This window comes from Nicotiana tomentosiformis, chromosome 2 (genome assembly GCF_000390325.3).
Source record: "Nicotiana tomentosiformis chromosome 2, ASM39032v3, whole genome shotgun sequence".
NCBI lineage: Eukaryota > Viridiplantae > Streptophyta > Magnoliopsida > Solanales > Solanaceae > Nicotiana > Nicotiana tomentosiformis.
Genome location: NC_090813.1, coordinates 10,269,791 through 10,341,879, shown reverse-complemented (window position 1 = coordinate 10,341,879; position 72,089 = coordinate 10,269,791). Strand labels below are relative to the sequence as shown.

The 72,089-nt window shown below is 37.4% G+C and overlaps 2 protein-coding genes across 2 annotated transcripts; one reads left to right on the top strand and one right to left on the bottom strand.

Moving 5' to 3' along the window:
• Nucleotides 1-40,366: 40,366 nt before the first annotated feature.
• Nucleotides 40,367-40,798, top strand: LOC138904333 (uncharacterized). The gene has a single exon (XM_070192834.1). It carries the CDS (start codon nt 40,367-40,369, stop codon nt 40,796-40,798), a length of 432 nt encoding a protein of 143 aa, XP_070048935.1.
• Nucleotides 40,799-50,623: 9,825 nt separating this feature from the next.
• On the bottom strand, nt 50,624-52,876 carry LOC104111979 (WAT1-related protein At5g07050-like). The gene is made up of 6 exons (XM_009621803.4): nt 52,542-52,876; nt 52,268-52,447; nt 51,737-51,974; nt 51,455-51,613; nt 51,210-51,361; nt 50,624-51,135 (listed from the first exon to the last, which is right to left on the bottom strand). The coding sequence occupies exons 1-6, from the start codon at nt 52,739-52,741 to the stop codon at nt 50,841-50,843; spliced, it is 1,224 nt and encodes a 407-aa protein (XP_009620098.2). The 5' UTR covers nt 52,742-52,876; the 3' UTR covers nt 50,624-50,840.
• Between the last annotated feature and the right edge of the window lie 19,213 nt (nt 52,877-72,089).

Here is a 72,089-nt window from a genome sequence, read left to right as displayed (position 1 = left end):
TTCTTCCATGTTTGGGCGATTTCAGAGCTTTTCGAGAGGGGATTTCAACTAGCAACTTGAAGATAAGTTTATTCTACACACTTTGGGTTAAATACATAGATTATGGGTAGATTATAAGCAGTAAATCTTAGAAATCAAGAGTTTTGATGAAAAACCTAGATTTGTATAAAAATGAGATTTTTACCACGAAAATGGTTCTGAAATTTGATAGAAATTATATATTTGAGTTCTTGAGATTATGGGTAACATTTTTCTCCGAAAATTTTCGGAATCCGGGCATGTGGGTCCGGGGGTGAATTTTAGAAATTTTACCATTTTTGGATAGGGTAATTTATTCAATAGTCTAATTTCGAATTATTGAACATATATTAATTAATTTATATAACTTTTGGATAGTTTCGGATTTTTCGGCATCGAATTGAGATTTTTAAGCGACATTTTGATCGGAAAGTGGACTTTGAGACAAGGTAAGTCTCTTGTCTAATCTTGCGAGGGGAAATTTATCCCGTAGGTGACTAAAATTAATAATTTTTACTAATTGCGGAGGCTACGTATGCACGAGGTGACGAGAGTCCGTACGTAGCTACTATTGATGCTAAAATCCTGGTAGTTTAGGACTCAAATCATGAATTACGTGTGTAAATTGTATTCCTTATTTAATTAAATTATTAAAAATATATTGTGAATTGTTAGGGAAAGATATTAAAAGATGAAAATCTCATATACTTAATTTTCTGTTTAAAATAATTAATTGTTAAAAGAATTGTTCATCTTCTCGAATTAATCTTATAATAAATATACTCTCATTCCGGAGGTACATAAGAAAATGTCCTCCTTTTTTGTGGAGTGGGCCGAATGCCTCTGCAGTATAGATGCATCTATGGATCACGCCGCACGTCCCTCGGCAGTGTACACGACACTCTGGATCGGGCCGTATGACCTCGGCATAAATCGTGCCTAACAATTATAATAATTGCACTATACCTGGATACTTTAATTGTAGCTTGTGAATTTAATTAATAGATTGGAAATTATTGTACTTGAAGGAATTTAATTATTTCTGTTGGTTAAATAAAACTTATTGTTAACTCTATGAATCATGTTGATTTAAATATTTTTATTTTTATTTTATTTATTATTATTGACCCTTAGTGAGTGTCAAAGTCGACCTCTCGTCTCTACCTCTTCGAGATTAGGCTTGATATTTACTGGGTACACGTTATTTATGTACTCATGCTACACTTGCTGCACTTTTTGTGCAGGACCTCAGATAGGTGCTATCGTTGAACCTATCGGCGCGCACTCGCGTTATCCAGAGGCTTAGTGGTGAGCTATTTTATGAGCCATTCTGTAGCAACTAGTGCCTCTTCTGGGAATTTTATTCTGTCTATTTCATTTCAGACAGTATTTATAATTTTTGTATAATCTACTAGATGCCCATACACTTGTGACACCAGGTCTTGGCACACACATTGGTAGAATTGGGAGTTGATTATTTCTTGGATTTAAATTAATCGGTATCCTTTCTATTTTCTTTAATATTGCTAGTAAAAAGAATAAATTTTTTTAGAAAATTATTAAATGATTGATGTATGTTTAATTTACTGGTTTGGCTAGCTTAACCGTGACGTTGGGAGTCATCACGACCTTTAGGTGAAATTGGGTCGTGACACAAGAAATGGAGTAAAACGATTGGCAATCGAAGCACAAGTTAAAATCATAAACAAGTAACACACCATTTATTCTTGAAATACTTTTCCCCAAAAAGGGCAATACACAATTTTCACTCACGAATATGTAAGAACGCAAAACACATTCAAAATACTCATAAATCATAGCATTAGTTAAAACAACCGCATTGGGGCATGACTTGAGGACACAAGCTTTTAGACAAATCTACTTTCAAATTCATCTTAAAAACGTTGAATCAAGGCTCATTTCATAATCTTTCTCACATCATCTCATTTCATTGACACCTCTCGCCTCAAGCATAATTTTCATTCTTGGCACAGTGGCCACACTTTATATCTTCAACTCACTTCTTTTACTTTCGAACATCTTTATAGATTATCAACAACAAGGCATTTCCAATCATGACCTTAGGGATACATATGAGCAATTAAGAGTCTTAAGCATATCGAGTTTTTCTCACATAATTTTGCATGCTAGCCTTCATTTGAAACATGATTCAAAGCTATAACACTTTAATACACATATCATTCTTGGACACATTCCTAAAAGATAACATAATGTGATAGGAACATTTAGAGCATATTTTCAATACATAATTCTCGACACTTTGCTTACTTGGGACAAACGAAATTAATGGGGACAACTCCGAACATGGTAATAAGGAACTTGAGCCATCCATACTTAAAACTTACGGGAACATTATGGAATTCAATTCTAAAAGAGTAGTTTAGCCAACATATCTTGTTTGAGCTTTTCTTACGTTACTACAACATTCCACAAATCCTAGCAATCCTAATCTATTTTGAAACATAACAGAATTGTACACAAATTAGGAAGATATTCATGGTTTCAGCTCATTTGAGCATTTTATCAAACACTAAGTATGCAAATTTGACCACAAGGTTTTTCTATAAGAATTCCTTCACTCCACAACCCAATCTTTACCCATTTGAGTTCAACAATCTTCCCACAAACCTTATTGGTACATGCATGTATACATAATACTCTCACACCTAAGAATCATACTCCCAATCACTCATCTTTTACCCCAAACTCGAAATTGAAGACTAGGGTTAGAACCTTACCTCTTGAGTGAAGATCTTATGAGATTTACTTGTTAGATTTCAAAGCTTGGACAAGATCTTGATGAAAAAAGCATTTGAGCTTCATCATCTCTCTAGAACACTCTTACTTCTCTTTAAAAATATCAGATTTTTGCCTTCAAAACAAGCCCCAAAGGCTATTTATCAACATGGGGTTGGGTTATAAAAATAGGAAAATGGATCCTCTGAACTGAGGTCTGCAGTCGCAGAATGGACCGTACAATGGATTTGCGGTCCGCAAAATGGACCGTAAAACTGATGCCTAGAACTTAGCTAGACTGGTCAGGTCTGCGACCATTCTGCGGTTCGCAGACTACTTATGCGGTTCGCGGAATGATTCTGCGGGCGCGAAATTGACCGCAAAATCACATTCTGCCAGCCTTTGAAAATTTGGTCATAACTTCTTGTAGGAGTGTCCAAATGACAAACGGTTTAAAGAGTTAGAAACAAGACTCAAAGATTTTTCATTTGATATATTGTCCATCACATAACCCCTTATATATAATTAGACATTCTTGTTCAAAATTTGGTCTTGTGTGTCCTCATTTGGAACTTTAGTCTATCATGTAATTTTCAACTTGACTTAGACTGAGGACTCTTCTTAGACCCCACATCACTTATAATATGCCTCATACATTTATCATCATATCCAATTGATATCCATCATATTAATAATCATCATTTGCACATAAAATATTACAATTAGCACACATTAACTTTTTTAATAGCGCTTAAGTACTTCGAAATTTTCCAGGGTGCTACAATAGTGCATCCTGTTTTCTTGAATTTAAGTTCATACCCTGAATCACAGAGCTGACTTATACTCAGGAGATTATAGTTGAGTCCATCTACAAGATATACTTAAGTAATATCATAGTTGTTATTAAATGGAACTGTGCTGGTGCCAACTATCCTTCCTTTTGAATCATCACCAAGTTTGACACTTCCTCCATTTATCTTAGTAACTTCTTTGAACAGGTGTTTGTCTCCTGTCATGTGACAGGAACACGCACTGTCTAAGTACCACTTTCCTTTGCGGCTCTTTCTGTGGTGTTCCTGCAAAATAAAATCATCACTTTCTTTTAGGTACACAAACTTGCTTGGGTCCTTGCTGGTTAGTTCTACTGGAATCAGGTTTGTCTTTGGGTTTCCAAATCCATTGTGAAATATTAGACTTACAAAATCTGCAACTCTATTACAGTAGTGACACACATTAATTGATCTAGTTTTTGATCTATTACTTGTGTTAGTACTTGTGAATTCAGTTCTAGTCGGCCATTTTCCAGTTGACTTGTAAGTCGCCTGGTTGGACTTGATAAAACTGTGACTGGTGGATTTACGCATGCCATTCAATTGCATTTGCAATTCCCGAACCTCATCTTGAAGTACATCCCTTTTGATCTCACATACTTCAAGTTTGAGTTCCCAGTCCTTCTTTTCCCTATTGAGTCTTCTCAATTCATTCAACATCTTTTGAGACTCCTTTAGGGTGAGATCAAGAATATCCTGCAATTCATTACATCTATCACAGTTATAGGATCTTACCTCGCTTGTTTCACCACGTGCCATGAAGTAATTTTCAGTATTTTCTTTGCTTTCATCATCTTATGTGTCTTCATCAGTCCAGCATCCAGTGTATTTGTTCATGTCATTTTCTAGAATTGTCATGAATCACATGTTTGCTATTTCTTCATGTTCTGAGCTGTCTTTCTTCACTCCAACTTCCGAAAGATTTATTTTTTTTGAATCCTCTGGAGGGTTTTCTTTTAAGTTCAGGACATTCAGCTTGAACATGCCTGTACCTTCCGCATTCATAGCATTTTCCATCATCCTTGTCTTGTTCATTATATTGCCCGGTTCATCTGGATAACATTCTTCCCCTTCTTGTGTTTCTGTACCTTCTCATTAAACCATCCATGTTTCTTGATACCATGGCAATCTCCTCTTCAAGAGCTTCTGGGTCATCATCAATATCATTTTCAGGTCTTTCAGTTGTAGCTTTGAAAGCAACTATTTTTTTTTTCTTCCTGGTTTGTTTTCTTGAGGTGTGTTTTCTCGAATGCTATAAGATCTCCTCGTAGTTCATCATATGACAATTTGTTTGGATCTTGAGATTCGAATGCGACCACTTTTGTCTGCAAAGTGGTAGGTAGACTCCTTAGAATTTTTTGAACTTGATCACCACTTGAGTAGGGTTTACCAAAGGCTTTTAGATCGCCAATGATTTTGCTGAGCCTTGCAAACATTTCCTCAATGGATTTTCCTTCTTTCATTTGGAAAAGTTCATAATCATGAACCAACATGTTTATGTGAGTTTCTTTCACCTTGCTGGTTCCTTCATAAGTAACTTCCAGGTTTTCCCACATTTCTTTGATTGTGTCACAACTTGAGATTTTCTCATACTTATCTCTACTTATAGCATTATTGAGCTATAAGTGCCTTAGCATTGACCTGAAAAACTTTTATTTGCTCGTCTGTGTATTCATCTATATCTTCCGGATTAGCGGGTGGTTGAGATGTTGCTGGTAATGGATAGTTACCCTTTTTTATGACGTGCCGTACTTTGACATCATAGGATTTTGCATATATTTTCATTCACACTTTCCAGTAAGAAAAGTGTTGTCCATTGAATTATGATGGCATGCCTTGCGACGTTCCTTCTTGAAAGAGTGCTCCAACAGTTACGTAATTTGCCATGATATTTTCTCACAAGCTGTTAAGCAAAAAGTGTGAGACTAGCTCTGATACCAATTGAAAGTACAGGGGGGGAGGTGAATTGTCAATTTCTATTTTCAGTACTCTAAATAGTTTACTAGTTTATTAATTAGTCGACTAAAGATAAGAACAGAATAATGATAATACATAATTAAAGTGCAGAAAATAAAGACACCAGGATTTTTATACTGGTTCGGATTCAATGTAAATCCTACTTCTAGTCCCCTTGGGTTACAAGGGTGATCTCTTTTAGTATTGAAATTTCTCGAGTATAAGATGGTTGATGTAGCTTTACACCAACAACTTAGTCTCTATATTATTTTTCCCTTCTTGATACAATGCCTCACCAATGTTTATCTCGTTTTCTTCTCTCACTAATTACACAACAGATCTAAAAATATATGCAATGCTTGTTTGGAGTAGAAAAAAAAGAGTGATAATGGTTCGTTCAAAGTATATCTGCTTCAAGCCTGGAACAGATGTATATATACTTAGTGAGGCTTTCTGGACTTTTGATTGACGCGAGTCTTGAGAGATTACTAACCCAAGGGAATTAATCCTTGAACGAAATCGCAAATTGATTCTTTCCAAGAATAAGGTCAGGTTTTCGTTGATCTTCCTTGACTTATGGCCTTGACAGGCCTTTCTTCTATTGGGCAGATCTTTTCGTTACTTGAGTGATTGATGATGGATCCTCTGATTTCGGGCTTTAACGATCTCCAGTGTAGAGCTTCACACTCTTGTTTTCCTTTGATTTTGGGACCTTCCTATACTAGCTTCCGTCAATCATCTATCATATTATTGATTGATTCTTCTTCTGGATTTCCGTTGCTTCTTCCTTTTTCAAATCATTGATTGATTCTTCTTCCTGATTTTCGCTGCTTCTTCCTTTTTTCATTGCTAATCATTGATACTTTTCCTTTGCTTTGCTTTCGTTGATAGATTGTTTCCTTAGTCCATGCTTGAGTGATAGGGAATCTTGATTTCTTTGTTTTATCCTTTGTGATCCTGCACCAAACGTGATATATTATTTTTTCATCGTTAAAACTCATATTTAACAGGCGCAACTGCTAAGGGAAGTTTATGGTGAGCTACATTTCATGCTATGTGTCGCAGCCCACATAGTCTCCATCTTATTTATTTACTTTATCATGTTTATTTTAAATTCCAGACAGATATTGTATTATTATTATGATGGCATTCTTTAATAGACGCTCATGCACTTGTGACACAGGGTTTTGGGATGTTTCAGAATTTATTTATGGGTTGCTTTACATTGACACACTTTTACTTTATATTTTATCCAAAATGCATGTACCTACGATTCTTTATACATTAATTTCTCCGTCTAATAAGATTCATGATTTTAAAATAATAACAAAATGAATAATTAAGTTGGTAGATCATCGTTGTCTTGTCTAACAGCGACGTTGGGCGCCCTCACAACCTGTAGTGGATTTTGGATCATGACAAAAAAGGCATAAGTACTTGAATTCAATAGATTTGATAAAATGTTTTTCGTCCTATATTTGACCGAGTTTTCTGAACTTCAGTACTATTAATGAAAATTGTGTATAAACATATGGTAATCTATAGTCAAGGACCAAATTTACGGTCTTCATGAAGTAAAGGCGAGTGAATTAGTTGAATTTGAAAAAGATACAATAGACATTGCTCTGAATTTAGTATCAAATATTGTTAGTTACGTTGTAATATCTATCATGCATCATTTGCTTGTTGATTCAATCTCATCACATGCTGAATTAAGGTATCAAATTTAGCCTATAAAAGAAAAAACAACATCACAAAGAGGCACACACAAGTGGCAAGCTAACATTTGTTCTAAAAATTCTCCCTTTAAACAAGACTCTCAAACCTCTTTTATGGGTACATTGTGAATGCTACCAAATGAAAAGGAAGGATCACTTATATTTCTCTTATCATAAAAGGTAAAATGAATTATGGTAAATATGTTGTCCTTCCTTCAAGAGATAGAAAAATTAAATATAGTAAGAAAATCAGGACAAACACATAAAAGTTCTTCCTCTTGATCCACCTTCTCTACATAACCTTCAACAACTTGCATCTCGAAATCTCCACCACAAAGTTTGTCTTAACGGGAGTAGCACTTCGATCAAATTTCTCAAATAAAAATCATAATTATTGTCAAAAAGGTTGTGGCTAAAACTAAATTAACTAGACTTTAACCCCACTTTAATACCACTAGTTAAGATCGAAATAATCATGTGTCATAGGGAAGCTAACAAGGCATACCTAACGACAATAAATCAAACATCAAAAGAGAAATATAACAAAAAAAGACATAAATATTTAATGTGATTAGGCCAATTATACATAACTTATAAAACTATAATTATACTCGTATACAAGGCGAAAAGGCCATGAATAGTTGTTCTATAATACTTGAGTCTTCATTTTATACGGAATCTCTTGAAAACTTAAGCTCGTGCTAAGTTAATATTTCAAGATCGCGCCGATCTTTATAGGAGTAGAGGAACATGGTGAGATAGATAGTAGTCCAATCCACTCCGAGGAGAAACAAAAAGACAAAAGAAAAAAACACGTGTAAATTAGCACAAACTTGTAAAGATGAGAGACTTAAGTGGACAAAGACGAGCTCCATGATTTGAGCTTGTAAGTCTAATATATTCGACAAACCAATTTTAGCTCAGTGTGCAAGATTAAGGCGTTGCCTTTTGCCTTTAATTTAATTGCTTCAGGTTTCCTAGTTTCTAAGCAGTGACGAAATCAGAAAATTCAATAAGGGTATTCAAACCTTTATCAGTGGGTTATGTAAGGGTGTTCAAAATCTATTTTTAATCAATAACAAGTAATATTTTACCTTATACGGAGTATAATTTTCCGGCGAAGGGTGAACGTAGCTTCGTCCCTGTTTCTAAGTCATCAGACTTCCCATGTTTTTGGATGTTGAGGACTACTGATGCAATTAGTGGATAATTATTTAATTAACAACAAGATCCTTGTAAGATTTTTACAAATAACAAAGACATATAACACCACCGAGGGGCAAGGGGTGTAGACACTGTATTGTGATAATTACTAGTTAGGAATCAGAGGTTTCACGTTTAGTTTTGAGAATTCGATTTAAATTATAAAAACCACTTTATTCTTACTGATATCATATATGTTTTTTCGATTAGTCGGATCGGTAAATTTTGAAAACATAAAGGTTGAAATATGAAAAAGAGACATTTGACGTGGATGATACTTTAATTAAGAACACGTTATACTAATATTACTGTAGATTCTGCCTAAACAATCCTAATAATAGCCATTGCTCAATATGGAGTACATAAATATCTCGAAGTTTTGGTTACTTAAACAGGAAAGTGACGAAACATATAATCAGAGAATTTTAATGGATAAATCAACAAGCTTTAGTGATCAATTGTTATTAATTAGACTTATTAATTAGAGATTAGTTAGTGTCTCCCAATAATATTATACTAGCTTACCTAATGACACAAGAGAAAAGCCCATCCCAGAAAAGGTGAACTAGAGCTTCCATGTTGGGCAAGCAGAAGGGCAACGTGAAGGTGGAAAACACCACAAAATTTTTAAATGACAAATTGGTTTGTTTTTTATTCTTCTCCTATAAAATTATTTGTACCTCCCATAATATATCTATTCCAAGATAGTGACTTAATGTGTATAAAATTAATTCCAAATGTAACAATATATTTTGTTCTATTCTTTTCCTATTAAATTGAAGAGAGAAAAAAAAAAACTGTACATCGAATTAGTATCACGCGAAATGAAAATAACTAAGTGAGGCCTTTGAACAATATTTGGTTCAATTTGAAAGAAAAAAGAAGTATTATAAGTTGAACTTGAAAAGAAGTATTATAAGTTGAACTTGAAAAGAGTATTTGAAAGATGATGTTGTATTAGAAGTGAATTTCGCTTCAAATTAATTGAGTGCGTAATCCACTATTATTTCACTTGAATTACTAATCATAAAAGTTTTATAGTATTTCACCAGCATTAATTCAAATATTAAATGTCAATATTTATAAATATTGATGGTCAGATCACACTACTAGAAATTCGACAAAAACCGACCAAGGTCGACCGACCAACTTTGGTCGGTCAAAAAACCGGCCAAAAAACCGACCAAAGTTGGTCGGTTTTTTAAAATATTTTAATTTTAATTTTTTTTTTTACGAAACCGACCAACTTTGGTCGGTTTTCTTAGGTACAAAAATGCGGAAAACTATTTTTGAGTCCCGCAAAATTTATTTTTTTCAAGAAAACGACCAACTTTGGTCAGTAATTTTATTTTTTAATAAAACCGACCAACTTTGGTCGGTTATTTTCGTGCGAAAATATAATTAAAGAGTATAATCAAGTAAAAGACAGTCTTAAAACAAAATGCACCAATGGTCTAGTGGTAGAATAGTATCCTGTCACAACGCAGACCCCGGTTCGATTCCCACATGGTGAATCTTTTGATTACATAATTAAAATACCGATCAACTTTGGTCGGTTTTGTTTGCAATATTTTTTTTTGAATTTAATTGACCGACCAAAGTTGGTCAGTAATTTCCGACCAACTTTGGTCGGTATGCCTTTCCGACCTCTAAAATATCGCCCACACATAAATGGTCGCGTTTTGGACTATTATTGGTCATTACCGACTAAAGTTGATCGATTTTTATCGAATTTCTAGTAGTGTCAATTTTTCAAAAATATTAAAACATTATATATGATCAAACCATCCCTAAAGTATCGTCATAGGAACCTCAAAAACTCAAGTTGCAATGTTCATTATTGGAACACAAAAGACCATATAAAATGGATATCTAATCACCCCAAAATCATCCCCAACATCAATTCACGTCACGCAACAGACAGTCTAAAATGTGTAAACCAACTATTGCAGACCTAAAATAAACTTTTTAAGGGCATGGCCTTATAAAATTTTGGCCACAGAAAGAAATCATTGGTGACAGTGGCGGATCCGAGTATAAGATACATGTCCCGCGAGAGGAGGCGGATTCAAGATTTCCAGAGCATTGATGCACTATTGTGAAGACGTGGACTAGAATTTATATTTAACGTGCTTAACTTTAGTCTCTTATTACTAATTTTAATAATTTTCACATATTATTTATCTCCGTACCGAAAACAAGATCGTCCGAAGTGAGATTTGAACCGTCAAGTTTACTCGTAGAGGTGCACCCAATAATTATTGCACCATAGGAGTCTTTGAGTATGGGTGCACACACATATATTTAAGTAATTTTGAAAAAAAATATAACATTATTATGCATGCTTTAGGAAGAGGAGTATGAGTTCACGTGAACCCATATCCTAAGACCTAGATACGCCCCCGGTTCTCGTGACTCATTAGCTTTTATCTAGATCTTGTATATGTATTAAAAATCACTAAATATCTATAAATATTTTAATGTGTACGTATATTAACTTGAGGTTACTATAAGAACTCATAAACTTTAAATACGGAATCAACCTCTAATTGACGTGGGATAATTTTTTTCTGACCTCGGCAAAATAAAATGCTTAAGAAATACAGCAAAAAAAAAGAAAAAAGAAAAAAAAGGGTGTGGGGTGTGTGTGTGGGGGGGGGGGGGGGGATGCTACATAGTTACAAGATGAAACTTGAGTGCCCTGCCAAAGTTTCATCTTTTGACTAGTTTCTCAGATTGATGAAATCAATTGTGACAATTGACCATAGGTTTTTCTTCTTTTCTTTTACAGTAGTGTTTTTGAGGGGTTTTCCCTTTTTCATTTTTGTCATACTTTTTCTTTTGTGTACATTTGGAACTTCGATCTTGTTTGTAGGGAAGGAGTGGGAGATAAAAAAGTGACCCATTGGGTTGTCAGTGTCTGTATTTTTTGAGGCAGTTTCCAAGAGGTAGGAACACCTATTCATTCTACCTTTTCCTTTTCCTCCTTTTTAATTTAATTTATTTATATACATTATTAGTGCAAATAATATTATTAATAAATTTAATATGATGTAACAAGTCAATTATTTTATTTTTTAAATTACTAATTTCAATTATTACCACAATTTTTTTATAATTATCTTTTAATTGACCTGGTAGTGTAATTTATCATACAAAAATAGAACTCTTTTTATATTTATTCTTATTCTTATTGCTATGGATGGGTCACTACTTCCACTATAACTTGTAGTTTCATCAACTGGGCAACATGGTGACTGTGGTTGCCAAAAGGGCTCCCACTTCTTGTATTTGTGTGTGTGTGTATTTTTTTATTTTATTTTTTGTCTTTTCCTCAGGTGAAATTGGTACAGTTTTCTGTGTGTTAAAAACATGAATGACTGCCATATCAGTCTTTGCCCCTATATATATCTTTTTCAATCCACGAATGTAGTGAAGGATCAAAAAGATTGTCAATTTGTCATAATGTTAAGATGAATTTTATAACAATGTCATTTCAGTTATGTGATAAATGGATCTTCCTGGACATTTACCATTTATATATTCGGCGACAAAAACAGGATTTTAACTGAGGGGATAAAAAAAAAGTTAAAAAACTTGAAAGAGATAATGGCTAGTGTAATTGAATTAACGAACTCATAAAGGTTTTGAACCCCCTTGATCACTAAGTTATATTTTTGGATAATGTCAAAACAAATCAACATATAATATATAGAGGCAAAAACGAATTTTGCCTTATATATACAACATATATTTTCGACGAAGGGGTTCGGACGAACCTCTTTCGACCCCTAAATCCGTCCCTTGTTTATATTATGAAGTTTTTTTGATGTACTACCTAGATATAATATAATATTAGTTACATATTGTACCAGATGATCTATATATATCTTTCAGTCCTAAGTAATATCACAGCACATAAATAGACGACAAAATTAAAACTCGTCTTCGAAATGAGATAGGTAGTAAGTTTACAAATTAAGTCCCCATTTTTATGACTTGGTCAACATGCTAGATAAAGAAATAACATTTCCAGATGTATCCTTTTGTTTTTGAATGACTAAACTTATATGTTTACCCTTGAAATCGGATAACAATTGAATTTACAAGTGGTTTTAAGAATATGTGGATTAACTTGACACAAAATAATGAATTAGATTACAATTAAAATAATTAACGATAAAGTAAATGCAAACCACATGAATTGGACAATTTTAGCCTTGAAATGTTAACCACTCTCGAGCCGAATCCACTTCGATCGGCATCAAGACACAGAAGAATAAGAGCTTAAAGAGAATAATAATAATAATAATGTATTGCTTTGGAATGCGTGTTACAATATGTGAAATGAATTATCAGACCCCCATTTATATAGTAGAGGAGTCTTACTTTAGGTACAATTCTATAAAAGGTAAAAATCCCTTGATTGTCGGTTCCTTTCTGATACGCGCCGAGATTTTCGCCGCAATATCTGACTGGTCACAAATGTTTCGGTCTTCTGATGGTTATGCTAACAATCTTTCTTCAAGCTCGTTCGGGGCTAGGATCGATTCCGGGATCAAGAACTCAATGTTCTCGAAGGTAGGCGTTCTGATCCCGGGTTCTAGCTTGGTGGGATTTGGGGTCGATCTTCAGCCCTTGATTGTCATGTTCCGAGCCTAACCTACTATGTCGTAGGCGAGTTCGATTTCGACCGTATACAGATAGTCTCCTCACTTTTCGGAGAGTAGACGACGAGAAACGAAATGAGCTTCTGATTCTTACTTAGATACCCCGCAACAGAAACGACAAAACAAGCGAAACATCTCGTCAGTCGAGTCTTAATGGAATTAAATTCTTGTCAATTGTCGGTCGGCCACTTCTAGATGCGAATCGTCGCTAAAAACTATAAATAACCCCTCATTTGTTCATTCAAACTTTTTATCCAAACCTTTTGTCCTCGTACTTTAGAAATCTTAACACTTTCTTGCACTTACATCTTGGTTATTTGAGATCTTTATAAGAACTTTTGTTCGTCTTCATCCCAAACCATCAAGCGCACCCCTTTAACTTCCTCTTTTTCCTCATTTTACCTTCATTTTCAAAGAAATGGTGAATACTTCAGAAAATATTCCCCAAAAAGAAACTCCATCTACCTCGTGGCCGACTACCGAGGAGACCGTTCCGCGTACTGCTACCGAGGAACCAGTACCGGAACCCCCATTGAAAATGTTCGTCCCTGGAGGATGCTCGGTAACCGCCTATTTCAAGGTTGAAAAACCTTCCCCCGTACAAGGCCGGTGTGAGGAGGTCTCAAGATACGTATGTTCGATCACCGAAGAGGTCCACCTATGGTCAAAAAGGATTGGAATTGGGTTAGCAAGCACATGGTGGTTCCCGGACCCGATGAAGACATCACCACCCACGTTGAGGGATACTTAAGTTTTTACACTTATCCCTTTACACTGAGCCCATTGGATCCAGGGATCATCGACTTCTGCAAAAGATACGAGGTATGCCTCGGTCAAATTACCCCTTAATTCTGGAGGATCGTGATCCTCCTCCGGTTCTTCGTGAGCAAGATCGAGGGATGCTCATTCACCGTTGACCATTTCATGCGCCTATACAGTCCCCGAATCTTTTGGGGAGGGGGGGATGATCAAGCTTACGCGTCGGGCTAGTAAAGCCCCATTCTAGAGCATTGATGAAGATCAGGATCGAGGTTGGCTAGGCCATTTAGTCCGAGTGAGGATCTCAGACTTGATACCAACTGATCACATATCGTTCCCCGAGAAGTAGAATATATCACGTAAGTAAATGTTTGCTTACAAAATTTTATTTTATTCTTTTTTCCTTCCTTTTTATCGGTATTTTGTGGTGGTGCAGCTGCCGCTCGGGTCCCGAATGCAATCTCTTGACTCAAGGAGTGGGTCGAGGTCATCGCGTTATAGAGGCCGTATTCTGAGCGTTCATTGCGCGAACTTTCAAAGGGTAGTGGGAGGCATGTTCTCATGGTGAGATTCCTTTCCCGTGTAAGTAACATTTGAGTTCCTATCGTGTCATTAAGGTTTCACTTGTTTCATTTCCTTTTGCAGGTTTATCCAAGGACGTCACACTGAGGCCTACATCCGGTGGCGAGAACTTCCCCACCGAGTCCCCTGTTCCGAAATAGGGTGGTGAGAAGAAAAGAAAGAGGGCCCTTAGTTCTCCGAGCTCGGAGAAAAAAAAACTAAGGCGAAGGTTGGTGTGCAAATCCAAAGAGAGCACGAGCGCTCTAGCACCATCTTCGGATTCACTCTATCGGTTGAGGGACGAATCCGAAGAAGAACAAGAAGAAGAATCCTTCAATCTGGTTGCCCGAGTGCCGTCACTACTCGAAGGGCAAGGGGCCTTCGAACCGAAGAGAGATGAGGCCGATCTACCTCAAGTTAGGGAAGCCAACGAGGAGGCCATGGCCGAAGCTTCTCTCGATGTGGTCAACCCCCCGAAGGAGGCACTCGGTGTGATAGACATCACCGAGTCGCCTTCGTTCACTGAGTCCATATACAACGAGGCTCAGATGGTGAAAGAACATCCCAACAAGGGGGGCCATAGAGCGGACGACCCCTTCCGCAGATTTTTTGATGGCGTGGATTAGGTGACTTGGAGGTGCCGAAGAAGAGTCCATTTTCGGGAACAAGCGGGCCTTCTTCAAGCCCGAAACTGGTCAACCGGTTCCTATCTCCGAGTGTGGATCCCGACCGGAATCGGTCGATCGTCATCTCCATTTTGGAGGATGCCCGGGTCCTCTCTGCCCCGTAGGGGTGGCCAGATACCTTAGGCATTTGGTGACCAAGGAAGACCAAGCTAAGATGAACGAGGTGGACGCGCCCTGCCTATTCAGTGAAGCACAACAAGCACTAAACCGGGTAACTTCAAATATCTATTGATGACTTCAATTCATACTTAGACTAGTTTGTAGATAATCCTAACATTTTTCTTTGTGTCTCAGGCCTCGGTGCTTCATCATGAGATCTTTATCCGATATCGAGACGAGCTGAACGAGCTTGGGGCCGAGGTCCTAGGGCTCCCTGAGAAGAGAAATACTTACAAACTTCTCAGCGAGCAGCGCAAAGGGGAGGCTAAGAGCCTCTGAGCTGAGCTAGAGGTGGCTCGAACGGAACATGATGACCTAGTCGAGCAGGTAAACCTATTTCAGGTTAGTGATGTCGAGCTATATTTAGTGACTAATGGTCGAAATCCGCAGGTCCAACAGAAAATCGACCGGATCGCCAACTTCGAGCTGAGATGGATGCTGTCAAGGCCGAGACCAATAAATGGAGAGGCAGGATGGACCGTCTGGCCTCAGAAAAAGATACTGCTTGGTGCAACTGACTTCGGCTGAGAGCCAGCTTCGACAGGCAAAGGAAAAGGTCGAGTTGCAGGCTAAAAAGGTTGAGGAGCTCCAGTCTCCGCTAAGTGCGGTCGTATCCAATCGAAGAAACCTTGCCAAGGAGCTTAAAATGGCCAAGTCGGTGGTCTTGGTGGTTAAAGCCGATGCCGACGATACGGTGGCCCAATATAAGACTGATGTCGAGGCAGCCCAGGATCAAATGAAGGATATCATCGAGCGTGTGAAGCGCAATCCCGAATGTAGTCCCTCGAGGAGATTTATGCTCGGGGTTTCGACTTATCGGTTGAAATCAAGAGTGCTAAGGGGCTCGAAGCCGAGGATAAGAAGTTGTCTTATCCTGGGGATGAAGAAGGCTCTGAGGGTTTGAGCGGATCCGAGGGTGGAGGAGACTCCGAACACCTTGGCGACGAGGCGGGCTCCGGTGAAGACCAGCCCGTTTAAGTGCCTTGTACATTTTTTGTTTGTTTTTTGTATTTTTGTACTTTTGTACTTTTTTGTCAATGCAGTTTGTCCTTTGCAAAGACTATGTGTATATATAATATAAGTCTTCCTTTTCCTTTCGACAATTTCTGAGTTTTGTTTTCCTTTGTTTTATTTTTTATGTTTGCAAAGATCGAAACACCTTAGCATAAAATAGTTAGATCATGTTCGGGGGTACGAACATGCCTTGCCTTTGACATTATTTTGTCTAAGGCATCGTGGGGGTTCGGTATGACCAGAACCTTTCACTAAAGTACTTATAATTTTTTAGATTATAGTTCGCCGAGGGTAGCCTTTAGAACCGGTTTAGATATTTTTCAAGGCCTTATTTTATTTTTGTTACGGGTCTCGGACGTCTCCGAGCTGTTGTAATATGGTCTAGCCTTTTTGTTTGGGTGTTGCCCAGTGGGCTTATCACCTTGAGTTATCCGTACTTGCCTAAGATAACATTCCCCGAATGGGGATGGCCGTAGCCTTTAAGGTTCGGGCATTGCCTAATCGGTCTTGTGCCCCCGGGCTCTGATAGCCCGGGCCGTCTGAGTTTTTCTTTGGATGGAAATCCTCGAGTGGGGGTGATCATTCGAACTCGAATAAAGGCGGCCCTTGGGCTCGATGCCTTAGACAAAATCGGATGTAGAAAATTCCTTAAGAGAAAAAAGGAAATGTTTTTAAGGGGCAAGATATTTTATCTGCAAGGTAGAGACTTTTTTTTATTCTTGTGCGTAATAGTTACACATGTGTACAAGTTTTGTGTCAGGGATCGAGCAGTATATGTGGGCATGGTTTATTTGACCGTTTGTCCCTTACAGTAAGTCCTATCGATCGAGTCGAGACCATTCAATCAAAATGTTTCTTTCCTTGCTAAAGTCTTTATCTGAGGGTGATGCCCCCCAGTGTTCGGGGCTGATCATAGAGAGGTCTCGAATACGGTTGTCGTGATCTATGATACTGGTTCGTAACCGGCCTTCAATTCTAAGTTAGCACGATTTACTGTTGCCTCGTTAAAAACCTTGCCGAAAAACCCATTTGGGACAAAACCGGTTCAAGTAAAAAAGAGTTCAATGCATGCTTTCAGGCCTAAAAGTCGTGCCGTTCTTTAACGGTCGCCTGTAAGTGTTAGTTCAAAATACAAAAAGGAAAAGGAATGAATGGGATCGTACCTTAGCAGTAATATCGCTTCAAGTAAGTTATGTTCCAGTTGTTTGGTAGTTGCTTACTGTTCATTGTTCCAAGTTTGTACGATCCCTTGCAAGTGATCTTGATATTTTGATAAGGATCTTCCCAGTTCGGACCCAACTTCCCTTCGTTCGGGTTCCGGGTATTTAGCGTGACCTTCCTTAACACCAAATCCCCAACATTGAAATGTTGAAGGTTAGCTCTTCGATTGTAATACCTCTCGATTCGCTGCTTTTGGGCGGCCAACCGAACAAGGGCATCTTCGCGCTTTTCATCTAAAAGCATCAGGATTGTATTCATGGCCTTGTCGTTCGACTCCTTGGTTGCATATCGTAACCTGAGACTTGGTTCTTCGACTTCAACCGATATTAGAGTTTTGGCACCGTAAACCAGAAAGAATGGGGTGGCCTCGGTACTAGACTTTAAGGTCGTACGGTATGCCCATAGGACTTCGGGCAGGATTTCCTTCCATTTTCCTTGGCGTCGGTTAACCTCTTTTTGAGGTTTTGCAGTATGGTTTTGTTGGTTGATTCTGCTTGTCCATTCCCACTAGGGTGGTAGGGTGTTGATAGTATCCTTTTGATCTTATGTCTTCAAGAAAATTTCTCACTTTGTTGCCGATGAACTGCTTCCAATTGTCGCACACGATCTTGGCCGGCATTCCGAACCGACATATAATGTGATCCAAAATGAAATCGATGACTTCTTTTTCTCTGACCTTCTCATATGCGTGGACTTCCACCAACTTAGAAAAATAGTCAGTCATAAATAATATAAATTGAGCCTTACCAGGTCCCCGTAGAAGGGGGGCGACGATCTCTATTCCCCACTTCATGAAAGGCCATGGTGATAAAACCGAATGAAGAGGCTCTCCGGGTTGGTGAATTATCGGAGCATGTATTTGACATTCATCACATTTTCGTACGAACTCCTTCGTGTCCTTTTCCATATCGATCCAGTAGTAACCGGCTCTGATTACTTTTCGAACCAATGATTCAGCGCCCGAATGATTTCCACAGGTGCCTTCGTGTATTTCCCTCATAAAGGACTCGGTATCACCTGGTCCTAGACATATCTAGAGTGGGCCATCGAATATTCTTCTGAACAAGTTTCCATCTTCGGACAAACTAAATCAGGCTGCCTTCGAACGCAGGACCCTCGATTCTTTTGGATCCGAAGGAAGTTTTCCGGCCTTCAGATATTCTATATATTTGTTTCTCCAGTCCCAAGTTAGGCTCGTTAAGTTAATCTCATCATAGCCTTCTTCCACTATCGATCTCGTGAGTTGTACGACTGTCCCCGAGTTTAACTCGTTGTCCTCGACCGATGATCCTAAGTTAGCAAAGTCATCGACCTCACTATTTTGATCTCGAGGTACGTGTTGCAAAGTCACTCTTTGAACCGATGTAATGTTACCTTCAACTTATCCAGGTACCTTTGCATTCGTTCTTCTCTGACATCGAACGTCCCATTAACTTGGTTCACCACGAGAAGGGAGTCACACTTAACTTCGATCACCTATGCTCCCAAGCTTTTGGCAAGTTTGAGACCTGCAATCATGGCCTCATATTCGGCCTCATTGTTAGTCAATTTCACAGTCCTAATAGATTGCCTAATTACATTGCATATTGGGGACTTCAATACGATGCCAAGCCCGGACCCTTTTACGTTCGAGGCACCGTCTGTAAAGAGGTTCTAGATCCGTGAGGACGTCCCCGAGTTCACCAACAACTCTCTTTCGAGCTCGGGAATTAGGACCGGCGTAAAGTTGGCCACAAAGTCCGCCAATATTTGAGATTTAATGGCGCTCCGGGGTCGATATTCAATATCGTACCCGCTGATCTCCACGGCCCATTTGTCTAATCATCCTAAGAGCTCTGGTTTATGCATTATATTTCACAGTGGGTAAGTAGTCACAACACATAAAGGATGACATTGAAAATATGGTTTCAGCTTCCTTGAGGCGCTTAGCAAAGAGAGCGCCAATTTTTCTAGGTGAGGGTACCTAGTTTCGACCTCACATAGAGTCCTGCTAACATAGCAAATTGGAAATTGCGTACCTTGCTCTTCCTGGACCAGGACTTCACTTACCGCTATCTCCGATACTGCTAAGTATAGGTATAGTTGTTCATCTGTCTTTGGCATGTGAAGCGGCGGTGGGCTCGATAGATATGGCTTGAGTTCCTCCAAGGCTCATTGGCACTCTGGGGTCCATGAGAAGTTATTCTTCTTCTTCAAAAGAGAGAAGAATTGATGGCTCTTATCGGAGGACCTCGAGATGAATCGTCTCAGGGCGGCTATGCATCCGGTTAATCTTTGCACGACCTTCACATGGTCCATAACCGTGATATATTCGATGGATTTGATCTTTTCGGGGTTGATCTCGATTTCCTAGTTGGATACCATAAATCTGAGGAATTTACCTGATCCAACTCCAAACACACATTTCTCTGGGTCCAGCTTCATATTGTATTTTTTCAATAGGCTGAAGGTTTCCTGCAAATGTTTTAATTAGTCCCCCGCTCGTAGGGACTTAACCAACATATCGTCAATGTAAATCTCCATTGAATTTCCTATATCTTCCTCGAATATCCGGTTTACTAGGCGTTGGTAAGTGGCACCAGCATTTTTTAATCCGAATGGCATCACATTATAGCAGTATTTGCCGTATTTAGTAATGATGAAGATTTTTTATTGATCGCCTGGGTTCATCCGTATTTGGTTATACCCCGAGTAGGCATCGAGAAAACTGAGGATCTCGTGGCCGGCCGTGGCATTGGTCATGCGATCGATGTTGGGCAAAGGGAAGGAGTCTTTGGGACATGCCTTATTCAGATCCTTATAGTGTACACACATTCTTAATTTATTTCCTTTTTTAGGGACTACCACTATGTTTGCTAACCAATCCGGGTATTTAACCTCCCGAATGGACCCTATTTTAAGGAGTTTAGATACATCGTCCTTGATGAAAGCATGTTTGACCTCGGACTGGGCCTCTTCTTCTGCTTAATCGGGTGGAACTTCGGGTCCAGGCTTAGCTTGTGAGTGGTTATCTCAGGCGGGATCCCTGTTATATCAAGGTGGGACCAAGCGAAACAATCTTCGTTAACTATAAGAAATTGAATGAGTTTTTTCCTGAGCTCGAGGCTTAACCCTATGCCCAGGTATACCTTTCAATCTGGCAAATGTTTGTTTAGTACGACCTGTTCCAGTTCCTCGAACATTAATTTTGTAGCGTCGGAATCATCGGGGGATATGAAAGATCTGAGGACTCCGTAGTCGTCGTCCTCGTCTACTCTTCGTTCCTACGATTCCGTCGAGGTTGATATTGGTGATTGCTATTTGGCCCCGTCTTTGACCATCCGATTCGGATCCTCCGATGTTGATAGTATAGATGTCGGGATCACCTCATCGACCACGAACATATCCTTGGCACCGGTTATTCCCCTTAAACTGTTTGGACTGCTCCGAGTGTTGGAAATTTCAGCACCTGGTGTAGTGTCGAGAGTACTGCTCTCATGTTGTGAATCCATGGCCTCCCTAACAAATTGTATCTCATATCCCCTTCAATTACATAGAACTTGGCTTCCTGCACGGTTCCAGTGACGTTCATTGGTAATGTTATCTCCCCTTTAGTAGTCTCGCACGCCATCTTGAACCCATTTAGGACTCGAACCGCAAGTATGATCTTATCTTATAGGCCGAGTTATTCCACGACCCTCGATCTGATGACGTTATCTGAGCTACCTAGATCAATTAACACACGCTTAACTCGAGATTTATTTATGAGTACCGAAATTACCAGTGTGTCATTTTGGGGCTACACGATCCCCTCAGTGTCTTCATCGTTGAAAGACAAAGTTCCTTCCAGTATATAATCCTGAGTCCATTTTTCCCTTGTGATGGATATTTTGGTGCGTTTCAGCATCAGACCCTGGGGAATGTCGACTCCACCTATGATCATGTTAATGACGTGCTGAGGCTCTTCCTGCTCAGTCTGCTTATTAGAATCCATGTTCCTGAAGTGGTTCTTGGCCCGATGACTCAGAAACTCTCGGAGATGCCCGTTGTTGAACAGCCAGGCCACCTCTTCTCTTAATTGTCGACAGCCTTCCGTTCTGTGGCCATAAGTGCCATGATATTTGCACAGTAGGTTAGGATCCCTTTGAGATGGATCAAACTGTAAGTCTAGGGTCATTTGGTATCTTTGATACGTCCGATGGTAGATACAATAGTGGCGACATTGACATTGAAGTTGTACTCCGATAATCTCGGTGCTTCTTTAGGCCCGACGGGCCTATCGAAGCTGTTTTTGCTCATGAGTCCCCGGCTGCTCTGACCTCGATCACTTCTCCTTTCATTTCTCATAGAGTTCCGCCCGGACACATTGCTTCTTCGGTCTCCATTGTATGGCTGTTACCGATCCCTGTTTGATCTCGGTCCACGATCAATGTCTCTCTTGACTCTGTCGATGGTTCTGACGTGATACACGGACCCGAAAGGGGCCCCAAGCTGATCATCTTCGACCCTAATTTTTGATTGGTACCGATTATGGATATCAGCCTAAGTGACAATCGCATATTCCACCAAGTTTGTTTCAACTGTTGTGAAGCCAATGAGCTCCGAACGTTGAGTCCTTGGGTGAAAGCCTGAACGGCCCAATCATCAGCAACCGGTGGCAGGTCCATATGTTCCATTTGAAACCGGGATACGAACTCTCTGAGCATCTCATTATCTTTCTATTTTACTTTGAAAAGGTTTGACTTCCTGGTCTCAACCTTGATACCCCCGGTGTGTGCTTTCACGAAAGAATCTGCAAGCATAGCAAATGAATCAATAGAATTAGGAGGTAAGTTGTGATACCATATGATAGCTCCTTTTGACAGGGTCTCTCCAAAATTTTTCAACAAGACAGATTCAATTTCATCATCCTCCAAGTCGTTCCCCTTGATGGAACACGTGTAGGAGGTAACATGACCGTTTGGGTCAGTCGTTCCGTTGTACTTAGGGATCTTGGGCATGCAAAAATTCTTAGGGATCGACTTTGGAGCCGCGCTCGGAGGAAAAGGTTTTTGCATGAACTTCTTGGAATCCAGGCCTTTCAATATCGGCGGTGCGCCCGGGATTTGGTCGACCCTGGAATTGTAGGTTTCTACCATTTTTTCATTAGCTTCGATTTTCTTTTCTTCTGATTCTACTTGTTTTGTTACTTCCTCGAGTATCTTTATGATCTCGGGGTTAGTCCCCGATTCATTTTCATTCGACCTCCCTGTGACCGGTTCATCCCTGCAGATGACTTCCCGAGACGGATCAGGTTCAATTCTGCTCGGTGCGCGACTTTAGTTCTATAACTGAGCTATCGCCGCCTGTTGAGCCTGCAACATTTCGAAGATCACCCGTAAATTGATCCCGTTACCTCCAATGTTTTGTATATTTTGAGTTGCCGATCGGGCTCCATCACGGACGCTATTCTTGGGATCGGTAGGCAGGTTTGTGTTGATAGCCACATGTGAATTAGCGTCAATTGGGTCCGCTACCGCAATTCCGATGGGATCAACAGGTGGTACCTCATCATCGGGCATTATGTTGTTGTTTTCACCGTGATGACCGGACTCATTGTCAACATGTAGGGGTGTTGACTAAGAGTTTGACATTTTGAGCTTTAACCTGAAATTAGAGACATTTCAAAGAATAAGTGTAAAGTAGTGTGTGTTATGGATATTTGTATCAAATAACCACTATTATCCTTAGCCCCCCAAATTGTTTACCCTCAAAATCGGATAACCATTGAATTTGTAAGTGGTTCTAAGGATACATGGATTAACTTAACACAAAATGATAAATTAGATTGCAATTGAAATAATTAACGATAAACTAAATGCAAACTACACGAATTGGACAATTTCAGCCTTGGAAAGTTAACCACCCTCGAGCCGAATGCACTTCGATCGGTATCAAGACATAGAAGAATAAGAACTTAAAGAGAATAATAATAATGTATTGCTTTGGAATGTCTGTTACAATGTGTGAAATGAATTATCAGACCCCCATTTATATAGTAGAGGAGTCTTACTTTAGGTACAATTCTATAAAAGGTAAAAATCCCTTGATTTGCTGATTGCCGGTTCCTTATTGATACGCGCCGAGATTCCCGCCGTAATATCCGACCGGTCACGGATGTTTCGGTCTTCTATTGGTTATGCTAATAATGTTTCTTCGAGCTCGTTCGTGGCTAGGGTCGATTCCGGGATCACGAACTCAATGTTCTCGAAGGTAGGCGTTCTGACCTCAGGTTCTAGCTTGGTGGGATTTGGGGTCGATCTTCATCCCTTGATTGTCATGTTCCGAGCCTAACCTACCATGTCGTAGGCGAGTTCGATTTCGACCGCATATATTATGGTTGTAGTCGAGATAGTACAAATCATTCTTTTTAATAATTAATTGTTATTCAAAACTTACTGATCCGACTAATTCATATTCGTATAGGGCCTATTAAAGAAAAAAATCATTCTCAATAAGAGATTTTTTTATTCTCCGAGCTTGAACCAAAAATTATTGATTAAGGATGAAAGAGTTATTCATCGCACCTCACACCTTGATATTACAAATCACCTCTTGCTACTATAATAAATTCTATGAAATAATTGTCAACCTTTTTCTTTTTGGGATTTGCAGCGATATATAGTACACAGTTGCGAGTGTACTGTTTCTAGTGTCTCTTTTTTTCTTGGTCAACGAAGTAGGAAAATCATCACAAAATACAATTTAAAACTGTTTTATTAAATTGCTGGTGGCTTTACAACTATACGGATCAATTTGCTTCTCCAATCCGGAACAGCTCAACAGCATTATTCTATTTCTTCCTTTTGCAAGAAACTGTATAATTATTAGCTTGAAAATATAAAAATAATTACATAGAGATATATAAAGATGATCATTCTTTTCCATATATAAAAAAATGGTCTTTTAAATTCATAATGGCCAAAGCACTTTTATATAAACTTCCAAATCAATAAAAGTTGCATACTTTCTTTCACTTATTTTTCTTTTCCACCATTCATCGAGGAATGGCTTGAATATTTTTTTCAAGAAATGGACGCGAAACCATTTATTCTTGTAAAAGATTTTGGGTACCGAAAGCTTGAAATATTGATAAATTATTCATCAGACTCATCAAAAAAAAAAAAAAAATCTTCCGAAAAACAAAATTGTCATACCAAGAGATTGACCTTTATTTGTCTCCTTGTACTTTTTCTTTACAATATTTTTGTTTAATTATTTTTTAAAATATTTAATAACCATGCATCTACCTAAAGAAAAGCTGATTTTCTTTCTTAAGGACTTCACTTTTATAAAAATAAATCAAAAGCATAATGATGTCAACTTTTGAATCATGTATTTTATCATTAATCATGCAAGAGAACTCATTGATTGCCCAAGAAAATGGAAAAGGGTATCGATTGATGATTGGCCTGTATTGTGACAAAGATCATAAATTATTGTTCTTGATCAATATTTTGAAAATTTTAGAAAGTTAAAGGTACGTTTCTTGAATATTCTGTTAAAAATAGGTATCTCATAGGAATCTGATAAGATGGGAAATCTTTCTTTTTAGCATATACGTGCCATGCATGATCAATATGTCTTTTTAAGAAGATTCAACTTAATATACTTTTTGAGAGTTTGGACCAAAATAGTGATAGCTAGAAGAGTTTTTCGTAGGGTTTCTTTTACTCTATCTTCTTTTTTCCTCTTCGTTTATTTCTTTTCAACTCTTTTTATCTTTCGTTTTATTCTTGTTTTTTCCTTCTTTAGGTATTTCGTCTAATTGATTAGTCTGACAAGCTTTTGCGGCAAATGGACCAAATAAATGCTAAGATTGAATTAAGAACATGTAGTAAAAATTGAATTGTACTTAGTTACTTTGTTTACATTTCCTTACAGATAGTGGTTATTTCTTTCTCAACAAATTAAAGTAGCTACTTTAGAGACTTTCTTCTTTTTTCAGTCAAAAGGCAGTCTCACCAATTCAGTTGTGTATCAAATGGTTTAATTGATAGTGGTATACGTTGGATGTCAGCATGTCGGATCACTTCATGCATATAATTCATAGTAGTAAATATCATAAATTGGAACCACATTAATTATTTGACGCAACCGATAATGCATAAGCAACATAAAGTGTCGTGACCTATAACTTACGGGTTTGAATTGTAAAATCAGTCACTAATGCTTGCATCAGAGTAGGCTACCTACATCACATGTCCCTAGGTGCAGCCCTTTCCCGAACTCGGCATGAAAACATAATGTTTCGTGCTGCCCCTTTTTATATCAGCACTATTTCTTACCACTTTTGGCAAGATGAAGTCCCTTGATCAAACAAAATTGAATCGAGTATGTAAAAATAAACCTTCATTGATACAACTTTCAAAGCAAAAAGGAATTAGGGAACGTAGGTGAAGAACAAACGAAACTGTCATTTTCTTCCTCTTTTTATCCCTAGGCCATGTCTCTTTCTATCTCTGTTATTTCTTTTTGTATACCTCACTCCTTTAAAACACTTATAAAACAAGAATTGCCTAAGAGAAAGCAGGCCTCTGCCATTCAAACGGCCCCCTTTTCCACCATAGACCATAGTTCCCTTCTGATCTTTCCACCTTAAGTTTTTCCTTAATTATTTACTTATTTGCTTATTGTAAGACATTGATCCTTTTAAAACTTGGAATGACCAGCTGATGAACATTCAGTCTAGTGGCTTATATTATTACTGTTAGGTGTTAATTCCTGATTTTGTTAATCATGTTGGTTTTTAGGAAAGGACAACATATTTACCATAATTAGATTTTTCTTTTCCTAAAAGAAAATTATAAATCTTCCATATTTGGCTAGTCCCTTTTCTTGGAGGAAAATGTTTTGACTTCTATAAATTAAGGATCATTTCTTCTCATTCAGTAGCATCTATAATATGGCCATATGGGGTTGAGAGTCTTGTTTAGGGGGAGAATTTCAGGACACGTGTTAGCCTATCACTTGTGTTTGCCTCTTTGTGAGGTTGTTCTCTCGATATTTTGTAATCTCTTTTTATATAGTGGATTGCTCATCTCTGCTGTGGACGTAGGTCAATTGATCGAACCACGTTAAATGTTTGTGTCTCTTTTGATATATTTCTCTTTTTGTTGTCTAATTTATCGTCGTTCAAGGTTTGCGTTATTAGCTTCCGTATGACACTTGATTATTTCGGTCCCAACTATTACGTCAAAATTTTGGTTGACTACAAATTTTTAGTTGCTATCAAGAATAAAATTTTGAAAAGACTATTTTTATATTTATAAACAATGTAGCATTTCGATAGGTGCATACACCAAATGGGATTAGTTCAAAATCTAAAATTGATTTAACTCATTTCAATTTCCAAAAGGCATAACATACTCTCTAATAATCTTTTATTTTTTTTAAATACTTTAGGTTTTTTTCGTATTTTAACGTTTTCTCTCCAAGAGTACATAAAACTGATGAATATAAATAAATTGGCTGACAAGTTTCTTTCACCATTAAACGAACCGAAACAACATTAAAGGGTTCGGAAAAATGATAAAGATTCCCCTATATATCCCTAACTATAGATTTCAGGTTTAAGTTTTGAGAATTGAATCCTCTTTGATAGTAGGAAGCGGTAAAAACTCAAATACTAGTTTTTTATAGTGCAAATCATAAGCACCAGATTCACTTGAAGAAAAAGTTTTCTTATGGTCAATTTATATGAGCTTTCTCTCTCTAGAATGACTTTTCCTCTCTGGTAACACTGAAAATGACGAGGAAAACGAAGAATGGAGAAGGAGGGCAACAACGTCAGGTAGGAAATTCAAGCAACCAAATGGGTAGAACTGGAATTCCATAGTCAGCTGATGCGAAGAAGACGTGAAACATCAATGCGATTTAAGGAATTATGCCATTGGGGTTAAGCCAAGTCTCGGCGGCGACTCCTCTAGCTCAAACCGGTGAGAAATCAGGTAGATCCTGGGCGGATATGGTAGAGACGGAAATTACGGAGGCAAGTGGGACTACCAAGGCACAATTGAGCCCTAAAACAAATTCATGGAGTAAAATTATGGGAACAGCACCGGAGGAGGACCGTTTAAACCTAAATAGTGAGGAATTGGCAGGAAAAAACGTCAAAATTACACTGGATGATATCAAAAATGAAATTGTATACTGGAAAATAGCGGTAATATGCTATGTCCTGGGATCCAATCCCTCACTGGCTGTAATTGATGGTTACTTTCATAGGATTTGAGGATGGTTGGGTATTGATAATATTGCGCAAGTCAATAGAGGAGTTTTTCTGGTGCGATTTCACACAGTTGAAAGCAGAATTAAAGTAATTGAGGAGAGAGTCCAGATGTTCGATAAAATGCCTGTAGTGGTAAAGCCGTGGGAACCAAACATAGATGTGAGCAAAGAAAAAGTAGACAGAATTCCGGTGTGGGTTAGACTCAAGGGATTGGATATCAAATACTAGGGGAAGAATGCTCTTACCAAAATATCAGGGATGGTAGAAAAACCTCTAAAAGCCGACAGAGAAATAACTAACAAGGAACGACTAGCATTTGCAAGGGTGCTAGTTGAAATGTCGACAAGTCAGCGATATCCTACACAAGTCATGTTTGAAAATAAATTAGGGAAAATAGTGAAGCAAGAGGTGTACTATGAATGGAAGCCTACATTATGTCCAAAATGTAAGAATTTTGGACATAAACTGCAAAATTGTAGGAAGATTCACAAGGAAGAAGCATAAATGAGAGGGAAACAAATTGAGAAGGAGAAACAAGCAGTAGAGGAACCTAACTAAGCAAAGGGGAACAAAAGGGGAGAAAACATATCTAGTGACAAGGTGTCAAGGAAACAACAAAATGAAGACAATGCAATCCCTACAAGGAATGCATTTGCTGCACTTGACAAAGGTGTGAATGTAGAGGATCCAAGACAAGGTAAAACCAGTACTTCCTACCTTGGAGGAGAACTAGGTGTGGCTCGACCATGACATGGGAGGGGTGGGGGTAATTCCCAACCTAATGGATAAAATAAGTTTTTGGAATGTCAGGGGACTCAACAAGTCAGATAAATAGAGAGATATTCATATGTTTATGCATAATAGTGGTGCTGGCTTGTTTGGTCTCCTGGAAACTAAGATTAAGAGAGCCAAAGCTCATAGAGCTTCTGTTAATCTGTGTGATGGATGGTCATTTACAACTAATCTGGCACAATACCTGATGGGAAGAATATGGTTATTGTGGAAGCCAATGATATTTTATGTACAACCTTCATCGGGTCCAGCCCCGCTTTTGCAAAAATAACCAAAAATATGAAAATGCCGTCATTTTGTCATAAACAAAGTTTGGTATGCCGTTTTTGTCCAAATAGCCAGAAATATCCCGACGGGACGCCGGAAGGCCTTTTTGCAAGAATAGCCGCCTATGGTCCTTTTCTAATTTTTTGGCCACTTAGCAAACACAGCCCTAAAATCTTCACTTTCGAAGTGCTGAAGGGCCGTATTTGCAAAAGTAGCGTTGATTTGTTTTCATTTGGATTTTGAAAAAAAGTATAATCTTTTTCATGGTTAGTTTTAAAACAAAATTCACATGTTTTAACCAGTTACCCTAATTTTAAAATGTGCAGAATGAGCACAGTTGAGAATGTACCTTTTCGGGTCGTAGATGAGATTCCACTAAGACTCCACATGTGGTGGAATGACCTGGGGGAAGTCAGCAAGTGTTCCGTGACTAAAGCTTTAGGTGGGCTCACCGGTCTTCTGAAGATTACGCCCAGGGTCGATATAATTGAAGTTTTGATACCATTTTGGGACCCGGCACACAATGTTTTCCACTTCTCTGACTTTGAATTCACCCCTACGCTGGAGGAAATGGCAGGATACGCTGGTTTTGATGGGAATCTCAGGCACTAATATCCAGTAGCACCCAGAACTATAACCCCCATAAGTTTTTGGACCTTTTGAGCATTAACCGGCAGGTTAAAGATGAAAATTGGCTAAAGGATTCTACACATTCTACTACTTATATAGCCGGTGTGGAGACCCCCATGGATTTGAGGCTCTAGACACTAGTTTAAGTCACCAAGGAAAGAAAGATAAGTGGGAAGACCGTAGGGGTTTAGCCTTCGTGGTTGCATTCTTAGGCACACTGATATGCCCAAGGAGTGATGGACACATAGAACTAGGACTTGCAGGAATGGCTGACTTTATGGTCAAGAAGGCCAACGGTACTCTTATACCGATGATTCTCTCAAAAATCTATTGAGCTTTAACCGCCTGCCGAGCTGGTGCAAAGTTCTTTGAGGGTTGCAGCCTACTTTTGCAAATGTGGATGGTAGAACATCTCCATCGTCGCCCGATGTACATGAACTACAGATTGACCGGACTTAATTGCTTTGAAGAGTACAAAAACAGGGTAAACGGCTATGAGTTACTGGAGGGTACTGAAGCGTGGTTCGCGTATCTAGGTTATTTGACCGCAAAGAAAATTGAGTGGACTTTCAGTTGGTTCCCAGTTAACGAGGCTATCTACATGTCCGCCGAAGTAAGCTTTCTCTTATTGATGGGTCTTCGAAGTATTCAGCCATATGCTTTGCATCCGGTCCTCCGCCAATTGGGAAGATTTCAAACAATCCCTCACGATGAAGATCTGAGTGCACAGGTTATTGAGCTATGCCCAAGGGCTGCATTCCCAAAGAAAAAGTTCTCCACGTTTGGCACCAATGTAAGTTTTTGGAGCCACAGACTCAGGTATGGGATTTGTCCTCTAGTGAAGTCGAGTCTAATTACACGGCATGGTATGGTAAGAGAGTTGGGGTCGATCAAGAGCCAGAACAACCTGCCAAAAGTCCCCATGTCCAATAATTCCCTGATGGAGCACAAGAACAGTGGGTTTGGTTAGCTAAAGAGAAGGAATACCATACCACCATAAGCAAACTAGAAGATCAAATCAAAAACATCAAATTTGATAGTAGTTTGCATACTGCTAAGGATGAAGGAAAAAATAAGAGGTTGGCTCGGAAAAATGAAGCCCTCCGAGCTCAGATCCGAAAAATGAAAATAGCCGCTGAAACGCTGGTAAGAAATGAGAAAGATGAAAGAATTATAACCAACCTAAGGCGAAAAGTGCATGATTATGGGGTTGATCTGACAAAGGCTGAGTAAGAATTGGCAAAAGCTCAAGCAAAGTTGGCAAGAGGTGCAGAAGAACGAACAAAGTTTGCCCACCAGTTGAAGCAAAAGTATGATAGAGGAGTCACAATTTTAAAGGAGAAGCCGACTACCCTAGAAAATGAAATGGTTCAACAAACAAAGGACTTCAAAACAGAAAGAGAACACCGCAATGCCTTGATTTACCAATTAGAAGAGAGCGTGCAGAAGTTTCAAGACCAAGACAACACAGCCACACAGGTGCTGGAAGCCCGTGCACAGCAAATTGGATGCTTGCTTCAAGAAAAGGGTGTCATTAGAATGAGAATCAAAGAAATAGCTGATTATGTTGCAATAAAATGCCATGGATATAAAGATATGATCAGATCTATGTTTTTTTCTTCCGTGATAACCTTTGTTCGCTAGGTGATTGCCGAACTAGACCACCTTCAGGAAGAAATTGCACGTAGGCCCGCGCCGAGATTGGCTAATGTCTCGCGGGCCCCCAGAATAGCATTGGAGGCTCTTATGTATTCTTGACTTTTCAATTTTTGAGTTTGTATTTTACTTTTCCTCGAGTCTGTTCGTCTTTGTCAAGTCTGTTTTGTTGTTTTGTTTTGAGTCTGTATGTTTTCTTTTTGTAGTCATCAGTACTTCTGAGTCCTTGTAATAGAAAAACCCAAAAATATGTCTTTTATTAATAAAATATTGAAAAACCCAATTCTTTTCTTTCATTTCGCATTTATTTCCTAAACAATATAATGATCTGATTCATGCGGCGTCATGATACGTAGGCAATCTCCATAGGATTCGATCATAGCTATAAAATTAATTGAGTAAAAATAAAAAAAGAGAGAAAAACTTTGAGTGAAAAAGAAAGAAAAGAGTGGCAAAAACAAAAATAGAAAAAGAGAGTGCCAAAAATAAAAGAGCAACAGAAACAAAATGAGAAAATCAAGAGTGATTAAAAGGGAGGCAGAAATGAATGAAAAGAGGTACAGAGTGAAAAAGGGTTAGTTAAGGCCGGGATAAAATATGCAACTGTTCAAGCACATGATAGAAGCGTTTAATTGTTTAGGTGCATTGCATCCCAACATGCGATTTTCTATCTGTTAAGCATCTCAAAACTAACAAGGTTGTTGGATGTGCATTAGCCAGGTTCTGTTCAGGTGGTTAGTTTGTTGGTATTCTAGCGAGTCATCCATACAACACCAGGTCAAAGCGCAAGGCAGTCATGACTAGCAAATAATCGGACACAATAGTTGTTGCCCCATCGAGGGAGATTGTGGAGTCGGAATCTGAACTGAAAGAGGAGGTCCAAAGGTTAAAACATCAAATGGCAGAAATGTATTATTCTTGGATCAGGGTATATCCTCCACCTTCATTCCCCACTAACTATACAGAAAACCCTGCCTCCATCCCACCACTATCACAAGCCCAGATTCCTAGTACCGTTGATCTTTCCCCTCAACATGCACAAGGCTTTACCCCTTACCACAACTACCCTGGCACCTCGTCCCAAACTTTTCATGCTCCACCAGCCAAAATAACCTCATACCCTACTCCCACACATGCTCATATTTTTGTAGCCCTTCCACAAGCTACCCTCCACTGATCTTCTAGTGAACCCGCATTCCAAGCTCCAGATGCCAATACTATGCTCCAAAACCAACCTTCAAGGTCCCGGATCCTTATTCCTACACCCCTCACTTTGAACCTCCTGTTGAAACCGAGAAACCATCTAAGAACGTGGAGCAAGATGAGATATTCAGGAAAGTGAAGAGTTTAGAACAATCTTTGAGGAACATGCAAGGGATAGGAAGCCAAGTAAGTGTGGCCTATAAGGACGTGTGCTTGTTCCCTGACGTCCAACTGCACGCCGGGTTCAAGATGCCCAAGTCTGACCTATACGATGGACATGGATATCACGTGGGCTATTTGAGAGGATTTTGCAGTAAGATGAGAGGTGCCGGTGGAAAGGACAAATTATTGGTGGCGTATTTCAGTCAGAGTCTGAGTAGGGCGGCTCTGGAAGGGTACACCCACCAAGACGCTAGCAGGTGGTACACATGGGACGATTTGGCTTGGGCCTTTGCTCGGCACTTTCAGTACAACATAGACATTGTCCCGGATCGCCTATCCCTTACCAAGGTAGAAAAGAAGCCCAGTGAAAGCTTTAGGGAATACGGGTTCAGATAGAGAGAGCAAGATGCACGGGTCAATCCTCCGATGGAAGAAGACGAGATGGTCGAGTACTTTCTTCAAGCCCTAGAGCCTACTTACTTTAGCCATTTGATCTCAGCCATAGGTAAGCCCTTTAACTATGTGGTAAAGATGGGAGGAATGGTGAAAGAGGGACTCAAGTCAAGCAAAATCATGAGCTACTCCGCCATAAAAGCAACCACACAAGCAATTCAAAGTGGCACAAGAAGCTTATTAGGCAACAAGAAAAAGGATGATGTCGCTATGGTTGTCTATGGATCATGGCATGGCCCAAGGGGTTAGCCTCACCAGTATACTCAGCCTCGACCCCAACCCCAAGACTACACCCAAGCTCCATATAATCCATCCCAACATTATTTCCTACCACAAGACCCTCAATACGCAGTCAGACCACCCCGATACCATGTCCACCATGCACAGTCATATGCTTAACCCCCTCCTTACCCGCAAAGGCGTGCTCCAACTCCAAAAAATCCTTATCCACCCCCACAACCCTACCGAAACTCAACTGGTCCAAACTTTCGACCAAGACCGGATTATAAGAGAGAAAGCCAACAACAGAAAGAAACCTTTACCCCTCTTGGAGAATCCTATGCCAGTTTATTTCAAAGGTTAAGGCAATTGGAAGTCTTGAGGCCGATAGAGTCAAAGATACCAAATCCCCCTCCAAAGAACCTTGATTATTCTCTGAGGTGCGCATATTGTTCTGATGCCCCAGGGCACGACACAGAGAAGTGTTGGCATTTGAAGAGGGCAATCTGTCACGACCCAAAAACCAATCGTCGTGATGGCGCCTATCGTGGAACTAGGCAAGCCACTACTCAACTATCTTAACATAGTAAGATCTTTAAAAGTATAGACGGAAGCAATTAATATTTAAGAAAACCTTTTTGAAATAGAAATAAACCCGCAACACGATACAATCTATCCCAAAATTGGGGTGTCACCGAGTACATGAGAATCTATGCCAGAATACAGTCTACTATAATGTCTAAGGAGTAAAACCTGAAATACAGATAAAGTTAATGAAGGAGAGTCAAGCCCTGCGAATGCCACGCAGCTACCTCGATAGTCTCCGAGATCCTTCCTCCTCAATCAGCAACTGCCGTCATCGAAAGCACCTGGATCTGCACACGAGGTGCAGGGTGTAGCATGAGTACAACCAACTCAGTAAGTAAAAAACCCAAATTATGGGCTGAAAGTAGTGATGAACTCAACCGGCACAATTCAATACATAAAATAATAGTACAGAAATGTAGACATGCTTTTAAGTTCGATAGATATCTTAAGACAGTAAAAAAAATAGATCAATCTGAATGATATGAAAAATATAACTCCTCTACTTCTACCATGCCAATTCACATGCTGTATTTGATGCACCATGTTGACAGCCTTATTTGCTCACACTCTCAAATACTCAATCACTCGGTACTGTATATGGCCCAACGGCCTAGGGAAGATCCATCCTGGAATATATTCATCATTGATCACCAGTCACCTAGTACCGAGTAGGGAAAATCCAGCCCGTGAAGAAGATCCATCTCCAGGTATAAAATGCTTCGGACAAGATCCATGTCTAGGGAAGATCCATCCCTCAATAATATCAACTGTGCTCACTGGGGGTGTGTGCAGACTCTGGAGGGACTCCTTCAGCCCATTTGCTATCCTAAATCAGTATAACCGCTGCGGTGTGCAGCCCGATCCCATAAATGTCACTCATAATCAGGCCCTCGGCCTCACTCAGTCATCAATCTCTCTAGTCTCTCTCTCATGGGTTCACAATGTCATGATACTAGCCCGAAAACAATGATATGATGTATTAATAATTAACAACAGAGACTGAGATATGATATAAAATGAATGAATATTACTGAGTACGAAATATCAATGAAATCAGTAAGACAACAGTAATAAACGACCACTATGGGTCCCAACAGTATCAGCATAAAGCGTAAACATGATATCTACCATGAGTGACAACTCAATTACTTTATCACATGATGAAAATACGGATATCAACAAGATAGAACCACTAGACAATGTCGTGGAATCGACCAGGTCACAATTCTCATAGTGCACGCCCGCACTCCCGTCACTTGGCATGTACGTCACCTCAATACCACTCACATAACACAAAATTCTGGGTTTCGAACCCTCAGAACCAAGCTTGAAAGTGTTACCTAAATCCGGGCTAAACTCTACTCCAAAATGCCCTTGCCCCTCAAATCGGTCTCCAAACGTTCCGAATCTAGCCACAAGCAGTACAATACAATCAATATAGGCTAAAATAATTAATTCCACAAGAAAATACAAAATTATAGCCAAAATCCGAAATCAGTCCAAACCTGGCCCCCGGGCCTACGTCTCAAAATCTAACAAAAGTCACAAAATTCGAAAGCCCATTCACTCACGAATCTAACCATACCAAACTTACTCAAATCTGATCACAAAATCCCATTCAAAACCTCAATTGAGTAAGTTTGATGGTAGATTTGTGATCGGATTTTGTGATCAAATTTAACCATACCCTCACGAATCTAACCATTCACTCACGAAACTAACCATACAAAACTTACTCAAATCCGATCACAAAATCCCACTCATGAATCTAACCATACCCTTAATTTCCCTAACTTTTCCACCCAAAATCACAAATTTAATGGTAGAATTAAAGGCATAATCATGTAAATTAACCAAAACTAGATAGAAATCACTTACCCTAAATACCCACATGAAAATCTCTTCAAAAATTGCCTTCTACCGATCTCCCAAATCAATTTTGTGATATGAACTCGAAACCCTCGATTTTGAATCTTTTATTCTGCCCAGGTACGCCTCCTTCGCGAAAGCGGAAGCACACTCGCGTTCGCGAAGCACAAGTTGCCTCTGACCAAAAATCCCTTCTACGCGAACGTGATCAACCATACGCGAAGGCGAAGGACAAAATCTTCCTTAGCTACTGTATGCCCTTCGCGAAAGCGAGACCACTCTCGTGAACGCGTAAGAGGAAACCAGAACAATTACACCAGCAGTCTTCACTCATCAAGCCAAGTCCAAAAATGATCTACCAACCATCCGAAACTCACCTGAGGCCCCCGGGACCCCAACCAAACATACCATCAAGTCCCAAAATATGATACGAACTTAGCTGAACCCTCAAATCACCTCAAACAACATCAAAAACACGAATTGCACATGGATTCAAGCCTAATAAAGTTTTAAATTTCCAAATTCTACAAACGATGCTGAAACCTATCAAATCAAGTCTGATTGGCCTCAAATTTTGCACATAAGTGAAAAATAACCCCACGAACCTATTGCAACTTCTGGAATCAAAATCCGACTCTGATATCAAAAAGTCCACTACCGGTCAAACATTCCAAAATTCTAACTTTCGCTATTTCAAGCCTAATTCTACTCTCGACCGCCAAATCACAATTCGGACACGCTCCTAAGTCCAGAATCACCCAATGGAGCTAACGAAACTATCAAAATTCAAATCCGAGGTCGTTTACACCTAAGTCGATATCCGGTCGACTTTTCCAACTTAAGCTCTCAATTAAGAGACTAAGTGTCTCAATTCACCCTGAATTCTCTCTAGAGTCGAACCAACTAACCTGATAAATCATATAACAACTATAAAGCACAAATGGAGTAGTAAATGGGGGAACAGGGCTATAACTCTCAAAACGATTGGTCGGGTCGTCACACAATCCAAGAGCTTATTGATACAAATCAAACTGTAGTCTAGAGCCCAGATGCGCCAAACATCAACAAAAATCCTTATCCAGCCAATGTAGAGACACACATGATTGAAATAGTTCATAAGGATGGGGATTTCAGGAATTCTTCCAAGACCGTCATGATGATTCGTGCTAGTGAAGGTATTTCTGTTAAAGCTCTAGACTCTACCAAAGAAATGCCCTTGACAGTTGAAGGGGTGACAGAGAAACTAAGCATGCTCAACGTGAAGCCCCCTGTGTTGGTCGTGAAAGGTCCTCCGGAAGACGTTGGAGCAAGTCAGGAAAAGCCAAAAGTGGTCGTGACAGGGATCCCGAACAAGCCTGTCGTAGTCGTGGAAGGGGCTCGTATTACCCCTGTTGTTATTAAATTTATGACCCAATTTCCAATGGTTGATACAAAGGCTGTCCCGTGGAATTACAAATAGGTGATAGTGACATATAAAGGGAAGGAAGTAGAGAAAGAAGTCAATGAAATCGGAGGACTGACTCGTTCTGGGAGATGTTTTACCCCAGAGAAATTGAGGAAAGCCAAGCCATTCAAGGATAGCCAAATCCCAGTAAAGAAGTCGGGCATCGAAGAAGAGGCTGAAGAGTTCCTGAAAAAGATGAAAGCGCAAGACTATTCCATTGTGGATCAGTTAAGGAAAATACCAGCTCAGATCTCTCTTTTGTCTTTGCTGATACATTCAGATGAACACCGCAGAGCCCTGATGAAGATTTTGATTGAGGCACATGTTCCTGATAAGATCATGGTGAATCACTTGGAAAAGATTGCTAACATGATCTTCAAAGCAAACAGGATCACGTTCTCAGATGATGAACTTCCTATGGAGGGTACAGAACACAACCGAGCTCTTTATCTCACGGTGAAGTGCGAGGATTCTATTGTCTCAAGGGGTTGATAACGGCTCTAGTGCAAATATTTGCCCCTGTCCACTTTGCAAAAGTTGTAGATCAGCACTGAAAGAATCCACATGAACAGTGTATGTGTTCAAGATTTGATGGAGGAGGGAAAGATTATGTCGGCGATATAATGCTCGAATTGTCGATAGGGCCAGTTGAGTGCACTATGGATTTCCAAGTGCTAGATGTGGTTGTCTCCTACAACTTGTTATTGGGTAGGCCCCGGATACATATTGCTAAGGCAGTTCCGTCTTCGAATGGGATAGGCATGAAATAGTTGTGCACGGTGATGAGGGATTATCTACTTACAATGACATAACTGTTCCATTTATTGAAGCTGAAGATGATAAAGGGCCTTGGGTCTACCAAACTTTTGAAACAGTGTCTGTTGAGAAGTTTCCTAGGGGAGAAAGCATTTCAGGTCTAAAGCTATCCTCCGCATCTGTAATGGTGGCAAATGAAATGTTGAAGAATGGTTTTGTGTTAGGTAAAGGTTTGGGTTCATCTTTACAGGATATTATGCATCCAGTGTGTCCACGTGGAAATCTTGGTACATTTGGTTTGGGATTCACGCCCATAGAGAAGTGCGTGAAAAGGGCTAAAAATCTGAAATAGAAAGTATGGTCACTCCCTAATCCTGTTCCACACATCTCCAAGTCTTTTGTCAAGCCAGGGGCCGTAAAATGTCCAATATCATCAGTCCCGAAACCTGTGGTCGGCATTGATGAAGAGTTGATCAAGAGATTCCCGAGTCTGTTTGATGAGGTTAATATGGTAGAAATTGGGGAAGGTTCCAGTAACGCAGATGTGCAGCTCGTTTGGCCAAATGTGGAGCTTAACAATTGGGAAGCTACTCCTCTCCCCACCCGGAAGGATTTTTGGTAGTCTTCTTTGTTTTCCGTTCTGTTATCTGGGTTATTCCAGAGTTGTAATCCATATTTTTATTTCTCGCTTGTTATGATGTTCAAACCCTTCTATCCTTTTTATTTTCAATGAAATACAATTTCTCGTTTTCCATTATTCCTCATAGCGTTTCATTTTTGTCTTTCTTTTGTACAATTCTTTTTATGTTAGTTTCAATGACATGACATACATGAAAAATTTTTAGCCAAGTCTTAAAAGCCAATCTAGTTCTGAAATAATAATCCAAGAAGTAGAGTGTGATGAAGAAGCAGAATATGATGAAGAAGCAGCATTTGAGGAAATAAGTAAAGAATTAAAACATTTTGAAGAAAAACCAAAACCTAATTTGAATAAAACTAAAGCAATCAATTTAGGAGATCAACATAATGTCAGGGAGACTAAGATAAGTGTGCATTTGGAACCGCAAGTCAAGGAAGAAATAATCAAAACCCTATTTGAATAAAAAAGATGTCTTTGCATGGTCGTATGATGATATGTCAGGCTTAAGTACTGATCTGGTAGTCCATAAATTGCCAACTGATCATGCATTATCTCCTGTCAAGCAGAAGTTAAGAAAGTTCAAGACTGACATGAGTGTGAAGATTAAAGAAAAAATCACAAAGCAACTTGGGGGAAAAGTCATTCGGGTCACTCAATATCCTACTTGGTTAGATAATGTTGTGTCAGTACCAAAGAAGGATGGTAAGACCAGGGTATGTGTTGATTATCGTGATCTTAACAAGGCAAGCCCAAATGATGACTTTCCATTGCCAAACATCCACATTCTATTTGATAATTGTGCCAAGCATGAGATCGGGTCTTTTGTGGATTGCTACGCGGGATATCATCAGATCCTGATGGACAAGGAAGACACAGAAAAGACAGCGTTCATCATGCCATGAGGAACATATTGCTACCGGGTAATGCCATTTGGTTTGAAGAATGTTGGGGCAACTTACATGAAGGCGATGGCTACCATATTTCATGACATAATACACAAAATATTGAGGTTTATATAGATGATATGATCATAAAGTCAAAGAAGCAGCCCGACCATTTCAGGGATTGGCAAAATGTGCATTTGGTGTCCCGTACGGGAAAATGTTGGGATTCATATTTAGTCGACGTGGTATTGAGTTGGATCCGTCGAAGATCAATTCCATCCAAGATCTACCCCCACAAAAGAATAAAACCGAAGTGATGAGCCTGCTCGAAAGGTTAAGTTACATCAGCAGGTTTATTGCTCGACTCACGACAACTTGTAGGCCCATCTTTAAGTTGCTGAAAAAGAATATTGCGTTTAAGTGGATTGATGAGTGTCAGGAAGTATTTGATAAGATTAAGACGTACCTATCAAACCCACCTGTGTTGGTCCCGCCGGAACCTGGGAGACCTTTAATCCTCTATCTGATGGTCCTGGATAATTCTTTTGGTTGTGTACTGGGTCAACACGATATCACGGTCAAGAAAGAACAAGCCATTTATTATCTCAACAAGAAGTTCACTCCTTATGAGGTTAAGTATACTCTACTTGAGAGGACATGTTGCGCCCTAACTTGGGTGGCACAAAAGTTAAAGCATTATCTTTCGTCCTGCACTACTTACCTCATTTCTCGCATGGATCCTCTAAAGTATATCTTTCAGAAGCCTATGCCCACAGGAAGACTTGCAAAGTGGCAGATTTTACTCACAGAGTTTGACATCATCTATGTGACTCGGACCGCGATGAAAGCCCAAGCCTTGGCAGATCACTTGGCCGAAAATCCAGTGGATGAAGAATATGACCACTAAAGACTTATTTTCCTGATGAAGAAGTGATATATATTGACGAGGTTGATCATAATTAAAATCCAGGTTGGAAACTCTTCTTCGATGGAGTTGCTAACATGAAAGATGTCGGAATAGGAGCTATACTCATTTCTGAAACAGGGCGGCACTACCCTGTGACGGACCAGCTTCGATTTTATTGCACCAACAACATGGCCGAGTACGAAGCATGCATTCTGGGTTTGAGGTTAGCTGTAGATATGGGAGTCCAGGAAATACTGGTTATGGGAGATTCAGATTTGCTGGTTCACCAGATTCAGGGAGAATGGGAGACTCAGGATTTGAAGCTCATACCGTATCGACAGTGTCTTCATGATCTTTGTCAACGATTTAGGTCAGTAGAATTCAGGCATATTCCCAGGATTCATAATGAGATTACTGACGCCTTGGCTACTCTGGCGTCAATGTTACACCATCTGGATAAGACTTACGTCGACCCTCTACATATCCAAGTCCGTGATCAGCATGCCTATTACAATATGGTTGAATAGGAACTTGATGGTAAACCTTAGTTCCATGATATCAAGGAATACATCAAGTCGGGGGTATATTCGGTACATGCCATAGGTAATCAAAAGAGAACCATCCGACGTATGGCTGGTGGATGTTTCTTAAGTGGGGGAATCTTGTATAATAGGACTCCAGATCTAGGACTACTAAGGTGCATAGATGTTAAACAAGCTTCGGCCATCATGGCCGAAGTGCATTCCAGAGTTTGCGGGCCGCATATAAAAGGGTATGTTTTTGGCAAAGAAGATACTTCGAGCAGGTTATTATTGGCTCACCATAGAACGAGATTGCATCAGCTTTGTTCGCAAATGTCACCAATGTCTGCACCTTGGCCCTTTATTGCTTGGGGCATGCAATAACACTTATTGCTTGGGGCATGGATGTCATTGGACCAATTGAGCTGGCAGCATCAAACGGGCATAGGTTTATTCTAGTGGCCATTGATTACTTTACCAAGAAGGCAGTGGTAGATTTTGTTCATTCAAATATCATTTGCCAGTTCAGAATTCCCAAGGTAATCATCACAGACAATGCTGCTAATCTCAACAGTCATTTGATGAAAGAGGTATGCCAACAATTAAAGATTATGCATCGAAACTCCACTCCGTATCGTCCTAAGGTAAACGGAGTTTTTGAGGCTGCTACCAAGAACATAAAGAAGATACTTCATAAGACGGTGCAAGGTTCCAGGCAATGGCATAAAAAGTTACATTTTGCTTTACTGGGTTATTGCACTATTGTTCGCACTTTAGTAGGTGCAACTCCTTATTTGCTGGTATATGGAACTGAGTTAGTTATACCTGTGGAGGTTGAGATTCCATCCCTTTGGATCGTTGCGGAAGCTGAAATTGATGATGGTGAGTGGGTCAAAACCCGGCTGGAGTAGTTGGGTCTGATTGATAAGAAAAGATTGACAGCAGTATGTCATGGTCAATTGTATCAGAAGAAAATGGCAAGAGCATACAACAAAAAGGTGCGTCCCCGGAAATTTGAAATGGGCCAGTTAGTATTGAAGCGCATCTTTCCCCATCAGGCCAAAGCTAAAGACAAGTTCGCCCCAAACTAGCAAGGGTCGTTCATTATGACAAGGGTGTTGCCCAATGGTGCTTTGTATTTAACAGACATAGAAGGCAAATGTGTGGATGTGGCTATCAATTTTGGTGTAGTCAAGAGATATTATGTATGATTTCTTTGCTTATCTTTAATTGTATTTTGTACTTGGCATGCTCAAAATTGGAATGATGAAGGCATTTTATTCTGCTACACAAATACTTTTACCCTTTGTTACCCCTTTTTAGCCTTATTTATTTTCTTTCATACCCCTCTTTTGGAATCAGAAGCAAAAAAAAAAAAAAGGAAGAAAAGAAGAAAAAAAAGAGAAAAATATATTAAAAAAAAAAGAAAAAAAAAGAACAAAGAAGCAACAAAAACAAAACAACTCTTAGGTTGGAACTACGTTTGACCTGATTCTTTTTAAGGATATGTAGGCAGCCTTACTCTGAGGTCCGATCCCATCAAAATAAAAATCCAAAATTCCCCAGACTCAAAGAAACTGGGGCAGAAGTTTTAGTTTTGCAAAATATCTAATTCCAAAAGTTGTAATTTTGAACCATTTCATCTTAAATTATTTTGAGCCTTCATACCATCCTTTCTTTCTGACCCTATCCAAAAGCCTACACTACGGTCCAAAGAAAGACCTTCTGATCAATCTTTGAGGATGCTAAGTCAAGCGAGATAGAGGTATGATTTACATCATGGGTAACACTGTTCATGGGTAACACTCTGTTCATGGGAACAAAGAAAAATGAATAAAATGAGAGTCTTATTGGTGAAAACCCTCGCAGGCATCGTAAGGCGACAGTGAGTTGAGAGATGAACAAATAAGAGAGGCTTGTTGGTGAAAACCTTTCAGGGTACTACAAGTTGAATGAGGTTCGTGACTTTACAGACAACTTGGATCATTGAAAGGCCGGTTTTTGAATTATGAAGACATGACATGAACTGAAAGTGTGATTGGTTGGACGGATTTAGGTTGATCAGTCCGAAATGCATGACATGATCATTGGAGCCAGTTGTTTCACTCAGATACGACTCTTTTCCTCTCTCATCCGAATAGATATCTTCATTCAAATTTTTCTTCTGTTTATTTTGCCAAAATCACTTCACTTTGTTCTTTGGTTCTATTTCTTTGTGTTCTTCCAAGTCAGTTTGGTTAAAGCAAGTAAGAAAGGACTTCAAAGCCTACTACCGGCTCTTGATTGCACAAGGCAAAGTTTGTCCGGGCACATCATAAACAAGATGATTCAGAAGGAGCAATATGGTGATAACTGAAGTTCAGGTGATCAAATTAATCTTGAATTTTGAGAAAATACAAAGGCTCAACAATTGTCAGCATGAAAACACAATGCAACAAGTGATTGTAAGGGATTCGGGTCATCCAGAGGTTTTTTGTGGTCAAGGTTCAATCAGAAGGTCAAATAATTCCTTGTTAGCCCGAAGCAGCTAATCAGAATGAAGCATGGCAGCAGCAGAAGCGGACACCTTCAACAACGACGCCACAAACTAACCACTATATTTTCAAACTCACAAAATTTCCTTTGATTAAAAAAGGGGCAGGAAAATTCGGTCGTTCGTGAGGATCCTCCATGAGGAAAGCATGGTTCAAAGGCAAGAAATTTTGTTCATTCTGCAAGAATCCTCCATGAGGAAAGCATAGTTTAGAAAATTTCTTTTGTTTTTTCTTTTTTGTTATGATTGCAGGCACCCACCTGGAGAACAAGGGAATCCATTTAAATTTTCAAGTCAATAGCAGGCGCCCACCTGGAGAATGAGGTAATTCATTTCAAGTTCAAGTTAGTGGCAGGCACCCACCTGGAGAACGAGGGTATTTATTTCAGAATTCATTTCAAGTTCAAGTCAGTGGCAGACACCCACCTGGAGAACGAGGGTATTTATTTCAGAATTCATTTCAAGTTTAAGTCAGCAGCAGGCACCCACCTGGAGAATAAGGGAATTCATTTCAAGTTCAAGTTAGTGAAACGCACCCACCTGGGAATGAGGGAATTTATTTCAAGTTCAAGTTAGCAGCAGGCGCCCACCTGGAGAATGAGGTAATTCATTTCAAGTTCAAGTCAGTGGCAGGCACCCACCTGGAGAATGAGGGTATTCATTTCAGAATTCATTTCAAGTTTAAGTCAGTGGCAGGCACCCACCTAGAGAACGAGGGTATTCATTTCAAGTTCAAGTCAGCAGCAAGCGCCCACCTGGAGAATGAGGGAATTCATTTCAAGTTTAAGTCAATGGCAGGCACCCACCTGGAGAACGAGGGTATTCATTTCAGAATTCATTTCAAGTTCAAGTCAGCAGCAGGCACCCACCTGGAGAATGTGGGAGGTAAGTTCAGAGTTATTTCAAATTTCAAGTCAGTAGCAGGCGCCCACCTGGAGAATAAGGGAATTCTTTTTAGAGTTATTTCAAATTTCAAGTCAGTAGCAGGAGACCGCCTGAACAATAGGGTCAATTCAAGTTAGAAGTAGCAGAAGCTCGCCTCAAGAATGCGAGTCGACAATTCAAGATGCACAACAGGATTGTAGAAGATTTAAGATCAAGCTTCAGAAGACTGATAGATAGGAATCTTGTAACTCCTAGCTGATAGGCTTGTTTAGTTTTTTTTTTATTTGGATTTCAGTGTAATAAGGAGTTCAACAAGCAATAACAACAGTGAAATCACAGCTTCTCGATAGTCCCAGCTACCAAAATTCCCAGAACTACACTGACCTGATTCCTTTATAACCAAGGATATGTAGGCAACCTCCAAAGCAAGGTTCGGTCAAACCTTTTCAAAATGCTTCCGAATGGAGTGTCAAACGAGCAAAAATTGCTCATAATTCCTCACTTTATCTTTGCCCAAAAACTCTTCGTGTTTCCGAGCAAAGAGGGGCAGTTGTGGGCACGTAATTTTTGCCCCACAAAAAATAGATCTTTTTTTTCTAATTATTTTAATTATTTTTCATAGAATTTCTAGGAATTTCTTGTTAATTGTTGTTTGCATTTAATTCCATATTTAATATCCTAAAATTATAAGAAAACATCAAAAAATATCTAAAATATCCATTACATAGCATTTTAGGTTTTATTTCCATTTTTAGGATTTAATTATGTTCATTAGTTACATTACTAATTGAAAATCATAAAAATACCATGGTCATTTTATATTTTTAGCTTTTAGTCTTAAATTATTAATTTTCTTTCATTAGTTTTAAGTTAATTAATTAGTTAAATATTAGAAATAGTAAGAAGGTTAATTTTGTAAATTAGAATTAAGTTAGGATTTAATTAGGATTTTTAATTAATTTTGAAGAATTTAAAATCAAAGAAAACAAAGAAAAGAAATAAGGAGTTTATTTGGTCTTAGTCAAAACTGGTCCAAAAGCTTCTCAATAGCCCGAATCAACCCCAGCCCAAACCAAGCCTCACCCGGTCCGACTCTTTAAATGACCAAACGACGTCGTTTTAGTAACGCCAATCTCAGCCGTTCATTTCTCCTAATCCAACGGTCCTGAACTCATCACCCTCTTCCCATATGATTGTCTAAAACCACCACCACCTCCCCCTCCCCCTCCCCCCCCCCCCCAAATCCCTCATTATTCATCTTCCTCACCTCTTCTCCCAAAACCCTAGCCGCCCTAGGTTTCCCAGACCTTACTCGTCGGCGGCCGACTCTAGACTGCTCCAAACTTTCACCCTACAACCCCCAACCTCCCCTTATCATTAATGCCCCAATAGATTTCCCAAAACCCCTACCAAATCCTTCAAATTTCGGATCTGAAAATACCCTGAAACCCTAGACCGCTCTTCTTCTTCTTTTCCCCAATCCAGGTCTATATGAGATTGAAATTAACGTCATTTGATTGTTCTCAACGAGAACAATCTACTGATGTTAGTTTCGATTCATTACATGATTGGCGAAATCCGGTTGAATCAAGAGTCAGTGTTTATATTGCCTTTGCTTATTGGTCTTCAACCTGCTATTCTAACTCGGCTTAAGGGTATATCTCTTTTCCTTTTCTCTTCTCTTTGAATTTCAGTTCCATTAATGTTGTGAGTTTTTCTTTCTTTTTTTGGAATCATCAACAAATTAGTTGTTTGTTTAGGCAATTCTCTTTAACGTGTGGTTTAATTCTCCTAAAATATAATCCTTTGTGTGTGCTTATTTTTATGTTTAAAATTAGTTAATTGGGTGTTAATTAATTAAGGTTTAAGGTTTTTTCTTTCCTTTTTGTTTTTGTAATTCGAATTCATAGCTGGAGTTTTTAGTTGAGGGCAAGATAAAGGGAGGGGTAATTATAGAAGTTTGGAAGGGCAAGTTAGTCTTTAAATCTGAAAGAATCTTGGGCTATAGCCGTTTGAGAAGGTTCTAGAGATAAGAGAGGGACTAAAATACAATAATTAGGTCAGATTGGGGTAAAAAGGTTAAAAACTTAAAAGTTAAGAGGGCTGAAAAATATGGAGAAATATCTGAAGGGACAACTGTCCAATTCAGTGTTAAAAGATGCCTTATCCCAAAATTTCAGCTGACAGATTCTTTTTTCTAGACTCTCTCTCATTCTCTCTTATAGCACACACATAGTTTATATAAGAGGGATTCATTCTGCATTCTGGGGGACAGACGGGGATACACACGAAAAGAAAACTCTCTGAATTGAGAATTCTCTGCTTGCTAATTTTCTGCTTATAGTTATTAGCTGAATCTCACTTCTAGGAGATCTGAGTACTTAGTTGATCACTATTCTGTTGTGTTGCTGTTGTTCCTTCCTACTGTGAGCTTAACTCCATTTCTATTTGCTTGACAATTGATTGTCAGATTCTATCCCTTTACCTTCCTACTTTAGGTATGTAATGGTTTTTCTTTAACAGTATCTTGTTGAGTATATAAATGAAAGTTTGTTTCTGTTTGGTTAACTCATGTTTAAGTTTGTGTATTTGGTTGTGCTTGACTCCCAGATTTGCCTATGCTTGTTTTCTTTTGGATTGCTTGTTTTATCTTGAAGGCTTAAGTTAAAGCTGCCTGTTTGTCTTGATGATGGCTTTTGTTAATTCACGGCCTAGTCAGTTAAATAATTAGTTGCTCAAATTGTTAAAAATCAATTGTCATTTAATCTGTGACTGTTTTGTTGTTATCTAGCTAGCTAGTCATGGCCTAAAAGGTCTGACCAAGTAACTTATTGATTGAAGTCTCTGGGAAGCCTGCAAGCTATAGTGGATGGATTTGGAGGTCCATAGCATATAAAGTTTCTACACTAGCAACTATTGTATTTGTAATCACTGATAGTCCCTGCTTTTGATGAGTTAATTCGAAGCAAGAAGAATTTTATTTTTTTCGACATACACATGTTCTAATTCGTGATTTATTGTAGTTCTGGAGGAGTATTTAATTTAGTGATTCAAGTATTTATATTGACAACTCAGCTCGCTTTTGTAATTCCAACCCAAGTAACTTGATCAATTCATCTGGGAGTCATTACTTGATTAGTATTTCTTAAATTGTCTTTGATGAAATCTAGCTTCATGTAACTTCTTTTGATCACATGTTTGTATCAATGCCATCATGATTTAACACATCAATTTGAGACAATACGTCATTGTAAGTTGCCAATTTAATTGTCAAAATATTAGTTTGGTTTAAATGAAGAATGCTTTTTTACTCTTTTGGACCTTGTTTCCTTTTATTCTTTTCGTGAATTTTGGGCCATGGGTTATTAGTTTGAAATGGTTTCCATTTGAATTAATTGGGCCGAAAGAGAAATTTGCCAGGCCCACTTCGTGATAATATGCTATTGGCCCATCTCTTCTCTAATAACAAAGCTGATTACTTCCTTACTTCCACAACTAATCTCCATAAACTCTTGGTCTTACAATAATCTCAAATTAGTTTAGGACCATAACTCATAAACTTACGTAGTTGCTTTAGGGATAAATCATCGTGACTATGGGTACGATTCCCGTAGCATGGTCACGATACATAAATCCCAATTCGAGTGTGCGTTTCATGCAACTCGACCACAACTTTAAATAATAATAAAAATTAATATGTTATAAATCGCGGGTGCGTTTCACGTAGCACGATTCGCAATGTGTACGAAAACAACGAGTGCGCGACATCGCGACTTGTTCAAACAAATTTCATAAATACTAAAAGCGGTTAAAAAGTAAAAGAAATGCACAATAGGTTTAAAATATGTAATAAATCAGATAATTAGGCCAATTATGATTAGTTGAGCGACCGTGCTAAAATCACGAAACTCGAAAGTTCCTCACACCTTCTTCCGGGTTGACAGAATTTCTTATCCGGTCTTCTATGTTCGCGGACTAAAAATAGAGTCAATTTCCTCGATTTGGAATTTTAAAATAAATCGGTAACTTGGGACACCATAAAATATTCAAAGTTGCGACTCTGATTAATTAAATAATTCCATTTCGATTAATGTCACTTTAATTGAAAAAACTCCCTATCCCTCGGGAAAAAGAAGGTGTGACAGGGAGAAAATAGGGTTTTGGCGGAATAAGTGCAAGATAATTGTTCAGGATCTAACTCTAGATAATTCACTTTCATTGTTCAAGTGAGTCTCTCAAATTCACATAATTATCAGTACAATTGTTTAGTAGAAACTCCTCTCTCGATTAAGTCTCAATCTCACAATATGAACCAATTTAAGCTTGGCAAAGATATGCAAGAATTCGTAATGGATTGGTCTTTAGGAGAACCTCTTTCGATTATCCTCCTAACTAGGTTTAATCAAGGATTCAACTAGCCTCTTTCGATTACTTCGAAGAATCTATGAACTCAACCAACAATATAGTGCAAATATATCACAAGTTATGCCTCTCTCGATTACAAGAACAAGTGAACATAGATGCAATAATTTAATCTTCGCAAAACAATTCAAATACATAAAAATAGAGTTATAATCCACAAACAACCATCAATACACCAAATCCATCAAAACCCAAAAGGTTCTATTCCATAGACATGGAGAAGTTCTTCACAAATGAAATAAAAGTATAGGAAAACATAAATACAATCCAAACCCGGATCTTGAGTGAGGAAGGAATGATGAAATCCTTGTGCTCTTATTTCTCTTCTTCTCCTTAGCTTCTCTAGGTCTAAGGTATGTCAAAAGTCCTTCTAAAATAGTATTTTGGGGTATTTAATGCGCCCCCAAAACAAAAACGGACGAAACTACCATTTTCTTAGCAAAATAGGACTCTTCCCGGATAGGACATGCGTGGTCACATACCTGGGGACTTGCTCGCGCACTTGGTCGCGTATTTTGCACACCGTTTTGCCCTAAGTGTGCGCCCAGTGCGCGATCGCGCACTTGGTCGCGCACCTGGGTGGTATCAGTTTGGAATTTGGGAAAGTGTAAAACATGAAAGTTGTAACCCTTTAAAATTACTTTCCAACGATATATTGTGGAGCCCAAACGGATTTCTGAGCTAAAATTTATGTGCATTTTACTGGACAATGCGCAGTATGCCTACTCGATTCTTCATTTCGTTCTTAAAGTGCACTATCATCCGTTGATCCCCGAACACGATCCCAACTTAATCCTTATGCTTTTACTTAGATTTCAAAGCTCTAAAATAGCATGAATTCATTCCACAACATCTACATAGATCGGAATCACTCCTACAGGGCATAAAACACATAATTAGTGTAAAACACTAGCGATTAAAGCTCCAACTCAATTAAAGTACAGTAAATTAGAGTACAATAATCGACTAAAACACAAAATTATAGCCTACCATTAAGTATGTGATTAAATCAAAGAAGAATGCAGAGTTCGAGTAGTGGAGATACTCAGCATGCGAAAAAGGGACAAGGATAGGATATGGCTGGAAGAAGTATATAGATGGATAGGAGATAGGCAGGACAAATACTTGTACATGAATAGAATAACAAATAGATTTACTTGGACATAACCGAGTAAGTACGGAACTTTCTTTATATAGCTAGATGATAGAGTGTTTTTTTCTCATTGTACTTTATTATGGCGATGAATAAAAAACTTTCATTCCACCAAAAAAAATTCAAAATTAGTCGAGTCAGTAAATATCTAATATCATATGGTTAAATAAATAAAAAACACTACATTTTTTCCAAGCTTATGCTCAGTAAACTAAGATCCATTATTGAGTTGTGTGGCACCCCAAAACTTGCTAATCATAACCAATAGAAACATGAAACCTAATCTAACTTTATATAGATATGCAAAGTACGGTGTTCTTTCTTCTATATAAGAAGAGAAAATAATGATAGTTCCAATGTCAGAAAGCATTTTTGGCAGAAGATAACAACAATAATTGACTTGCTAGTGAGAAATGTCTCGTGCTCATTTTCTTTACCAACGTAGGAGGATGCTTACACATGCAATTGATAATTGACATTTACAAGAATTTAAATCAATGTGAAGGAAAGCATGCAGTTTCGTGTTTTATCAAAGAACTGCTTAAACGAATTTAAGCATCCAATCCAAAAGTTTAATTTAATTTTGTAGAGTTGTCAATTTAAGCATATATTGATATCAAAGAATTGCATAAAGATTATGTTATTTTCCAGGATATTAATTCCACTTTATGGTTAGCTATCTTTTAGTTACTTTTAGGCTGACATTGACTCACGCGAGGGTAATATTTTTTCATCATATAAAAATTAAAACCGACATATATAGTATGTATTTATATGTATGTATGTGATTAATATGTAAACGTATTTATAACCTGTATAGGATAACTGGATATCAATATGGCAATATCAAAGCTTTCAAAATCTATATCTTTCAATAGAGAGAGCACTTGTTATTTTTTACAAGCTTAAGGTTAGGAGAAGAGTAAATTGCTCTAAACATATTTGTAATATCAAAATTAAGAGAAAGGGAAAAAAGTAAAAAGTAGGACAAAATGGCAGTCTGTTGCCTCTTCCTTCTATTTCTTTTTTCCCATCATCTCCTCATATGTAATTTATTATATCAAGCCTTTTGGTGCTTCCCTAGCCAACATTTGGGGGTGTGGCATGGGAAAACTGATAGCCACTGATGCTGAAGTTGCTTCAATTCTTTTTCCTTCACTACTTTTCTGCATTTCTATATCATTAATTCCTTCAATATTTGCAAGAATAACCATTTGATTGTTTCCTTTAATTACTCCCTTCACTGCTTCAGGAATTATTGACTCCTCAATTTCCTTCTCCTTATACTCCTTGTATTTTCCCCACAGAACTGAGTATAGCCCTGCCACTATGAGCACTGCACCAAGAATTCTGAACCCAAAAGAGAAAATAATTAATATTCAGTTTACTAAATGAAAATAAAACCAGAAAAGATTTGAAATTACCCTCCAATATAGATTTTTTCAGCAAGAATAAAAGAGCCCATGATTGCAACAATAATCATCATTAAAGGACTAAAAGCAGTCACAAAAACTGGTCCTCTTTTCTCCATTACAAGACCTTGTACATAGTATGCTATACTTGATGATACTATTCCCTGAAAATTAAAATAATTTGTTATTCATCATTTCTTATATACTTATTTTGGCAAAACCAATAGTCCAAATTGAAAGGAAGAAATTAAACTTACAGCATAGGCAGCAGCTAGTAGATTCATGTCAAAACCAATAGTCCAAACAGAAGGCTCGTGCTCCATTACAAATGTGACAGCAATAGATTGCAAGGTTCCCAGGAAGCAAACAAGTGCAGTTAAAGATAATGGAGCTGTATATTTCCTCATTGTGATAGCCTGTAACCAATAGTATTAAACTACTTTTAACCATCATACAAAAATATACAAAAACAAAAATTCCCTGAAAAGGGGGAAAAGAAAAAGGAAGGTTTTGTAACTTGTAATGTACAGCATATATACCTGAAGAATGAAGAAAGAAGCCCAAGCAAGAGTTGCAAAAATGAGGAGAATTGAGCCTTTAACCCAATCTTTATCAGAATTAGCTCCACTGACTTCAGGGACATTAGAATTAGTTGACCATAACAAGTTAACAACATGGCCTTTGTACAATGTCATTAACATGGCTCCAGCTACAGTTACTATTGTTCCCAACACTTTTGCTTGGCATCTAAATTTCTTCAAGTCCACCTTCTCCATCCTAAAAACAATCCTTATAATTAGTCCAAAACTTCCGAAAAAGAACAAACTGGTTCGGACAGTAAAAAGGGACGCCTGGTGCACTAAGTTTCCGCTATGTACGAGGTCCGGAACTACAAGGGTCTATAGTACGCAGCTTTACCCTGCATTTCTGCAAGAGGCTGTTTCCACGGCTTATATTAAACCCGTGACCTCCTGGTCACATTGTAACAACATTATCAGTTACGCTAAGGTTCTCCCCTTCCGGTCCGGACAATACCGTTATAAGATAAAAATGTTGAACAATATATGTACCTGCAGAGGACTGCCATGACAAATGTCATAGCAGGTAGCATGTTGCTCATAGCACATGAAAATGTTGGAGATGTATATTTGAGTCCAGCATAGTAAAAATTTTGATCAATCACTGGCCCCAAAAGACCCAATACAAATATTTGCAAGAACATCATGAGTGACATCTTTGGCCTAATTTTTCTGTCAACAAATTTAAAGACTTATCAGTTTTTGCTACTCTTTCAAGAATTGTAACAAAAGCTTCAAAATTTCTTATTTTTGTGGGGTAATTTACCTTTCAAGAATAAGAGCAAAGGGAGCAATAACTGCAGTAGCAAAAGCATGTCTATACACAACAAGAACATAATGACTCATTCCCCTATTAAGAGAAACTTTTGTAATAATATTCATTCCTGCATAGCCAAATTGCAAGGAAATCATGGCTATATAAGGCTTAGCCCTTTGGTAAAAACTGCAACTACATTCGCCCTCCATTTTTCTTTCTTTGTTTTTCTTCAGTTAAATCTTGAAGTCTTAATTATACAGAGAAGTAGTATAAAGAGTTGATGAAATGAAAAAGGGAGGAAAACACTCAAGTCTTAGAGTAGATTTGTGTTTTTCCTAGGGAGAAGAAATGAGACATGCAACATATTTATAGACAAGCAAATTATTAAACCATATATGTAAGTAATGCGTCTTCTTTTTTCCATATAGTGGAATACACTATGCAATCAATTAAAAGCAAGTGTTTCAACTTTTAACCGTGTGTGAATCTCACAGTCATAAGTGAGTGTAATTTGTACTATCTCCATTGCATCTAATTGAATATTCTCATTTGGTTTTTTTTATATGGTAAATATATCCATTAAAGGGAGCTATGAGGTCCGACTTACAAATTAATGTGTTATCAAAAATTATATAGTAATTGTTGTTATTATCATGCTAATCTAACTAATTCAGATTCACGCTCCGTAGCTTTATTAAGGTGGATAAAAACGTTAATTACCAAAAAATACTCCACTCTCAAGGTTTGATATCTACCTCTGGTTAAAAGTGTAAGAATATAAATTGATCCACCACATCATTCGAAGACTATTGCCATTATTATTATTATTATTATTATTATTACTGCATCTAAGTGATTTTAGAGGGGCCAAATTAAAATTAAAGATGAGTTTAGTGCGCTGATGCCAGACTCAAATTAATTTATGGTGGGGTCCATACTTTTAAGGTGGGGCCCGTCAGCCATCGTCACTCCGAGATGCGGCATCCAGTCACCGGTTACTTGTATACTTTTATTAGATTAGATTTCTCGGTTTAGTGGATACTCAAGTAATTTTCTTTTTCACATAATTAACGTGAAGTAAAGAATGTCAAATTCATTAGTAGTCGTGAAAGCATTATGATTGAATTAACATTACAGTTTGAAATTTTGAATAATGACTTGTTATCATTAATCTTTCAAAGGAAAAGGGACAAATTTGCTCTTCTACTATGAGGAAAAGATCAATTTTACCCTCTGCTATATTAGTTGTACCAAAACACCCCAAATATTACTCAAGTAACTTAAATTTACCAAACAAGAGTGGGTTGCTATGGTGGTAAGCACCTCCACTTCCAACCAAGAAGTTGTGAGTTTGAGTCACCCCAAGAGTAAGGTAGGGAGTTCTTGAAGGAAGGGAGCCGAGGATCTGCGTACAAACTACCCTCCCGAGATCCCACTAGTAAGATTATACTGGGTTGTTGTTGTTAAATTTACCCCTTTTCTGTCCAAGATAGACGCCCACATGGTACTGGCGTGGTGTACATCACGCAATTTGTCACCTCGCCACTCCCAACCCATTTTACCCCTCTTCTCTACTTCTCCTTCTGCGACTAGAACCTCCTCCACCACCACTACTGCTACTATATATTGCAACTTGGGGTTTTGTACGTCCAATCAACTGAACGAAGAGATCAAATTAATCATCAGAGGTGGAGCTATAATTTGAAGTTTATGGGTTTGTGAGTTTACTTCTTTTAATAAGTTACTTGACTCTAAATTAATATTTTCTATATATTCAATGTATGTCAAATATTAACAAAGTTATTAGATGGACTAAAAATTAACATTTTAAGAAATTAATTCTTTAGAAAATTGGTTCGATCAATCGATTCTTTGTCTATTAGATTAGAATTTTCGCCAATGATCTAGTATATTAAATTAACATGTTTTTTTTATGTCAGCCTTTTCCACTATATTAAGTTTGGGACATTTGCATTTCTTATGTGGAGAGCATGAAAGCAAAGGCCAAATATTCCATTTCGATACTGTATTTTCTATATGCGCCCTTAAGTTTCGAGTGTTTCACATGTTGGTACAAAAGGTACCGCATAATATCTTTTTAGCAACAAAATAAGTTAATTTTTTTGGAGTGATTACAAAAAATAAATAGGATAAGAATCTCTACCTTACATGCAAGTGGATGTGTAGTTAGAAAAGCAGTTTTGATTTGTTTAATCTTAAAAAATACTTAAGCTTAGAAATTATTTTATGTTAAATCATGTTGATCTTGACACAAGGATAAAACTTATACAGTACTTATATCAAACTAGTAAAAACTAGTAAATGAATGACATGTGTTTTTATTTATATACATCTCTCATTTGATCATAATTAATTGACATATATTTTTACCTTAATTAATCATTTGACAATAATAATTGATATGATTTAAAGTAAATACCAAGTACGAGTATTTTTTTTCCTCCTTAAGATCAAAGGGTCAAGCCGAATATATGCTGAAATTACTTCTAATATTTTGTAAAATTTTAAGTTAACTGTTGAGGAGACGTTATATATATTTTGTTTCTTCTGTAAGGGGGGGGGGGGGGGATCCTCTTTATTGATATTTGAAATATATGGAAAAAACAATCAGTACCTCTTTTCAAGCTCATCGTTGTTTAATCTAGCACCCAACAGACAGGAACTGATTACACCTGTGATACCAAATGAATATTTCAATAGCTAGTGGAATTAATTAGATAATTGTGATATACTCCTATTAATATGAATGAATTTCAACGTATGTAGAGATGGATCTATTTCTTGGGAATCAAAGCGTCACAATGTTCCAATTTATCTACTAACATTTCAATTCTCCTACTTCATTTAGAAATTCGAATATTTCTTCTATTTACTTTTTTTTTAATTCTCTATATTCTTGTTTTATCCATTTTGTTAAATCCATCTTTTTCTAGTGCTACTTCTTTTTTTCTGTAAATATTCTCTCGTTTTACCATGATATAATGTTTTTACACAAATATCCATTTATTAGATCATCTGCGTTGAAGTATTGCACAAAGAAAAGGAATTGTTTATGTACTCTTACTAAAATTGTCTGGGAAAATTAGATGAAGATAATAAAAGACCTTCCAATTAACCCTAATGATCGTGGCCAATTCAAACAGGAGATAAATCTGATCTAGGATGAACCAATTGGAGTGAGTGCTATAGCACAAAATTACAAATATCTCAAACTGTTTAAGTTAATTTAAAAGGGAAGTTTGATAGAAATACAAGACTAGTGGTAATTAATTGATAAATCAACAGGCTTAGTTAATCAATATATATTGTTAAGTAGAATTATTTGTGTGTAATCCTCAACATATACCACCTTAGCTTCTTGCCAAGAGGGTCAACTTGTGCTTCAATGGTGAGCTAACTTGAAGGTGGAAAACACCACAACTTCTAAAAGAAATATTTGAGTGTTTTCAAGAAAGTGACGTCACGTGTGTTAAAATACCCCCAAATATCAACAATATATTTTTTTATTTTTCAACTACAAAATTCTTTGTCTCTCTAATTCTTTAAAAATATTGTCAGATGTATGCCGGATCCTCTAATATAATTTTTTTTTCTTTTAGGATTTGATACGAACAACATAATTCGAGTTCTGAGTAACATAGACAAAATTACAAGAAAGAAAGCCATGGCAGGTAGAGATTGGAAAGGTGGAGCACCCAATGTGTAGACTAAAATTCCTATTTTAGGACATGAGCTAATTGTTAACAAAAAAATCTGAGCCACAAACAATGCTTAAACAAGTGTAATAAAAGAGGAAAAAGCACAAAAAAGTGTTCCTATATAGGTACCAAATGAAACTAGAGTATACTCTGCAAAAGTTTTACCTTTTGACTAGGTTTCTTATTAGACGATTAGATCAGACGTGACCATGAGTTCTTTTTTCAATCAAGTTTTATTTGGTTTATTTTCTTTTTTCTTTTTTTGGGTTTTTTGTCGTTTGTTTCATCTTTTGCTAAAGTATTTGGGTACATAATCGAAGTTTGAGTGAATTTTTAGAGGATAAAGAAAAAATAAAGAGTGCCCTTTGGGGTTGTCAATGTTTGTATTTTAAGGACAAATTTACAAGAGGTAGGAACATCTATTGATCCTACTTTTGTTTTCTTCTCTCTTTTTTCCAATTCTTTATCTTTTTTTCTTATGGCTGTGGAGTCAATAGGTGTGTGCTTTAAATTCCATTAAAACAATAGCCTAAATCAACTTGGAGACATGTTGTGGTTATGGTTGCCAAAAGGCCACTTGTGTATTTGTTGTTTCATTGGTCTTTGTTTATTCCTAAGTGAAATCATTGAAGTTTTTTCTTGTGTTAAAAACACGAATGACAGATATATCACTCTTTGCTCCTATCATTTTTCATTAAGGAAAAAGTTTGTCAATCCTTACTAAAGAATTTGGATTTGCCTTTGAAGGTTGTCGTGAAATCAAACTTGTACTATGAAGATAATTGCTATGTTATGATAGGATTTTCTTGAATAGTTTGCCTATTACAATATTCATTATTATCATAAACCTAACGAAGTTAATCTAATGTCATATTTCACGCGGGTATTAAAAATTTGTGCTCTACACCTTGTTAGGTATTGGTTACTTATTATTGAGGGGCGAAACCAGAATTTGAAGTTTATGGGTTCTGAATATGCCACAGAACCCATAGTTTGTCCTAGTTACTGGGTTTACAGTTAAATATTTAAATATATTTGATAAATTTTCTAGTATAAATACAATGTTTAAGCAAAAGTGAGTGTGTTCAGCCGAATCCGCATACTATAGGCTAGCTCCGCCTCTGATTATTGTACCATATTACCTAAATTTTAACTTGATCGTAAAGTAGTTATAAATTGTAACAGATCAACAATCAATCTTCTGTTGCATTAAGACAATACGTATCACAATTACAAATTTATGCAATTATAGTAGATTAACGTGTTATTTCACCATTAAATCTAAGGTGAAATATAATTCGATGTGCTATGATGCCTGTAATTATGGCCAATATTTTGGCTAATGGAGTCCATCTCACATAAGCATAAGCATCTTGCAAAGTGTAGACTTTGTTGGCAATATTCTTTGGGACCCAAAATTATTGCATTGTGTGGTGGACATCATTTACACTAGTTGTATCTCTTCTTTTACACCTAAGAGGCCAAGACTTTTTTGCCTATAAAAGGGAAGGTCATTAGTTTATTTTAGACACACCAACAAGACTTGAGTCTTCATTTCTTGTTTCTTCCATTCCTCCTTTATTAAGAGTGTTTTGTTTGAGAGTTAAGTGTTGGGAAGCACTTGTGTGAACCCTTTCTTTGGAGTGATTTTGTAAGGTTATTCTCTTAGGGTATTTGGGATTAATTAGAGTATCTACTCTAATTTTGTACTATCTTTTGTACTCTTATTAGTATAGTGAAATTGCTCATCTCCGCTTGTGGACATAGGTCACCTTAACCGAACCACGTTAAATTTGTGTCTTCTTTATATGGTTTAATTGCCGTTATTATCAATTTGCATTATCTTTGTTATTATCATTATAACATTGTTTGGCTAAATTTCGCACTACCCGAGTTCCCGATTCTAACAAATTGGTATCAGAGCCGGATCTAACCGGGTTTGTTTCAATAGCCAATATGACTTTAACAAAAACTTATGTTGAGAAATTTGATCGAAGTGCAAACTTCGGAATGTGGCAATTAAAGATGGAGGCTATGCTTTATGCAAAGGATAATATCTCTTATAAGGATATTAAATCTATCTTAAAATCAAAAGAACAGATAGATAGTGATATTACTAGGGAAGTTAGTGGAACTCAAGCGGAAGTTGGCTTGTTTGTTAGCGGCAAATCCGACTCCATATCCAGATACAATAATTTAGAGTGTCACTTTTGTCATAAGAAAGGTAACATTATCTCTGAATGCTATAAACTGAAAAATAAAGAAAAGCATAAAGAAAGAAAAAATGGGCACAAAAATACTGACACCGCCGAAGCTAGTGTAGCAACTGATAAGATTGAGGGAACTATATTTTTAGCAACTGAAACTAGTTTCAGATTAGACAATTAGTGAATTTTAGATTCCGGTTGTTCATATCATATGTGTCCTAGCAGGTGTCACACCTCCTTTTTCCTGAGGGGATAGGGGATAGGGGAGTTTTTCCAATTTAAGTAACATTATTCAAAATGGAATTATTTATTTATTCAGAGTCACCACTTGGAATAATTTATGGTGTCCCAAGTCACCGGTTTATTTTAGAATCCCAAATCGAGGAAATTTGATTCTTATTTTTGGTCCGCGAACACAAAAGACCGAGTAAGGAATTTTGTTAACCTGGGAGAAGGCGTGAGGCACTCCCGAGTTCCGTGGTTTTAGCACGGTCGCTTAACAATTAATACTTAGCGTAATTATCTGATTTATTACATGTTTTAAACCCATTGTGCATTTTTGTCTTTTACCGCTTTTTAATATTTATGAAATTTATTTGAACAAGTCGCGATGTCGCACACTTGTCGTTTTGGTACACATTGCGAACCGCGCCACGTAAAACACACTCGCGATTTACAACATGTTTATTTTTATTATTATTTGAAGTTATGGTCAAGTCGCGTGAAACGCGCACTTGAATTGGGGTTTACGTATCATGACTATGCCACAGGAACCGTACCCATAGTCACAATGATTTATTATTAATTGCGCCTAAATCAAGCTACGGTGTTCGAATATTATTCAATTATTAATTTTGACATTATTATAAAGTCATGAGGTATGTATATTGTTATGGAGGAAATGAAGTAAATTAATTATGGAAAAAGTTGGCTAGCTTGTGAATGTTTATTTGTTTTTGGTCATGTGTAATAATTAGCCCATAAATACGTTAGGGAAATCCAATTAAAGTCTTACACCAATCATGGCCCAACCTAATCTCTTATAATTTTACTGCTAACCAATATTTGAAACTAGACTAAATTTATGGCAGGAATAGATAGATACAGGCAGGACCAATTTAGTCACTAAGATAGGAGATCAAAATGAAACTAAAGCATGCTAAAATGGAAAGCCATTACTTCATTGAATAAACAAGAAAAGTAACTAATTAATACATATTCATCAATAAAATTAATCATATGAACTACTAAAAAGGACAATAAATTAATCGTAACAAATACTCAACACGAGAACAAATTAATCTTAGCACACTTAGATGCGAACTCGATCATATCATACTCAAAGTTAAATTAAAACAGAGTGACCCAAAACATTAATGAGAAAAATAAAATAGAAAGAGAAGTGAACCTTTGTATTAATGATTGTGGATTTAAATTACAACCACTCAATGATCGGATAGCTCTCAACCGGACCCTTCGGACCACGAAAAACTCGAGCGGCAAATCTCAACTTGCAACCTCAATCGGCCTTGCAAAATTGACGATTTAGTAGCTATTTTTAGAGTTTTTTTTTGGGGGGGGGGGAGGGGAGGGGGAGGGTTAATGATGGCTCAAAAGTAGTCAAGGGCTGGTGGTTTTGGAGTGGTGAAGCTGCTGGATTTTTCGAAAGAAAGCCGAAGAAAGAATGAAACGAGAAGAAATTTTCTTATCCTAGAAGAAGAAAAATAAATTTTTCTCAATTCTTTCCTCCCTATTTTTTTCTTTCTCTCCTCCTCTTTTTTTTCATCACATTTCTCTTCTATTTATAGAAAAAAAAATCTGAATTTTCTGATTTTTATTTTTTATTATTTATTTATTTTTTATTTTTAATTAAAAAGAATTTTCACTTCCCATTTTTCTTATTTTTTTAAAAAAAAATAATTCCCCACTTTTCTTTACTTTTATTTTTTAATTTCTCACTTTTTTTTACTTTTAATATATTTAAAATCCCACTTTTTTACTTCTTTTTTTTTATTTTCCATTTATTTTACTTTTCTTTTTTTATTTTCCACTTACTTTTACTTTCTTTTTTTAAAAAAATCAGATACCCTTACATTTATTTTTAAATTCCAACTTTATTTGACTTTTTATTTTTTAAATTTCCACATTCTTTTACTTTTATTTTTTAATTTTCCACTTTCTTTTACTTTTTTAATTAAATAATTTCTACCTACTTTTACTTTTACTTTTAATTTTATATTTCTACTTTTTCTATTTTTTAATTCCCATCCGAAATTTTTTTTTTTAAAAAAATAATACTAATAATTAATTTTTATTTATTTTCGGTTTTTAATTCATTTTATTTAAAAAATAAAGATAAAAATAATAATAAAAATAATACTAATAGTAATAATTGACCTTTTAAATTATTAATAATTTTTTCTATATATATATATATGTATAAGTGTAACAAAACTAAAAAATATATATATTAAATATATATATATATATATATATATATATATATATATATATATATATAAAAATATATATATAAATTCTAAAAATATTAACATAGTAGAAGGTGATAAAAATTCAAATATAGTCAAAAATTAGGTGCTTACAGCTGCCCCTCTTTGTTTGGAAACATGAAGAGTTTTCAGGCAAAGACTAGGTGAGCCACGTGACTAATTTTTGACCAAACAATTATTCAAAAGGAAAAGAAATAAAAGATAGGGTGCAACCGAGTCCTGGTTTTGGATAGCCTACATATCCCGAGTTATAGGAAAATCAGGTCGCGTGTAGTTCAAGGAGAATGGTGGAATGATGAGTTGAAGAGTCGAGTGAGGTTCCGTCGAAGCTCCGGTCCGCGTTCCTGCCATTATATCAAAATAAATAAAAAAAAAAAAACTAAACAAGCCTATCAGTTATGAGTTACAAGATTCCTATCTATGAGCCTTCAGAAACTTGATCTTGAGTCTTGACTGGTTCTTCATGCAGACTCTGATCTAAACCTTGATGCTCGCTAGCTGTAGGTTCTAGTTCATTGTTCTATAGCTTCTTCTAATCAAAACGGGACTCCAATGCTCGTGGCTTCAGTCATGTCTTAGCATTCCACATCTTTTCAATTGCTTTTGCATTTTGGATTCACTTATTTTTTTCTTTTCTTTGATTCTGAATTGAGACTTCTTCTTTTGGTCATCTCGAACCCTGTGCCTCGAGGTAAAACCTATTCAGACTCCAAAACAAACAATCGAACGAAATTTTTCTGCCCCAGTTTGCACTAGAAAAATTTCGTGAGTTATTATAATAAAATTCTAAACTACTTCTTTATTGAAAGCAATAAAAGGTCGGGAGTAGTGTACCCTGAAAATGTCATTTTTTTAAATTTTTTTTTGGATTTTGTTCTTTTATTGTCAAAAGGATGTCTCAACTAAGGATTGATGTACCTTATGTTGGGAAAATATGGCCAGGGAATAGGATACCCTATATTGGCAAAGATATCGGGGAATGGTGTACCTTACATTTAAGATCAAATCTACTAGGGAGTGGAGACCTTATGTTGGAAAAAGCGACTAGGTAGTGGAGACCCTATGTCGAAAATAAAATCAACTAGGGAGTGGGGACCCTATGTTTGAAAAGACGACTAGGGAGTGGAGACCCTATGGCTACAATAACATCAACTAGGGAGTGAAAATCCTATATTGCAAAAGCGACTAGGGAGTGGAGACCCTATGTCTAAAAACATCAACTAGGGAGTGGAGACCCTATGTTGGAAAAGAAACTAGGGAGTGGAGACCCTATGTCTAAAAATCATCAACTAGAGAGTGGGGACCCTATGTTGGAAAATCATCAACTAGGGAGTGGAGACCCTATGTTTAAAAAAGAGACTAGGGAGTGGAGACCCTATGTCTAAAATATCATCAACTAGGGAGTGGATACCCTATGTTGGAAAATCATCAACTAGGGAGTGGAGATCCTATGTCCAAAATATCAATCAACTAGGGAGTGGATACCCTATGTTGGAAAAATGACTAGGGAGTGGAGACCCTATATCTAAAATAAAATCAACTAGGGAGTGGAGACCCTATGTTGGAAAAGGCGACTAGGGATTGGAGACCCTATGTCTAAAAATAAAATCATCTAGGGAGTGGAGACCCTATGTTAGAAAAGAGACTAGGGAGTGGAGACCCTATGTTGGAAAAACATCAACTAGGGAGTGGAGACCCTATGTTGTAAAAGAGACTAGGGAGTGGAGACCCTATGTCTAAAATATCAATCAACTAGGGAGTGGATACCCTATGTTGGAAAAGCGACTAGAGAGTGGAGACCCTATGTCTAAAATAAAATCAACTAGGGAGTGGAGACCCTATGTTGGAAAAGGCAACTAGGGAGTGGAGACCCTATGTCTAAAAATAAAATCAACTAGGGAGTGGATACCCTATGTTGGAAAAGCGACTAGGGAGTGAAGACCCTATGTCTAAAAATATCAACTAGGGAGTGGAGACCCTATGTCGGAAAAGCGACTAGGGAGTGGAGACCCTATGTCTAAAAATCATCAACTAGAGAGTGGGGACCCTATGTTGGAAAATCATCAACTAGGGAGTGGAGAACCTATGTATAAAAAGATCAACTAGGGAGTGGAGACCCTATGTTGGAAAAGAGACTAGGGAATGGAGACCCTATGTCTAAAAATTATCAATTAAGGAGTGGAGACCCCATGTTGGAAAATCATCAACTAGGGAGTGGAGAACCTATGTTGGAAAAGAGACTAGGGAGTGGAGACCATATATCTAAAAATATCAACTAGGGAGTGGAGACCCTATGTTGGAAAATCATCAACTAGGGAGTGGAGATCTTATGTCTAAAAACATCAACTAGGGAGTGGAGACCCTATGTTAGGAAAGAGACTAGGGAGTGGAGACCCTATGTCTAAAATAAAATCAACTAGGGAGTGAAGACCATATGTTATAAAACGACTAGGGAGTGGAGACCCTATGTCTAAAATAAAATCAACTAGGGAGTGGAGCCCCTATGTTGGAAAAGTGACTAGGGAGTGGAGACCTTATGTCTAAAATAAAATCAATTAGGGAGTGGAGACCCTATGTTGGAAAAGGCGACTAGGGAGTGGAGACCCTATGTCTAAAAATAAAATCAACTAGGGAGTGGATACCATATGTTGGAAAAGTGACTAGGGAGTGAAGACCCTATGTCTAAAAATATCAACTAGGGAGTGGAGACCCTATATTGAAAAAGCGACTAGGGAGTGGAGACCCTATGTCTAAAAACATCAACTAGGGAGTGGAGACCCTATGTTGGAAAAGCAGACTAGGGAATGGAGACCCTATGTCTAAAAACATCATCAACTAGGGAGTGGATACCCTATGTTGGAAAATCATCAACTAGGGAGTGGAGACCCTATATTGGAAAAGAGACTAGGGAGTGGAGACCCTATGTCCAAAATATCAATCAACTAGGGAGTGGATACCCTATGTTGGAAAAGCGACTAGGGAGTGGAGACCCTATGTCTAAAATAAAATCAACTAGGGAGTGGAGACCCTATGTTGGAAAAGCCGACTAGGGAGTGGAGACCCTATGTCTAAAAATAAAATCAACTTGGGAGTGGAGACCCTATGTTGGAAAAGAGACTAGGGAGTGGAGACCCTATGTTGGAAAAGCATCAACTAGGGAGTGGAGACCCTATGATGGAAAAGGGACTAGGGAGTGGAGACCCTATACTACCATGATTTTTTTTTCTTTCTTTTTAATTTCATATATTTTTTTAAGATAATGAGTAAAATGCGGGAAAGAGTTTGGAGAAGACTTCCCTTTTGCAGTAGGTGCTGCAAAACTGTTTCTAGCCTTTGCGCAATTTCATTTTGGTTGCACCTGCTTCTTGCAAGGTTGCTTTTGGATTGCACCTGTTTCCCTATTTTTTTTCAAACAAAGAACAATTTGTCAGTTTGAAATGGTGGTTGGTTTTGTGGCCTTGATTGTTTCAGTCACTTGGTCTCGGTCCTTTCAGTTATAACTGGCTATTTCCTGAATATCGATTGCATTTATAACCTCGGAGAACCTCAAGCTTTTCCGGACTTTGCCCTGATGGTTAGTCACGTGGGACTTAAACTTTTCAACTTTTATTTTGCCCTTGTGGGCATTTGACTTTGAATTTCCTCTTTCAACAGCTTTTGATTTCGAAACATCGGCCAACATGGACAGTTGGAGTCAACTTGATGCCCTTGCCGAGATTGGGTGCCTTTTCTTTTGCATATTGGTTTGTATCAAGGGAAAACCCTGTAAATTAGTCTTGCCTTCCCTTTTTTGTCTTAGTTTCGGAACAGAGTTAAACCGAAAAGGATTCAAAGAAAAGCAAACAATGGAATGGACAAATGAATTTAGACAAGAGGTATCCCTTTCGGGGAAAAGAAAGAAGGACTTATCTGGAGTGTATACAGACTTCAATGAACATGACATGCCTCTTGGACTAGATGCCTGATCTGTGTAAACCGTCCAACTCTCAAAAATTTATCACAACTCTTGCTTTGAGACTGAGAAACTTTGCTCAGGATTGTGTCGATGCCAGTGACTGTGAGGATCCTCTTTTCGATCAGTGGCGCCCTTTGCGGGTTTTCACCAGCTGGCCTCTCTCATTTCTCTTCTCACCATCGCCTTATAGTACTCTTTATGAGTTTTCACTAACAAGACTCTCTCATTTTCGAATTTCTCTGCTTACCATCGCCTTATGGTACCCGTGAGGTTTTCACCAAAAAGACTCTCTCATTTTATTTTTCTCATTTTATTGTATCAGATCCGAGTAACTGTATCCTCCCATTTTGAATCTCTTTGACGATTGATCGGAATGACTTGAAAAGGAGTTGGGTAAAAAGGATTTGGATTGAATTACAACTTTGGAACCTTTCAGACAAAACCATCGCCAAACCATTATAACATCTGCCCCAGTTTCACTTTTGAGGGAATTTGGGTTTTTGTTTTGGTGTGACTGAACCCCAGAGAGAGGCTGCCTACGTATCCTTTCAGAATCAAGTCAAACATAGTTCAAGGAACATGAACTTGTTTGGATTTTTGTTTTGTTTTCTTTTTCTTCTTCTTTCTCTTTTTTTTCTCTTTTTTTTTTCTTTTTTTCTTTTTCATCTTTGTTTTGTTTTTCTTCTTTTTTTTCTTTCTTGTTTCTTTTTTTTAATAACATCTTAAGGTTCCAAAGAGGGTAATCAAAGAAAGGTAACCAGCTCAAAATGGTTAGCAAAAGGGTTGATGATGTTTGGATAGCGAGAATAAAAGCCTTCGTCATTCCAATCAGAGAACATTAATGCCACATAGAGGGTCAAACATAGTACCTTTTGACTACATCCACGTTGACAGTTGTTTCAGGGACATTTCCTTTGTTGCTTCCCAGGTACAACACTCTCTTTTGCAGTACTCTCGTTATAATGTATGGACCTTTCTAATTTGGAGCCAATTTTCCTTTAGCTTCTTCATAAGGTGGGAGGATACGTCTTACAATGAGTTGTTCTATTTTAAATTTTATGGGCCGCACTTTCTTGTTATAGACACGGGCTATTCTTTGTTGGTACAACTGTCTGTGGCAAATTGTGGCCAATCAGTTTTTATTAATTAGTGTCAATTGTTCCAATCGGTTCGTGACCCAATCATTATCCTCAATCTCGGCTTCGACAATGACCCGGAGAGAGGGGATTTCAACTTCTGCAGGTTTCAATCGGGCTTGGCATAGGCTTATTGTCATACTATTTCGATTTTTTGTTTTATTTTCTTAACCTCATTTTCATTGCATTCTGCTTCTTGATTCATTATTTCGAAGTTTGACAGAGTTTTAGGATCTAGTCATGAAGTCCGCAAGCATGTCATATTATTAAAATCTGCATGAATCAAAACTGAAAAGAGAATAAGGAAAGTGACAAGATTTAAAAAAAATAGACATTCCTAGACAATGAAATATTAATTTCATTTGACTTTTTTATTTTTATTTTTATTTTTTTAAATTTTGAAAATGGAAGGGTTTACATCGAAAAGTAAGACAATAAAGTAAAACATCCGAATCACACCCTGAGATAATCCGGACGCAGAAAGGATAGCAAGACTGGCTACCAAGACTCCCGTCTGATGAGGAACTTTCAGGCTTGGCGACCGTTTTTTAGCTTTTCTTATGTCTCGGCAATGGATGCAATGGCCTTCCGTGCCGGATCAAATTCTTCATCTTCACAAATCATTCCGACTAATGGCACATTGGTGTGAGCAGGCAGATGATTGTTCATCATATTAGGGTCCTTTTCTTCCACTGCTCTTTTGAGAGTCCAACAATCTTCAGTATCCTGTCTCACTGCTCCGGAGTGGTATTTACATCTAGCATCAGCTCGGTGCAAGGGGGACTCGGGGTTTGGCATGTTCGGGGCTAATGGTTGCAGTAGACCTAGCCTGACTAGCTTTTAGAATAAGCTCGAGAATGATTCACCAACACGGGTGAACTGATTCCATCTCGGGAGACACTTTTTTTTGATTTTTTTTTAAATTTGTTTTTCATATCTTGATTTCTTTTTCTTTCTTTTTTTTTTCTCTGTTATTTTTTTGTCACTCTTTTCTTTCTTTTTCACTCAATTTTTTTTTTGGTTTATTTTTTCACTCAATTTGTTTATGGCTATGATCGAATCCGATGGGGATTGCCTACGTATCATGACGCCGCATGAATCAGATTTCGCGTAGTTCAGGAAGATTAGGAATAAAGTAAATAAACTAACTCTTTTTTTCTAGATTTTGAATTTTTTTTTCTTTTTTTTTCGAAAGACTTATAAAGAAGAAAGAATTTTTTTTTTTATTTCGATTTCTTTGTTTTTTTTTTTTGAGAATTTTTGAAAAGAAAGAAAATACTATTTTGGATTTTTTAAAAAAATATTTTGGGAGAAAGACTTCTAAAAAAAGGTAGAAAATATTTTTGGATTTTGAATTGATTTGTTTCTTTTTTCAAATGAAAGACTTCTATAAAAAAAAATGGTTTTAAATTTTTATTTATTTTGGATTTTCTAAGGAAAAACTTCTAAAGAATGAATTAAAGAAAAATATTTTTGAATTTTGACTTTTTTTAAAAAAAAACATTCCAAAAGAAAAACTTCTATAAAAGAAGGAAAAATTTTGGATTTTATGTGTCAAAGAAAAATTTATAAAAAAGGAATTAAAGGAAAATATTTTTGAATTTTTAAAAATTGGGGCCGGAACCGATGAGGTTTGCCTACGTATCTCACATCCGGTGAGAATCAGACCTGCGTAGTTCGGTAGGTTTTGGAGCAATAGGAAAACACGACTTATTTTGAAAATAACTTTTTTTTTTAGAGTTTCAATATTTTTCAAATACCTGAATTTTCAAAACCAGGTAAAAAAAAAATTTCTACCTCACTCTTTGTTTTTTCTTGATTCCCTTTCCCTATTCTAGAAGCCGGTCAACATGCAAGCCGAAACAAACATATGCACAAGTAGCACGTAAAATGCATCAAGATGGTCCAATATATTAGGTACACATGTCCTAGACGGACCCAACCCCTATGTTGAGTCCCCAAAGTCAAATGCACGTGATGCAAATAAACGTTCCTACTAGGGATCTGACATGAGGCTATGTTATTCTAGGTTTAGATCCTAAGTGTGTTGTTCTAGACCTGGCTTACCCGAGCAGACAACTCGAGCCGAAGGGGGGCAGCGTACCGGGAATACAGAAGCTTCACCGGCTTTGTAACTTGTCCGAACCTCGTTCTAAAATTAGGGTATGACTCTAACAGAAAAGAAGCCACGCGAAGCGCACGCTTCCCAAAAGATTTAGAATACTGAGAGAGAAGAGGGTTTCGTAACAGTTTATATACAGTTTAAGCAATATCAAAGCGGTAAAAAGCGGCATTTAGCACATTAGGCTCAAACACGTAAAAATCAGATAATAAATAAAAGCCAAGTATAACAGCTATTCTAAGCTCGAATTCTGAACCCTGAACTAGAGATTCTAGGCTCTTATTCCCCAGCAGAGTTGTCAGAGCTGTCACACCTCCTTTTTCTTGAGGGGATAGGGGATAGGGGAGTTTTTCCAATTTAAGTGACATTATTCGAAATGGGATTATTTATTTATTCAGAGTCGCTACTTGGAATAATTTATGGTGTCTCAAGTCACCGGTTTATTTTAGTATCCCAAATCGAGGAAATTTGACTCTTATTTTTGGTCCGCGAACACAAAAATCCAGGTAAGGAATTTTGTTAACCTGGGAGAAGGTGTGAGGCACTCCCGAGTTCCGTGATTTTAGCACGGTCACTTAACAATTAATACTTGGCGTAATTATCTGATTTATTACATGTTTTAAACCCATTGTGCATTTTTGTCTTTTACCGCTTTTTAATATTTATGGAATTTATTTGAACAAGTCGCGATGTCGCACACTTGTCGTTTTGGTACACATTGCGAACCGCGTCACGTGAAACGCACGCGCGATTTACAACATGTTTATTTTTATTATTATTTGAAGTTATGGTCAAGTCGCGTGAAACACGCACTTGAATTGGGATTTACATATCATGACTATGCCACAGGAACCGTACCCATAGTCACGATGATTTATTATTAATCGTACCTAAATCAAGCTACGGTGTTCGAATATTATTCAATTACTAATTTTGACATTATTATAAGGTCATGAGGTATGTATATTGTTATGGAGGAAATGAAATAAATTAATTATGAAAAAAGTTGGCTAGCTTATGAATGTTTATTTGTTTTTGGTCATATGCAACAATTAGCCCATAAATACGTTAGGAAAGTCCAATTAAAGTCTTACACCAATCATGGTCCAACCTAATCTCTTATAATTTTACTGCTAACCAATATTTAAAACTAGACTAAATTTATGGCAGGAATAGATAGATATAGGCAGGACCAATTTAGTCACTAAGATAGGAGATCAAAATGAAACTAAAGCATGCTAAAATGGAAAGCCATTACTTCATTGAATAAACAAGAAAAGTAACTAATTAATACATATTCATCAATAAAATTAACCATATGAACTACTAAAAAGGACAATAAATTAATCGTAACAAATACTCAACACGAGAACAAATTAACCTTAGCACACTTAGATGCGAACTCGATCATATCATACTCAAAGTTAAATTAAAACAGAGTGACCCAAAACATTAATGAGAAAAATAAAATAGAAAGAGAAGTGAACCTTTGTATTAATGATTGTGGATTTAAATTACAACCACTCAATGATCGGATAGCTCTCAACCGGACCCTTCGGACCACGAAAAACTCGAGCGGCAAATCTCAACTTGCAACCTCAATCGGCCTTGCAAAATTGACGATTTAGTAGCTATTTTTAGAGTTTTTTTGGGGGGGGGGGAGGGGAGGGGGAGGGTTAATGATGGCTCAAAAGTAGTCAAGGGCTGGTGGTTTTGGAGTGATGAAGCTGCTGGATTTTTCGAAAGAAAGCCGAAGAAAGAATGAAACGAGAAGAAATTTTCTTATCCTAGAAGAAGAAAAATAAATTTTTCTCAATTCTTTCCTCCCTATTTTTTTCTTTCTCTCCTCCTCTTTTTTTTCATCACATTTCTCTTCTATTTATAGGAAAAAAAATCTGAATTTTCTGATTTTTATTTTTTATTATTTATTTATTTTTTATTTTTAATTAAAAAGAATTTCCACTTCCCATTTTTCTTATTTTTTTAAAAGAAAATAATTCCCCACTTTCCTTTACTTTTATTTTTTTAATTTCTCACTTTTGTTTTACTTTTAATATATTTAAAATCCCACTTTTTTACTTTTTTTTATTTCCCACTTATTTTACTTTATTTTTTATTTTTCACTTACTTTTACTTTTTTTTTAAAAAAAAATCAGATACCCTTGCTTTTATTTTTAAATTCCAACTTTATTTTACTTTTTATTTATTAAATTTCCATATTTTTTTACTTTTATTTTTTAATTTTTCACTTTCTTTTACTTTTTTTTATTAAATAATTTCTACCTACTTTTACTTTTACTTTTCAATTTTATATTTCTACTTTTCCTATTTTTTAATTCCCATCCGAAATTTGTTTTTTTTAAATAATAATAATAATTAATTTTTATTTATTTTTGGTTTTTAATTCATTTTATTTAAAAAATAAAGATAAAAATAATAATTAAATAATACTAATAGTAATAATTGATATTTTAAATTATTAATAATTTATATATATATATATATATATATATATATATATATATATATAAATGTAACAAAGCTAAAAATATATATTAAATTCTGAAAATATTTACATAGTAGAAGGTGATAAAAATTTAAATATAGTCAAAAATTAGGTGCTCACAGCAGGGACTTGTTTTCTACATATAATTCAGTTGCAGGTGGAGTTGTCCAACTGGGTAACAATGTTGTAACGTTATTGGCAAAGGTACAATTCGGATCAGAATGCACGATGGTGTGGTGAGAACTCTCACCGATGTTAGATATGTTGCTGAGTTGAAGAAAAATCTCATCTCTTTGGGCACTTTAGAATCCCTTGGGTGCAAATTTACCAGTGAAGGTGGAGTTCTAAAAAATTTTCAAGGTGCTCTTGTGATCATGAAAGCACACAGATCTGGTTCGTTGTATACTTTATTGGGCTCCACTGTTATAGGCCCTACTACAGTTTTAGTATCAGACAACTTGTCTGATTTTGATGGCAATAAATTTTGACATATGCCCATTGGAGCTTTTGCGGAGAAGGTGGAGCAAATTTACTATATGAGCCAAAATTAAGCCAAGGTAGAGATTTGTAATTATGGCCAATATTTTGGCTAATGGAGTGCATCTCACATAAGCATAAGCATAAGCATCTTTGTAAAGTGTAAGTTTTGTTGGCAATATTCTTTGGGACCCAAAATTATTGCATTGTGTGGTGGACATTATTTACACAAGTTGTATCTCTTCTTTTACACCTAAGAAGCCAAGACTTTTTTGCCTATAAAAGGGAAGGTCATTAGTTCATTTTAGACACACCAACAAGACTTGATTCTTCATTTCTTGTTTCTTCCTTTCCTCTTTTATTAAGAGTGTTTTGTTTGAGAGTTAAGTATTGGGAAACACTTGTGTGAACCCTTTCTTTGGAGTGATCTTGTGAGGTTATTCTCTTATGGTATTTGGGATTAATTAGAGTATTTACTCTAATTTTGTAATCTCTTTTGTACTCTTATTAGTATAGTAAAATTGCTCATCTTCGCTTGTGGACGTAGGTCACTTTGACCGAACCACGTTAAATTTGTGTCTTCTTTATATGCTTTAATTGTCGTTATTATCAACTTGTATTGTCTTTGTTATTGTCATTATAACATTGTTTGGCTAAATTCCGCACTATCCGAGTTCCCGATTCTAACAATGCCTTTCAAAGATAAATACTTTGCTAAATAGACACTACCACGTTTGCAGGATCGTGTCTCTCTTTTCTTTCTTCTCTTTTTCTGCAAAAATACAAACCCAATTTTATTCTCCCTTGGTCACCATAGCTGGAGAGCAAGAAACATTAAGAGGAGTATACCTTTTTAAAAAAAATTTAAATAACTAATTTTGGTTGGGTAACATAGTGGACAAATCCCTCCTACTAGTACTACAGT

Bases quoted from the DNA above. Each gene is read 5' to 3' on its own strand.
- LOC138904333 (XM_070192834.1), top strand. From the start codon at position 40,367: ATGAAAGATGTCGGAATAGGAGCTATACTCATTTCTGAAACAGGGCGG.
- LOC104111979 (XM_009621803.4), bottom strand. From the start codon at position 52,741: ATGGAGGGCGAATGTAGTTGCAGTTTTTACCAAAGGGCTAAGCCTTAT. The intron at 51,975-52,267 runs GTACATATATTG...GATTGTTTTTAG, and splicing joins GTCATGGCAGTCCTCTGCAG to GATGGAGAAGGTGGACTTGA. The intron at 51,136-51,209 runs GTAATTTCAAAT...TTTTGGGTTCAG, and splicing joins GAAAAAATCTATATTGGAGG to AATTCTTGGTGCAGTGCTCA.